Here is a 60,948-nt window from a genome sequence, read left to right as displayed (position 1 = left end):
CCCTCCTCGGGTCGCACAAAGATGATCGGAGCCGCTCATTTTAGGCTAAATTCTGAAGTGATTTTGGGTGTTTTGTTAACGCCTCTAACGATATCGAACGAAGCTCATTTTTTTCAGAGACCTTAAACGACATATTTTGAACAAAATGAGCGGCTCCGATCATCTTTGTGCGGCCCGAGGCGGGAGAAAAAGGGGTCTGTGCACAGCTCTTGCTGTGCACGTAGCTTTTCTGTTACCCTATATTCAAACACGAATACCATGTGGACATGTGAGGCTATGTGTGTGTTTGTTGGTCGCGGGCCAGCATCCTGCCCACATGAGTTGAACCATAGCACTTGGGGCCTGCTATACTTTGATATAAAGAAATAGAGTTGTGCATTTATCACTACATGCGAGTTTTGGTAAATGATAAGTGCTTGATCCTACAAACTTTGTGATATTCGATCGTTAATCTCAAAAAAGTCAACGACTTGGTTAAAACTATAACCTTCTCTGGCTTTAGAAGGCAAAACCAAGAGACCATGCTCTCATCTCAAAAAAAAACAGGTGGCAAACACTCCATTTGGTTGGGAACCATGGAGTTATTGATCTTGATTCTTCATATGTTAACCCCATCGCTTTGGTAGCCCTCCATTCACAATTTAGAATAGTCAAATCTAGGCTCCAAAAAACCGAGCTTCTATATGTTTGAGAATTTTCATTCATAAAACATGCATTTCCATGTGTCAATTTTATCTAGTTATATTTTGTTTATTTAACATTTTAGAGAGTGTGTTTAGGAGGTAAGTGGAAAGGAATCAATTTGATGGTGACGAATATATTTAACATTTTATTGATATCTGGGATATACCAATAAAAAGATGGGATGAGGATATGATGGTGACGAATGCGAAGTTGTGAGCATAAATTGCAAGGCTAGCTAGAAACAACTCAACAAATTGATGAAGATAAATTCTAAGCTTTGTAGAACTAGCAGATGGGGGAACCTTAAATTGCTTGAGTTATCTTTGAGGGCAGGAGGGGGAGTTGATGAAGATAAATTCTTTGGATTGTTCTGGTTTTGCTCTTTCTAACTTTGCAGTAATTCTCGTCGAGACTGGTCTGACGGCCGCGACACGGGAAGAAAAACTGGAGTTCTGACGATAGATCTAAAAGAGAGTTTTAGGTTAGAACACACATATTCATAGAGAAATATGTTGTACTTATACTTGTAGAGAGAGACCATAATGGTTTCCTCCATTGATCATTACGAACTGGTATAACTCTCGAGGAGAGTATGCAATTGATGAACCTTGTATATCTATTTGTTTAGTTTTTCTTTCTCTGCAAGATCCTGAGGGTTATGTGTGGTGGTGAGATTGAGCGCGTAGTTCGATTACTATTTCAACAACTAATATCGGAGTCAGGTTGCAAAGAAGGGATTTAATCAAATCTATAGCGTATCGATTCATTTGAACAACCTAAGATTTTTTCAGTGGGAGCTATGAGTTTAGAAGAAGGATAATGTATATCAATAAGTTCGTGTAGTTCGATTATTGTACACCAATGTACATTATTGTTGGATACTTTTTATGTTATGCAATATAGTCAAGGGATGCAACATCTAGTTTGAGTGATGCAATTCTGAAGCATGACAATACCAACAGTTTGATTTTTTTTCTTGTTGTTCCATTCCTTGTGTGACAGTTTGATTTTTTTCTTGTTTTATGAACTCACTGAGTATGCGGGAAAATATTGCCGAAAAGGCATTGCAGTGGACATAGGCAGTGCAGCCTTCAAAACATCCCTTAATTTGTTATCCAACACCGTAATGCGGTGAAACCACGAATAATGGTTTTCTTGCTCATTTCGTCTGGTTTATGATCGAATCTTTTTCCTTTTAATAATAAGGCCAACATGACTTTAAAACTACGTTCATATATTTGCTATACACATACTCCGAGACACTAGTAAAAGACAAGAATGTGAAAGAGCAAACTAAAAAAGCTATGAACACAAATGAAATGGAGTGGAGGGAAAAATTAAGGGGTATTTTGGTCTCCAAAATAAATTTTACTCTTCATCCAATATTCCAACTACTTTCATTATTTTCTACAATAGTAGGGTTTAATTAACCTCATTTAATGAACATTATCAAGTGCTTTATCAAGTACCTTAGAGGCACACATTAACAAAACCCAAAGTAATACACAGTATTAGATTAGTTCATCTCCTAATTCAACTATGTTGAATTCGTTAATCCCATATAAATTAATGCAAACTTTATATGAGGTACTAGGTGCATGCCGACGTGCAAAGCACGTCATTTATGCCCGTTGTATAGATGCGTTTTGAATTTTCTTTAAATCATGCCTCTTGTTGATCATAGCAAAGGCTATATATGGAAGAAAGCTTAGGGTTAGTTGGATTAATGATTCCACAGGGCTTAAGAATAATTAATACATAGTATGAAAGGGAAAGCTGTTACTGTCAATTTTGTTATTGCACTATCATTCTAAAGCTTAAGGCACGCATCTAGAAAGTGGAAATTTAAGTAGCAGAGCTAGCAAATGACAAAGTTAAGCTATTACTTTAAAATGAATGCATGCTACCGATCAGGAATTCACTTTGGATCATACCAAAACAAGAGGGAAAAAAATACATAATTAGACACAAAATATACCCTGGTTTCTCAATTACACAAAAGTCTGGTATTTATCACTTCTTCACTGCAACACTTAAACCTTAAAACCACCACTTTGTAGCTCTAGCTCTTAGGCAATACCACTTTGTCACTCACAGAACCATTTAATCTCAACTTTCAATACAAAGTATAATTGCTACAAGCCCACAAGGAAGGACTCGTAACTGTTCCCATATCCATATCCATATCTGTAATATGTCGGCTGAAGAATTCCTCGGGAAAATTAAAACATTGCGCAAAGTTTAGCAGAGAAAAAGAAAAAGAAAAAGAAAATTCCACATTTACAATACTACCATGACAGATGTTGCTCCTAGAAGATAATGCACTACAATAAAATCAGGGTGTTGAGGCAGTCGAAAGTGATAAAAAAATACACCTAATGGGGCAGTTTAGCGGTCTTGGGAAAGTATGAGTGCTACATTTATGAGACAATGGCAAAAATGTATATTATGCAAGATATGAGTAATAATGGCATATCTTGATTCACAGATAAATAACACCCACTCGAAATGAACCTCAATAAGCTTACCTATTAATTTGTTCTTCCATTGCAGGATCTATCTCGTCATGTATATCCTCGTCTTCAAACTCATCATTAGAAGCAAATCGTCATCCTCAGCATCTTGTACCTTAAACATCGCACAATCATGATAATGAACAGAATGACATGTAAAAGACAAAAGCAATTTCACAATTATTATGTGTTCCTCTTCTATCTCCTCTTTTTTTTTTTAAAAAAAAAAAAAGCAAGAGGAGACTGAAAACAAAGTGAGGAAATAGATACAGATTCAAAAGTAATGCAGTGGTTACCTTCCATAACAATGCAAGCTTCCCTGTTTCCTTAACTACGTAAATCTCAGTGTAAGTTTACTTGTTTGAATGATATATCCTAAGATTATATAACAAGAATCACTTAGGCAATTAACGGTTGCCAATTTTTGGTTAATTTGGACGATTTTGCCCATTGTTTAGGCAGCCCACAAGCTTAACCAGTTGGGCATAATTGTAACTTCATCCCCTTTCTTTGTAAATAGGTATATTCCATTCAACAACATTTTTGTTTTAACTGGAGGAAGTTAAAACTTTTTAGTTAACTCTTTGTATTTTGAAGTATGACTACAGCAACATTCATGCTTAAGAAAGATTCCTCAATAAAGTCCTTTCCCAACAAAAAATGGAAAACCCTTCAAATTTGTCATACAAAAGTTTCACCAAAGCTCTCCTCAGTTCGGAGCAAAAAAATGTCAGTAGAAGCATGATTTGGGTTAAACTTTTTTCCCATTTACATGGAGTTTTTTCTTTCCTTACGAGGCCACAAAACATCAAAAAGGAAGAGTGTTTAAATTTTATTACTCTTCATCTCACATGTCACAAATTACTTGAGCAAAAATACGAAGCATTAGTAATCATAAGAGCACAAGACAGTAGTTTATTTTCTCAAACAATGAAACGATGTTATAAAACAGTATGCTAGCAAAGCTAATACTAATCTATATATCTCATGCATGGGGAAAGCAACAGCTTCAGGTATTTACCTTAGCCTAGTTAATTCACATTCAAGCAGATTCTTAACATCAATTTCATCATCGTCATCATCACTTCAATTCTGCTCTTTGTCGTCATCAAATAGGAGTACTGGACCACGCACTGCTTCCTCTTCCATATGCTTTAGTCCAAACTCAAATGGATAGACAGCAACAAATATAATCTGTCCCCCTTTAGGAAGAAATGAGCTCAATAATACATACAAATCAACTGCCTACAAAGCAAAACAATTTTCTCAGCAGAGGACACCAATAGATTACTGACTACACAAGTTTGAAATTATCTTCTCCTCAAACTATAGCTAGTTTAGTTGCCCAAGGAAAGGACAATTAGAAACTAAAGCACATAGTATGCTAACTAATTAAGTAATGCTGAAATACTGCTAAAAAACTACAGCATGTAGAGAAAACAACACATAAATGACGATAAAAAGTACAAAACCTGATTTTCTAATATGGGAAGCTTTAACACAAGCAAAACCAACATAAAGAAATGTTGTTCCTAGTTTAACAGGCTCCAATGAAGTGTGGCAATAAATTGATGGAAAGCATGAGGCTCAGGTCTGTATTGTGATTGTAAAACAAAGGTTTTCCCACCATGGTTGCAACATCAGTTGCCCTGCCATGAAATGAGTCCCATCTTCTCAACATATGAACTTGAGATTTATATCATCACGAATTTAGAAAATTTTGCACACTAATAATTAATATCAACATCCATATTTTTTGTATCAATCTTAACTGATACCAATCTTTCATATTAAGTTCTCAAATGTGCACTCCATACTCAATTACAAAATGAAAAAACCAAACAATATAAAAAGCAAAAGTTGAAATCTTGATCACATCACCCAAGTAAAAAAGGACACATCAGCACCCAAAAAACATTAATCTGACTTACCATTCAGGGGTTGGGAGGTTTTTGAACCTTTTGGCGAGACAGCTTTAGAAATAGGCTGACATGGGAAAACCTAAAAAAAGCATAACATAAATAGTCGAAGCAAAAGAAAGACGAACAAAAAGAACCAAACAAAAACTTCCAGTAAATTTAAACAAACGACAGAAGCAAAACACAGTAAGATTGAAAGCAAGATCACTACTGTGGGGGTGAATTTCTGACCTTTGATCAGATGGGTCGGTGAATCCGAGAGTGTTCCTTAGGAAACCACAAAACTCTTGTTACCAAGTAGAATCAGGAGATCTGGGATACACCATACAGAAACATATGTTTACAAATCACGATGTAAAAAAAGCCCTAAATGGATAAGGGAGCCAAATTATGGGTGTAGGGAAAAATACCAAATCAAATCAAACAAAAATCTTGGAAAGCCTATGAAAAAGAACAAAAATCTTGGAAAGAGGAATCAAACCCACCGTTAATCTGTTCAGTACACTGGAGCGCCCTATGAGGACCGCCGGCGAGAGGGAAGAGATAGCAGGAGATGCAGAGACATGCAGAATCTGTGCAACTGATAGGGTGAGAGTGACTCACCGCCATGGCGACGGCTCAGTTGAGAGAGAGAGAGAGAGAGAATGGGGATCCTCGGTGAGAACGGGGAAGGTTGGAGAAGATGTACGTGTGAGAGCTGACAAGAGTACGTGTGAGGCTTAGAAGAGCCACTTCGTTTCACTGTGCCACGTAGACCACTATGTGGAAAACTTAAAATGACAATTTTGGACAACCCAGCAAGCACAAGGCCCCAACTATTGAGGGGTAAAATTGTCCATCCAGAAAATGGCGAGCGAAACCTGTTCTTATTAAAGAGGGAGAGGATATATAAAAGAGCAGATAGCTTTACCAAAAAAATACTCATAACAAACGAGGCGGCAGAGCGATAAGGCAGGGAAAATTGTTAGAAAAACCGACAAAATCAGCCAAGAAAGTCAACGACTTGGTTCAAACAATAACCTTCTCTGCCTTTAATAAGAAGCAAAAACCAAGTGACTATCTCATCTCACAAAAACAGAGGCCAGAGGAAACACTTCTCCTTCCTAGAAATTGGCTGTAGTACGTAACTTGAAAACTCCCTCTTTCTAATCCCAGTTTGGTTGGGAACCATGGAGTTATTGATCTTGATTCTGTATATCTTGCTAACCATCACTTTGGTCCGAGCCCTCCTTTCACTATTAAGAAGGAGCAAACCAGGCCCAAAACTTCCACCAGGGCCGGTGCCTCTTCCGGTCATCGGAACCCTTCTAAAACTAGGTGACAAGCCCCACAAATCCCTGGCTGAGTTAGCCAAGATATATGGCCCAATTATGAGCTTGAAACTGGGCCAAAAAATCGCAGCGATCATTTCTTCACCATCCTTGGCGAAAGAAATCCTCCAGAAGCAGGATCTAGCCTTCTCTACCAGATCCATCCCCAACGCTGTCCGTGCCCACGGCCACCACAAATACTCCACAGTTTGGTTGCCGGTGGCAGATCAGTGGCGGAGCCTCAGAAAAGCCCTCAACTCCAACATATTTTCAGGTAATGCAAAACATTTTGTAGTTTACAACTAGAGTAACTTTTTCTTCGTATCCACTTTCATATTATATGAACTTTGTCTTATTTTGATCGAAAAGGTTTACCCTTCTAATCCTGACTAGATGAACTAGACGTCTATTTTGACTATAAACGATCTGTACTTAGAAAACATCAATTAAATAAATAGCGGTTTTGCTAACATCAGCCTACTAGGCAGTGAATAATTCACACTAAATTTCAAAAACGTAAGAGTTCTAACGTACTTTCCACATATGTTAATGGACCTTTTTCAGATATCTATACGCTTTTCACAAATATTAATGCACTTTTTACACATTAACCATTTTCTAGTGAGCTAATGTCAATAGTCTTTCACTTCTGTTGGGAGTTTGTCCGATGCATCGACCCGCTACTGCGTGCTCAAGGCCCAATTTTATGAGGGAGTAACGGCAAAGAGTCCACCACATTACTTGGGCCCAATATACATTGAATGACCCATATCCACTTAAAAGGCTAAGCCTTATAAGTGGTGAGCCATCTAAGTGTATATTAAGGTCCAACTCTTTTTCTGTTTATCCGATGTGGGACTCAACGTTCACACATGTTCTAACAACTTCTCTATCTGATACTCTAACTTTTGCTCGAGAGCAAGCAACCGGTACTATATCATTCTTCCTCTTCCAATACAGTTGACAGAATCTTAAAAGATAGATAACCAAATCTCTGGTACTTTTGCCCATTCTACTGGCCGGGTAGGCAACCAGTAGGAGGCCTTTGAGACAGAGGAAATAGGCCAAACAAAACACCAACATACCAAGCTCGGTGGTGCCATAAGTCACTTTCTTGGTTCGAGCCATGGTATCCCCTCTCTAACAAGACAAGACTTAGAAATTATTATAACTTAATGCAGTTAAAATATATCAATCATTTAATTTTTTTTCTTAGGCTACTTCAACTGTTATGTGCTTATTTTTTACTTATGAAAGAAATTGAAAAATGAGAATGTAAAATAATCAATTTTTTATCAAACCAAATAAAAATTATTAAGATTATAAGTAGTTATACACAAATAATTATCAATAAAATTTAAATTCAAGTATATATAAACTAAAAAATTTAAAATTCGGACAGTCGAGGAGCTGGGGTCGGAGGCCGGGGCCCGACCCCAACATAGCTCTACCCACATTAACTTAGCTAAACAAGGTAGAAAATAACACCTGAGTCGGGAAATGTTGCCAAGAGGGCGTCGCAGTGGACATAGGCAGCGCAACCTTCAAAACATTCCTTAATTTGTTATCCAATACCATATTTTCGATCGATATGGCCGACCCAACTCAAGATTCAGTGCAACAATTCAGGCATTTGATTTGGCAGATTATGGTAGAGGTCGGTAAGCCCAATTTGGTGGATTACTTTTCAATACTTAAGAAAATTGATCCACAGGGAATAAGACGCCGGTTGAAGAGACATTTTGGGATACTTTTGAGATGTCTAGTCGGCTTATTGTTGAACGGTTGAAATTGAGAAAATCGGGTAAGAGTGGTGCAGAGAACGATGTGATAGATATTCTGCTCAATATCAGTGAAGAGAATGGAGAGATCAACAGAACTCACATTGAGCATCTGTGCTTGGTTTGATTTCTTCCCTTTCCACCTTCCACTAATATATTCCATCATTAAGTCGTTGCATTTTAGCAATTCCCAAAGGCATATGTCCGTGAACCATCTGGCTAAAACTATCATGAGAACTCAATTAAACCATTCACTTCTGTACGAATACGGTTTATACAGACATCGTATTCAAGACTGTACTGGGCTCTATATAAACCAGTTATAAGCAAGCAAATTCCGTTCTATGACATTTCTTGGTGTTCAATATAGCATTTTGAAGTTTGAACATATCTGTTATACACACCAATTCTGTTGTAGGACATATTTGCAGCCGGGACTGATACAACATCAATCTCAGTTGAGTGGGCAATGGCGGAGCTGTTGCGCACTCCCGAGACATTACAGAAAGCAAAAGCCGAGCTTGAACAAACTATTAGCAAAGGAAAACCGATAGAGGAATCGGACATTCCACGACTTCCTTATTTGCAAGCAATCGTGAAAGAGACCATGAGGTTACACCCGCCTGCTCCATTGCTAGTCCCTCGCATGGTTGAGACAGACGTTGAAGTTTACGGCTGGTTGAGACAGACGTTGAAGTTTACGGCTACACTGTCCCACAGGGAGCGCAAGTGCTAGTTAATGCTTGGGCTATTGGCCATGACCCAAGCGTATGGGCAAACCCGACATCATTTATGCCTGGGAGGTTCTTGGACTCAGACATCGATATCCGAGGGAGAGACTTTGAGCTGATTCCTTTTGAAGCAGGACGAAGAATTTGCCCCGGATTATCTCTAGCCATAAGGGTAGTCCCGCTGATGTTGGGTTCGCTCATAAACTCGTTTGATTGGAAGCTTGATGGTGGAATTAAGCCAGAGGAGTTGGACTTTTACGACAAGTTTGGCATTACAGTACAAAAGGCTCATCCCCTCCGTGTTGTTCCATTCCGTGTGTGACAGTTTGAATTTTCTTGTGTTCGGTCAATACGTATGTAATGCGGCGAAACCATGATTACTGATAATAAGGCCAACATGGCTTTAACGTATTTTAAATTTCTAACTATACCCATACTTTAAGTTATACATCCCTACATTGAGATTTTGTAAACACTAAAAAAAAAAAGTGATGAACACCAAATGTTCATGCCTGAAAATACCGGTGCGTTTTTCGCAACTTTACTTCTGCTTATGTTTTTTACATACCCTATGCTTCGACTTTGGATAAATAACTTTCAAAGCTATTTAAAACCTGATTATAAGAAACCTCTCCTTTGATGATTTCAAATTCTCATTTTCAAAATAAACTTTAGTAAAATTTAGGTTTCGACAGCTTCCCTCTTAATATTTGACGTTAGTGATTTTCGATGATGAAACCAAACTGACCTGTTTTCTCGAATTAAATTTCAAAACAGTTTGGTTTGGGTAAACATCGGCTCGGGTAAACATCGATTCAGGCTTAACATTGCTCTTGTTTTGAAGCTAGCCCTATGAACATCTTTGAACCATATTTGGGGGAAGGAGCCTCAGAATTTTTCGAAAGCACTAATGGGCAATGTATGGTTAGATGTACGAGTATGGCTTATTCACGGAGTCTCTGTAAAAAGGTAATTTATGGAGCCGTTTGATCTCAGCAGTCCGTTTCGATATTGGACAGTTCGGATTTTAATAAAACTTTTCCGAGGAAGAGTAATCCGGACCGTCCAATATGGTTTGGATGGGTGCAATTCATCGCCGTAAATTACTATTCACGAAAACCTCCGTGAAATAGTTTTTCTCTATATTTATAGTAAAGGATTTTTACAGCTTGTTTGTGTGCTTGAAACAATATTCGTGTAAGTGCTGCGAACCAGAGGTTTAGTGAGTAGAGGGTTGCCCTAAAATTTCATAGGAACCTAAAAGGATTGAGCCAGGGCACGTGGTTCTTGGAGAGCTGTAGTCTGTTGTGGTGGCACTGGATTGTTGCGAGGTTAGGTTAGCGCCTTTGCTGGTTTTTTGTTCTTTTTGTTCTGGGGTTCAAGGCTTGCCATTTTTTTACCAAAAGGAGAGAATCAACTACTTGTTCATATTCAATAGAAACTAGGGATGGCACGGGTCAGTTGGGATATTGGTAAAAACAAAACCAAAACTTATAACTAAAACCGTAACCAATATCAGATGTTTTCTTCTTATCTAAACCTTAACCAAAATCATTGCTTATCTGTTCAGTTCGGTTTTTCACTGAATTCGGAGATCAACATTTTCAATCACCCAACTTTAATAAACCAGACGAAAGGGCCAACGTAAAAACCAAGAACAATGTATTCCCTCCAGCCTCCTATGTCTTACTTCATAAATTCAACTTTTTATTGTCACACCATCATTAGGTTTTACTCCCTCCGTCCCTTTTTAAGTGTCCTGCTTCGTAACTCCAACTTATTAAAAAGACATCATCATTATACCTTTCACATCAACTTTTTCCTCTACTTTCACTACTTACCCATCATCATTACACTTTTACTCACTTACTTTTCAAAATGGAATCTACTTTTAGGGACAAAATAGACAATACACCAACTTTTACCCACTAACTTTACAAAATGGACACTTATTAAGGGACAGCCCAAAATGAAATACTGGACACAAAATAAGGGACGGAGGGAGTATTACTTTTCATCATTACTTGATAGGCAAGTAAATGTTCATATACGCGTCCCCTAATTTATCATTGCTAAGTCTATTTATTTTATTACTTGGTATTTTAATGTTTGATTTTTGTATTGTAGATATTTTGGAAAATAGATTGGAATACCTTCCAGGTCATGGCTAGAGCTACAAGAATTGGGTCTTAAAAATGTTCCATTTGTGAACGTGAACGTGTAATTGGCGGCAAAGAATAGAAGTTATACATGTTTTTATGGTGGGCCCAAAGGACTAATATTCATTACTTTATATTTTAACTTAGTCATTGACCTGGCAAGAGTACGAGGCCTAATGGGCATGGCCCACGGCTCTGACAAAAAGTGGAGGATGGGGTTTTATTATAAAGGGGACAACATCTTTTGAAAAGAAAATCCTTCCCACGGACGAAACAAAATAGAAAGACGGACACATATCACGCGGAACGAAAAGAATAGAGAACGGGGCGACGTCAAGAGTTCCGAAATTACTTTACAATTGCAGATATAGGTTCATTCATTCACAGTTTTCTTTTCCTTTTAAGTTTTTGATACTTTGTTCAATTATTCGCATTTCGATAATTAATTTTAATTTCTGCTCTTAATTAAAGTTGTTCGTTGGTATTTGATTAGTTGATATTTTTCTGTTTATTTTTCATCTCACGCAATAAAAGCATGTTTCAAGTTAGGGTTTCTTTTATTTTATGCGCAATGATTAGTGAGTAGTCGTATAGGTAGGACCGCGGGGTGATTAGCACACCGTGGCCAGTTCGGACACTGCTCATATTTTCAAACAATAAAAAAAAATTTAATTGAAAAAAATACTTCCCGTAGACGAATCCAGACATTGTCGGAGCCTATGTGAACGGGAGAATGGGGGTCCAAAACTCATTCTCCGTTGCGCATGGGTGAACAGCGACCATAAGGATTCGCATCTTTCGGGGTATCTTTTTCAGTCTAAAATCAAACATTTTAAAGAATACCGATTGGAGCAGATGAGTTCGGGCTGGTTGCGAGTGCTATGAACCCTACGACCATACCTTCCTTTTAATTATTTAAAAAATCAAACAATTTCTTAATTTTAGTTAATCTCAATCAAATCGACAAGGGGTGGCTACCTAAGAGCGCGTTAAATTAGTAAAACCCGAATTATTAGTCAGCACACATTATTGTCTTTATGGATTCGACTCCGGACTTACCGGATATTGTGCTGGGTCGGTCTCCGCCCTACGCTTGGGGCAACCCATTAACTTAGGACTAGAAAATTGTCAAGTATTTTTGGCGCCATTGCCGGGGACGGTAACGTGTGTTAAGATTTCGGGTAGTTATTTTTATTTTATTTTCTTTTTAGTTTATGTAGTTGTTTCGAGTCAATATAGGTAAAGGTAAGCAATCCTCCATCGTAGGAAAGCAATCACCTCTAAAACCTAAGTATTATTGAGACAATACCAGGCGTCTCATAGCCATTGAGAGAGTTTCGAGAGTAACAGTGGAGGAATAGTCTTTTAGCGGTGATTCGTTTGATATTGGTGGCTTGTTCGTTGATTTAATAATCAGGCCACAGATGTCGATACGTGATCATATGCATCCTGAGAGGACCACTCATCTCAATCCAATAGTTTTGCCGACCGAGACGGTAGAAGCACGTAATGCTTTCACCATAAAGCCTGGTACGGATAATGCCCTTCCCCTATTTTATGGGAAGCAGAATGAGGATCAGTATGAGCACGTCCGTTATTTCGAGGGGTTGGTGCGCACCATTGCCCTCCACTCCTCAGTGGGAGAATGCTTGCCTTAAGCTTTTTCCATCCTCGCTCAAGGACTATGTGGATAAGTGGCTGGGAATGCAAAAGCCACAATCTCTCACGACGTGGGCTGCTGTCCGAGATCTATTTTACAAGAAGTATTTCTCGGAGAGTAAATCGAAGTACCTGATTCGCCAAGTTCAATCGTATAAGCAGAAAAAGGGCGAGTCATTTTTAAGGTGCTGGGAGCGATTCAAGGACTTGTTGTAGTCCTTACCGCATCATGGTTTCGTGAAACACCAGTTTGTGTCATTTTTCTATTTGGGCATGAATGTTGCTACAGTCCAACAAATTGAGTACGTCTGTAAGGAGGAAGATTTTCTCGACAAGTCCCCGGAAGATGCGTGGGACTTTCGTGACGAGTTGGCCGAGAAACACCGAAGTTGGGAACTTTTCGACCTTGGTGATAGGGCCATGGCTGCGCAGGGACTCAATGGGTCTGGCATTTTCCCTTCGAGCGTGAGAGAGCACAATGTCCAGTCTCAGCTGGACAAAATGGCTAAAGAGTTAGAGGACTTGAAACTTAAGCAAGTCCATCAGGTGAATGAGGTGAGAGTCGTGAAGGTGTGTGCGTTGTGTGAGTTTCCGGGGTATCTAGTTACCGTTTGCCCCGCTTTTCCCATTGTTAAATATCATAGTAATCAGGCTGAGGTGAACGCGTTTAACCAGTGTTGGGATCTGTATTCAAATACCTACAATCCTAGGTGGGCCCAAAACCCACTTTTGGGTTGGAAGGATCAAAAAGCCCCAGTGCATACCCAGGCACCACCTCAGCAATCAGTCCAACAGTTCCAGCCTCCTTAATGCCAAATGACCCAGTTTCGTTACTTGCCTTAATAGCAGCAGGGGTTCGGTCCTTCATCTTTTGGACCACCCCGTGGCATTAACCATCCCCCGCGGGATAAGCAAACTGATGAGATGATGAAGGCTCTCATGCAGTCTCAATTAAGCTTTACTGAGCAAACCAAACAGGCAATTGGTGACACTATAACCCAATTGACCCAGTTAACGGCGGCAGTTGGACAAGTCCAGCAGGAGAAGGGAAAGTTTCCTTTTCAACCTCTAGTCAATGCCTCCGGTACTCATTATATGGGCAATTCTTCTGGCCCAAGTAATCCGAATCTCAGTCTGGAAGAGGCTAAGGCGATCACCACTCTTAGAACTGGGAAGGTGATCGATAAGGACTTACCTCCAAAACAGAAATTGGTGCCACCCCCAGTGCCGATAGCTGCACTAGCAGTCATCCCAGACTTAAGAAGTGTCCCTGAGGAAGAGAAAGAGGCGGAGCCTCCTAAAGTGGTGGTGCCTACACCAACAGCCCCCATGACTCTGTCGCCACCCGTTGCTCCATATCCAAATCACTTGGTGGCAAAGCCTAAGGTCAATGTGAACTTTTAAATGCTTGAATTATTCAAAAAAGTTCAGTTTCCTATCTTTTTAATGGAAGCCATTGACTCAATTCCTCAGTTTGCAAAGGTTTTGAATAATCTATACATGTCAAAGCGGAGAACTAAGAGTTAGGACAAAGTACTTCTGACGGAGCAAGTGAGCTCCATTCTCCAGACTGAGATCCCCACCAAGTGTAAGGACCCTGGTTGTCCCACCGTCCCTATAGCTATCGCGGGCCAAAAATTCGATAAGGTTTTGTTGGATTTAGGAGCAAGTATCAATTTGCTCCCTTATTCAGTATACTTGAAGCTGGGCTTGGGCAATTTGAAAGTCACTCCAGTCACGCTATAGTTAGCTGACTGGAGTGTGAGAATTCCAAAGGGGGTGGTGGAGGATGTTCTGATTCAAGTGGGCGAGTTTCTTTTTCCAGTCGATTTTATTGTCCTGGATACTTGCCCAATACCGTAGGTCTTTGAGAAGACTCCTATCATCCTTGGCCGTCCTTTTCTAGCCACCTCTAGTGCTGTTATGAATTATAAAATTGGACAAGTGCAATTGTCGTTTGGAGACTTGAAAATGGAGGTGAATGTTTTCAATGTGGATAATTGGGTTAAGGATGATGAGGAGGTGTATGAGGTAAGTTTGATCGACATGCTAGTACAAGAGCATGTCGATAGTGTGTTGTATAAGGATCCTCTGGAGATAGCATTAACGGCCGAGGAGGCGTCATTCTTAGATTCTCCAAAGGTAGGGAGTTTAATGGAGATGCTTGCAGTGGAGAATGTGTGTGGCACCGCTTGGAACCCAGTTCCTGAGTTGCTGGGCGCCCCATCTCCTAAAGCTCTCCCAGCGTCAGTCCAGCCACCTAAACTAGAGTTAAAGCCTCTGCCGGACACACTTAAGTATGCCTTTCTTAAAGGCGATGATACTTTTTCGGTTGTGATCTCCCCATCCCTTGAGGCGGATCAAGAGGCTAACTTGCTTGCCTTGCTGAGAAAGCACGTGGGCGCGATAGGCTGGACAATAGCTTATTTGCAGGGTATTAGTCCAACGATGTGTACACACCGTATTTTTCTAGATGAGGACGTGAAGCCTTCTAGGCAACCATAGCGTCGTCTGAACCCCAATATGAAGAAGGTGGTTCGGGCTGAGGTGCTGAAGCTTTTAGATGCGGGTATTATTTACCCGATAGCCCATAGTAAGTGGTTAAGCCCGGTGTAGGTAGTGCCTAAGAAGGCTGGAGTAACCGTCGTGAGGAACAGCGAGGGCGAGCTAGTGCCAACCCGTGTTCAAATCGAGTGGTGAGTTTGCATCAATTATCGTAAGCTCAATGTGAGCACCCGGAAAGACCACTTCCCCCTCCTATTCATTGATCAAATTTTGGAGAGGGTGGCTGGCCGGGCATTCTATTGCTTTCTGGATGGGTACTCTGGCTACAATCAAATAGAGGTAGCCATGGAGGATCAGGAGAAGACCACCTTCACGTGTCCTTACAGCATGTTTGCCTACTGTCGCATGCCGTTTGGCTTATGCAACGCTCCCGGAACCTTTTCAAGGTGCATGATAGGAATCTTTAGCGATATGGTGGAGAAGATTGTGGAGGTGTTTATGGAAGACTTTTCAGTTTTCGGGGATTCTTTTGATGAATGCCTCGAGAACTTAAGAAAGGTCTTGCAACGATGCGAGGAGAAGCAGCTTGTGCTTAATTAGGAGAAGTGCCACTTCATGGTGACCCAAGGGATTGTGTTGGGACACATTGTCTCATCCAAGGGTATTGAGGTGGACAAGACGAAAATTGATTTGATTGCAAATCTTCCCACTCCAAAGTCTGTAAAAGACATTTGGTCTTTTCTCGATCACGCCGATTTTTACTGGCGTTTTATTTAGGGATTCAGTGCTATCTCCCGGCCGTTATGCCATTTGCTATCGAAAGACATGCCCTTTGTGTGGTCTGAGGCATGTGAGGAGGCATTCCAGATGTTGAAACAGAGTCTAACTATGCCGCCAATCATGCAGCCTCCGGATCGGAGTTTGCCCTTTGAGTTGATGTGCGACATTTCTGACTATGCAGTTGGGGCGGTTTTAGGGCGACTGCGAGGGAAAGATCCCTGCGTCGTGTACTATCCGAACAAGACTTTGAATGAGGCACAAATGAATTACACCACTACTGAGAAGAAATTGCTCGCAGTGGTGTTTGCCTTTGACAAGTTTCGATCCTACTTGGTGGGTTCACAGATTGTGGTGTATACCGATCATGCGGTCTTGAAATATCTGATGACCAAGCAGGATGCGAAGGCTTGCTTTATCCGGGGGATTCTTTTGCTGCAAGAATTTCACCTCATCATTAAGGATAAGAAAGGGGTTGAGAATGTAGTGGCCGACCACCTATCTCGTCTGGAGTTTGAGTACCCCACCTCTCATCTCCCCATCGTGGATGCTTTCCCTGACGAGCAGTTGTTCGCTGCTAATACGTGTTCATGGTTTGCAGATATCGCCAATTATTTGGTGACTGGGCAATTCCACCCCATTGGTCCACAGCTGAGAAGCAGCGATTTTTGATAGAGGCCCGACAGTATATTTACGATGATCCATATGTGTTCAAGTATTGCGCGGACCAAACTTTGCGCCGGTGTGTCCCCGAAGCTGATCAAAGGAAAATTTTAGAGTTTTGTCACACCGAGGCGTGCAGAGGTCATTTCTCCGCAAAGAAGACCGCCGCCAAGGTCAGTGAGTGTGGTTTCTTTTGGCCAAGTCTTTTTACGGATGCGTACGTCTTTTGTAAGTCATGTGACCGGTGTCAAAAATTAGGGAAGGTTGGCCCATGGAATATGATGCCCTTACAGAACATTTTTGTGATAGAGGTTTTCGATTGTTGGGGCATTGATTTCATGGGCTCGTTTTCGGTGTCATACGGTTAAGAGTACATCCTCCTAACGGTGGATTATGTTTCAAAGTGGGTTGAGGCAATTCCCACTAAGACCAGTGATTCTATGGTCGTGCAAGAATTCTTACGAACTAACATTTTGTCGAGGTTTGGCATGCTACATGTCATTATCTCTGATCAGGGCATGCACTTTTGTAATAGGTCTTTTGGGGCTTTAATGAGCAAGTATGGCATCTCTCACAAGGTGTTTATTTCCCATCACCCTCAAACCAACGGTCAGGTTGAGCTAGCAAATCGGGAGATTAAGGAGATTCTAGAGAAGACCATGAATCCGAATAGGAAGGATTGGTCACTTCGGTTGACCGATGCCTTGTGAGCCTACCGCACTGCTTACAAGATCGTGTTGGGTGCTTCACCCTACCGGCTCGTTTATGGTAAGGCCTGCCACTTGCCTGTTAAGATGGAGCATAAGACCTATTGGGCCATTAAGATGTTGAATACGCGTTTGCCAAAGGTGGGAGCCCATAGGAAGCTCCAGTTGTGTGAGCTTGAGGGGATTAGGAATGACGCATACGAGAGTGCAAATATTTATAAGGCTAAGGTTAAGGCATATCATGATAGGAATATTCAGCGTAAGACCTTTGGTGTTGGTCAGAAAGTGTTACTGTATAATTCGCGGCTTCATTTATTTCTTAGTAAGTTGATGTCCCATTGGGAAGGTCCCTACGTTGTGAATAAAGTATATCCGAATGATTCGATAGATGTTTGTGACCCAAAAAACAATAATATTTTCGAGGTTAATAGGCAGCGTTTAAAGCCATTTTTGGAATTTGTGGAAGTAGGTGAACCAGATGAGGTGTTGGTCGATCCTATTTATTCGGATGACCCTGTTGTGTAGCCGTTGGGCTACATTCATTTGGGTAGCTTTCGCGTACCACTCTCTTCACTAAGAAGTGGATCCAGCTCCTAGCGATAGGGGTACCCATCATTGACTTGAGTTTTAGGCACAATATTTGTATATTTGTTCTTTTATTTTTTGTTAAGTAATAAAATCCAAAACAAAAAAGAAAATTGAAAAAAAAATAGCATAATGGTTTGGTATAGCCACCTGGTCGAAGCTATGTATGTAGTACTTAGGAGGTTGGGTCTGACAGCAGGTGCGTAGTTAGCAGCGAGATTTCTGTCCGAACCATCTGACTTTAATGTCCAAACTCTGTGGAGATTACTTCACAGACGGAGTGGTGGGTACGAAATCTGGCAGCCCCAAAGGGAATGACAGCCTATTAGATGATGGCACCACTTCTCAAGATTTCGTTGAATCCTATGCATACTGTCCTTCCAACAAATAGGGAAACACAGTCTTTGGTCAGGGAGAAAAGTAGTACTCGTGTCTTTCGCGTGAAGAAAGTGGATGGTTTAATTTTTTGTCTTTCATTTTATTTCTTGCCTTGTTTATTTCTTTTTGTTTATTTTCTTACTGTCTTGGAGGCTAACATTTTGCAGGTTGTTCGATCCAAGTTGGGGGGGTCTTCCTCTATCTATAGTTTACTCTGTTTAGCCCCACTTTTTTGAGGTGATATCTATCTTTTCTTTTATGTTTATGTCTTATCTTTATTTTTTATGCTTTCAATGCGGACATCGGATAGTTCAAGTTCGGGGGAGGGATCACTTTATTCTTTATTTTGTTTTTGTTCTTTATGTTGTTAAAAAATTGAAAAAATAAAAAATTGTGGAAATCTTTTTGCATGAGACTTGAAAGCCCTTGAGATTGGCTCGTGATTAATTGAGTTTGAGATGTGATAGTTATTGTTTGATTATATTTGGCATTGTAGTTCTTTTTGCTAACTTGTCGCGAAGAATTTGTCATGGCATTTATTTTTAGCACATTTGCACTTCACGTCTGTTTGGGCTTTGGTTGCTTGTGAGCTGTGACTTGATCTTCTCGATGGCTAGTTTAGTGGAGACTTATGCCCTATGTGAGTTTAGAGCCTTACTTTTTCTTGGAGTGGTGTCAAATAAACTTTTATTGTCGCAAAAGAGTAAATTCGTTGTTGATCTCATTATTTTTGTCGTCGAGTGTTGGAAATGTTTTGAATTGCCTACTTATCTCTTGGGTTTGGAAAGTTGCGTGGTTGTGTTGCACATTGGAGAGGATTATAGGTCATCTTTGTTATTTTGAGATGGTTCGTTTCTTTCTTTCATACATTTATCTCTTGTAAGCCCATTTGAGCCTCTCATATAATAACCATTTTCTTATTGAGCTCCTTCATCTATATTGTGTCTTGAGAAGGCTTAAATAATTGTGTGGATATATATTTTTCAGAAAAGAGAGAGTAAATGTAGTGAGAATTGAGTTTTATTGATTGGTGATCTTTCTCATAGAAAAAAAACATAAAAAAGAGTATCATATAGAAGTTATACATGTTTTTATGGTGGGCCCAAAGGGCTAATATTCATTACTTTATATTTTAACTTAGTCATTGACCTGGCAAGAGTATGAGGAAACTCATTGACCTGGCAAGAGTATGAGGTCTACTGGGCATGGCCCATGGCTCCGACGAAAAGTGGAGGATAGGGTTTTATTATAAAGGGGACAGCAGCTTTTGAAAAGAAAATCCTTCCCACGGACGAAACAAAATAGAAGGACGAACGCATATCACGCGGAACGAAAAGAACAGAGAACGGGGCGACATCAAGAGTTCTGAAATTACTTTACAGTTGCAGATATAGGTTCATTCATTCAGAGTTTTCTTTTCATTTCAAGTTTTTGATACTTTGTTCAATTATTCGCATTCTGATAACTAGTTTTAATTTTTGCTCTTACTTAAAGTTGTTCGTTGGTATTGGATTAGTTGATATTTTTCTGTTTATTTTTTCATCTTGCGCAATAAAAGCATGTTTCAAGTTAGAGTTTCTTTTATTTTATGCGCAATGATTAGTGAGTGGTCGTATAGGTAGGACCACGGGGTGATTAGCACACCGTGGCCAGTTTCGGCACTACTCCTATTTTCAAACAATAAAAATAATAATAATTTTAGATTGAAAAAAATACTTCCCGTAGACGAATCCGGGTATTGTCGGAGCCTATGTGAACGGGGGAATGGGGGTTCAAAACTCATTCTCCGCTGCGCATGGGTGAATGGCGACCATAAGATTCGCATTTTTCAGGGTATCTTTTTCAGTCTAAAATCAAACATTTTAAAGAATACAGATTGTAGCAGATGAGTTCGGGCTGGTTGCGAGTGCTATAAACCCTACGACCATACATTCCTTTTAAATATTTAAAAAATCAAACAATTTCTTAAGTTTAGTTAATCTCAATCAAATCGACAAGAAGTGGCTACCTAAGAGTTCGTTAAATTAGTAAAATCCGAATTTTTAGTCAGTACACATCACTGTCTCTGTGGATTCGACTCCGGACTTACCGGATATTGTGCTGCGTTGGTCTCCGCCCTACGCTTGGGGCAACCCATTAATTTAGGATTAGGAAATCGTCGAGCATTACCTTATATGCATATATCATTAATACATTTTTATGCACTATTTTAAAAATTAAATTTACTTTTAAGAGCAAAATAAAAAATGTACAAATTTTTACTCTCTTACTTTACCCAACTAGACATTTTATTAAGGGCAACCCAAATAAAATATTGAACTCTTAAAAAGAGAGGAAGGGAGTAAATAATAAGTTTGATGAGACCACGGTGAGCCAACCGAATTGCGCTAAATCTTCACGAAGATGGCACGACTCACACAAAATCTTCATTCAACTGAATTATAATCTAATGAACGACAAAGACAAACGAGACAGGAAGGAAAGAGAGACGGAAGAGCGAGAGAAGAGAGAGGCATAGAGGATTATGGAAGTGAGGTTATATATTAAGATACAAGGGTATTTTCGCAATCATATTGTAGTTCGGTTCTGAAGAATTGTGATTGAGCAAAAGGCAAAACAAATCAATGGACATAGCACATTTTTTCCATTAGCAATGTACGGAAAATCTGGGTCGGGATGAAAGCGATCTCGACCCTATACTCTGTGCATTCTAAGTAAATAGGCATGACCACAAGCACAAAAACTATTGCCTTGGACAGAAGATCTGCTACAAATCAAGAGTTGCCTACAAACAACTTCAAAGCCTACCATCTCATGTTTTTGTCAAATAACACTAGTGGAACAGTACTCCAGTGAATAGAAACAGGTGTCACGACTTAAGTTGTTGTTGGCTCCGTAGCTTAAATGAAGAGCCTACCAAAGTTACTTGTAGTCTTCTATTTGGTTCTTTCCTCAGTTAACGTGGGATATCATGATACCCCATACTCAGTTACATGATCTCCTCGTTATGTTACCCAGTCATAAGCGACCCGAAAGCAGCGGCACAGGGTACAAATACCCTGGGCCTATAACCCCCTCTTTGGAGCCGTTACTCCAGTACCACACCGCCAAGGAACCCTTCATAGAATCAGGGCTGGCTTTCACAGCATTTTTCAAGGCCTGAGTAGCTTAATAATTCAGTCTATGAAGCACTAACACTTTGCTGGTTTCAACACACGAAGAACCCAAGTTGGACTCAGTTGGAATAGTCTCAATTGGACTCGCCCTTGACACATGAAGACACCCAAGTTACTAGTACTAATCTACTTATATAGACCTCTTAATTTTGATTCTTACATAACAGTTAGCACACTAACTTTTCTTTCTCAATATGTAGGATATCACAACCGATGCAACGTCGTCAACATATAACTCCAAACTAGATGTATATAGAATAAAAAACATGAGGATCTTTTTTTTCCAGGGTAGTTATATTGAAAATTACGTACACCAATTGGATTTTGAACTATGGGTTGGAGTGGTTTGCAACTTCAGATATGACCATTACCTGCCATCAGGGCCGTAAGGGTTTTTAGTGCCCAATGCCTAATAAAAAAAAGTGTGCCCTTGGGAAAAAAAAAATTTGCACGGTTCCCCAAAAGAGGCCAGCAATTTGGGAGAGTAATACTTAACAATTTTTATAGCAACAATCAAAATACGAGAAAGTCAAACCAATATAAATTTCTACTAAATTAGCACAAATCTAAGCACCACCAACCAGGACTCTGCATAATAAGAGAATACTTATGGATTTGAAGCCTTGCAAGCGAATATGAGAGATACACTCTAAGACTCCACAGTGGGTAGTATATAGTGGTCCTGCATTCGGTGGGTGAAATTGAATAAACTAAACTGATGCATGATGTATCTAAACTGATGAGATGGATTTGGCACATACTTCCCAAGCGAGCACAATATCCAAAAGTCTGTTTCCAGTGATTAATACACAGATTCAGCAAGGATATCAGCAGTTTACAGTCATTTACTGCAACTACAGAGGTTACTTCCAGCATTAAGACTGCTTTAGAGGAACTAACTTTCGCATCATACAAGTTTTACAACTCTAGAGCTTCAATTCTAGAGCAACTAACTTTCAGCAGTTCTTCTACGTTCATTCCCTTTTCTTTTATTTTCCATATGGGCAAAACCTGAGAGACTAAGATGAGAGATTTGTTTTGTTGGTTTGGAAATTAAATGGACCAATTAGATATCTTATTTACAAAACTGCCCCCGAAATTTTTTGGGCCTTCCTCCATTGATTGTCTCCGGCTGGGCCTTTAATTAATATGGAATGGGCCATTTTTTTCCCTTTTATTGGGCTAAAAAGACTCCTAGTCAAGCCCAAATAAAAAAATTAGTGGTGTGCCCCTAAAATTTGGTCTTTTGGGGGTGCCCAAGGCCCAGGCCTTTTAGGCCATGGGGTTGGGCCGACCCTGCCTGCCATGTACGATCTAAAGTGGTTCCGGGATTGAGAAGTAACTTTTGGAGAGAAATGAAAAATATAATACAATAAAGATGATACGATACTCAAATGAAGAAACTAAATATATATATTCGGTATTCCTATCATTTTCAGTTACGTTGTGAAATACATTACACTATTCAAATACAACTTGAAGTAATAAGGATTTCCGTTCTATAAATAGAACTAAATGTCATAGCATTTCAAAGCAATTCCGACAGATGAAAATAAAAATGTAAAAAAACCAACAGGAAGCAAGCAACATAAGAAACATGTAAGATTTTTCAAAGGACATGAAGGAATTGCTTCCAACTAAGATTCTCTAAATATTGCAACAACCAGCAATTGAAAAATTAAACAGACCTTAGGAGGAAAACAAGCTCACCCTGGGATCGAGAATTCATAGGGAAAGGAGATGCCATCAAGATTCGGTATCGGCGGAAGAAGTGAAGGCGTTGGTGGAACAATGGGTCACCGAGAAGGATATACCCCACCCAAATTCATCAAATTCAATGGCAAAAAGGTGGTGCTCAAGAACATGTGGTTCGATTCATCGAAACCTTCGGCGCCTACCCTGGTGACCATAACCTTCGCCTTCGAGAGTTATCAAAATCCCTTATGTCACGAGCGTACACTTGGTATGTGAATCTTAAGCCTTACTTGATTGCCACTTAGGAAGAAATGGTAAACAAATTTTATACTAAGTTCTTCCAAGTCCATGAGAAGGTCACTACCTTGTCCCTCGTGAAGGAAACCTTGCAAAATGGTGAGGATATCATTGACTACATCAAGTGCTTTTAGGACAAAACTGTGGACTGCCACGAGCCAGTGGGCGAGTCACACTTAGTCGAAATATGCATTGATGGAATCCTGCGTGACTATCGCGTATTCCTAGTGAACATCAAAATCTCAACCTTCTCAGCTCTCCTTGAGGCAGTTTACAACCTGTGCCATACTTTGAAGCCCCCTCCCAAGGACAATTGGAAGTCCAACCGCTCTCTCAGAGTTGCTACTACCTCTTCTGCCCCACAATCCCATAAGAGGCAAGGGGTGGTAGCGACGGCGGCGGTCACAAGAAGCGAAGGGATAAAGAACCAGCTGAGATCCCAGAATATCCATGCAGTGTGGAAGAAGTAAAGGCGTTTGTGGAACAATGGGTCACCGACGGTGTAGTCAGGTTGCCTGATGTTAAGCATGAGTCGTCACGGTAGGATTGCAAGAGTCCGAGGTACTGTGTTTACCACAGGCACATGAAGCATCTAACAAGCGATTGTTGGACTCTAAGAAGAATCTTCAAGAGAAAGCTAGATGCCAATCAACTAAGGGTTGGGATTGGCCAACCTAACGACGTGCGCGAGCATCCTTACCCTGAGCATGAGTGTGCCGTCCATATGGCTACCTGTTACAACTTCTTTGCTGAAGAGGATCAGTACACGAATGAGGAGGTCTATATGACTTCCTATTATGATCACTTGAATAAAATTGCTTCTCACGAGCACCCAAGGGTCATTCCTGACCCTGACGCTACAATCAAGGTGTTGCAAGGAAGCATTAAGTTCAAGGCATTTTATGATGCAGTGGGCTTCACAGCCGCGGCTAGAACAGAAATCATCAAGTCCATTGTGAATATTGCAGAAGCGCACCAATAGGCATGCATGGCTGCAAATGGCTCAATGCCGCGAACCATCAGAAAAGGAGCTAACTCTATCACCTTCTTCGATGCAGACTGTTGCATCACATTCTCCCACAACATGCCACTCTATGTGACAGCCCATGTTAAAGGGGTCGAGTTGAAGCGGGCCTTCTGTAGACACCCCAATCTGATTTCCCAATTGTTTTACGTTATTTTTTTTTTTGATTTCTTATTTTCCCGATGATGAATAAGATAAAAAACAGTCTTGAAAGTGAAATGGTTTGAGCTTGGAGTGTGTGGAATGTATCCAAAACCCAAAACCCTGACCTCAGGTGTTGACTGTCGCGCGATTAGTTGAATCTCCAGCACGATGATTCGCTTGCCAGGTGTTGGTCAACGTCAAAGCCTTGACTGTTGACCATCGCGTGGATTGGTACAACCGTCGCACGATGAAGTTACTCCTTCGCGCGATGGTCAAGACCTGTCATTTTCACCTTTTTTCAGCTGGATTCTGTGATGATCAGGGGGCTACTAATCTGTAGAACCCTGTTTTCGTCGACTGAACAACATTTTGCAGGTGCATGGGTTGCACCACCCTTACAACTATTCCCATGACCTTGTTGGCCTCTTTCTCCACCAAGGGAAGCTGGCCAGCCTTGTTGGCTGGTTGATAGGCCAAGCCCTCCACCCGCCAAGCACTCTTTCATCTCCTATATATACCCCATTGGTCTTCCAAGACTAAGGTTTCCAATTCTCAAGCAAAAAAAGACTCTACAAGCCCTAGCACACTTGATATCTCCTCACTCAAACCACATACATACACTCATTTTTCAAGCTACACCACCTTGTTCAATCCATTTTCAAAACACGCAAAGGTATAATTCCCTACTGTGATCCCTGAGGGGGGCTATCAGGGCCAAGGCTGGTAATCTATACCAGTCCTGGTCCTAAAGTCAGCAAGGTTACAAGAAATCGTGCACTGTCACTCCCACGCGCGATGGACCCAGTCACGCGCTCGACGGTTCTCGTCAGCGCGCAATGGTCCTCGTGGGGATGGGACGCTAGTTTATTTTCTGTTTTATCAGTGTTATGAATAACTGTTAAGTATGACTAAAACTGATTCACTGTTTTGCATGATAAAATTCGTAGTTTAACTTAGAACTCTTATTCATTAGCTTGGGAATGCCCTTGGGTTGCTTCTGAACATGTCTCAGAGCCCAGGCATGCAAAGCAATTCCTAGAAGTCCAGTCATGACACTCGCGCGATGAACTGACTCCATCGCGCGATGGACAGCCTATTTCCAGCAATTGTCCTTGCATGGGCAACTTGGTCTAAAGGCCTCCACTTTGGTACCTCCACTGTTTAGGAGTTGTGTTTTATTCCTATTATCCCTTGTTGTAATTATTATTTACTTTCAGTACATATAAACTGCTTGGTTTGATCCTGGGTGTGCACTGGTCCTTCCAGAGCCCAAAAGGAGGTAAAATTGAACCTGTTGGAGGGACATGACCATCGCGTGATGGTATGAGTCTGATGCGCGACGATTGAGTTGCATGCTGGCAGATCCATGCATGCAAGTTGGCTAGTGCTTGTATCAGATTCATTCCAATGCACTGTTTAATGTCCAGCCACAGTGGTGGATCTTATCCCATTTATTTTCTTGTATATTATTCATCCATGCAATCTTGTTCACATCCTGCAAATTATTATAGTTTTAAATCCCCGATTAACTGTTTTCTCGCCCTAATTGGCTAAAAATTGGTTAAATAAAAGAAGAATCGCAAATATTTTCGCAAAATGCTTAAGTATAGACCGATCTCCGGATTGGGCGAGAGGGGTGCCTTAAAACCCTTTCCCTCTCGTAACCTGGCTCCCGAACCCAAATGTGGTTATGACGGACTGGTTCCTTAACTTTTTCAAATCAAATAGCGCGGCAGGTGCTTCGAAATACGATTCCTTGGGTGTCCGACCTTCAAAACCCGAGTGGCGACTTTGTATTTTGCGAGTGCTTGTCGTCCGTGCACGCACTCCCTCGATTCCGGGCCCTCACGTTCAAAAATCCAGAAATTTGCGAAAGGCATGCTGCCCACACCTTCGTAGACGGAGGGGCATCCATTACCATCATGCCACTCACTACCTTCAAGAAGCTCTGAATACCAAAGAACCGAATCGTGAAAGGGTCTTTGGGCTACATGGTGGTGGACCTCCCAGTAGGTGCCATTCACGCCGCGACGAAGTTCCACATCATCGATGCACAAACGAACTACCATATCATCCTAGGGAAGAGCTGGATGCACAAATATGTCGTAGTCCTGTCGAGTTATCATCAATACATGAAAGGAATCTAGGTAGGAAAGATGGTCACGGTAGCCACATCAGAAAAGCCTTTTGACACGGATGAGGCGCACATGCCCGATGCAGTCTACTTCTTCGAGATGGAGGAAGAAGTGGAGATGGTGTCAGCTAAACCCATAGACATCAAGGTCCCAAGATGGGAGAACATCATAAAGAAAGAATAGGGGGCCGCGAGCAAGTGGTCAAGGTAGCCCAATGTTATTACCAAAAAAAAACTACTAACCACCGTCGGACAAGTTCTAAGAATGGTAAAAACTTTTATATCTAACCAAAAAACTTAGCTATTAGGCGGAGATCGATCAGGTACTGAGGGGTCCCAACATTCTATTAAGTGGCCATTAATTTCATGCTCAAGCAATGTGCATGCGATTGTGCTCAAGCGATGTGGGATTGTATTCCTTAATGTGTTAATAGGGTTCTCTCTTCTTTTTTCTTAACATGTTAATTGCTCCACTTTAACTCATAAGGTTTCACTCTAACTAAAAGAAAACTAGAACGAGATAAAAAAACCATAGGTCTTGATAATTTTTTACAAGAACCCATAGAAAAATATTTGAATAATAACCCTTGCAGTTTAAATTATTTTTTGGGACCCGAAATGGGACCCACAAAATCATCAAAAAATAATTAATCTAATTTTTTTATCAGCATAAATAGTTAATCTAAGCGACCAACATTTTTTTGGGTAATGGCAAGAAATTTATTAATATGGAGTATGCATCTAATACAACTGATAAAAATGCCTAACGCACACAAGTGAGACAAATAATAAACGACCTTTAAACACTCAATTTTAAATTATTGATTGATAATTTTGTGGGGTCTGTTTGGGTCCCAAAAAATATTCGAAATCGCAAGTTATTTTTAAAATATTTTTTTTATGGGTTCTTGGAAAAAAATTATTTCAATCTTATATCCATAAAGACTTGTTTAGAATTTGTAGGGCTCCTATAGTGCTGAAAAAAGCTATTACTTATATCGGATTGACATAATTTTTAAAAGAACCCATAAAAGAATATTATAAGAATAACTTGTTATTTGAATCATTTTTTTGAAACTTGAAATGGGCTCTACAAAATCATTGATCATCATGCCCATTTATTGAGCACCAAACAAGGACCAAGGAGAATTGAAGGGGAAATGGGTCCATTTTGGCACAACGGTTGATGGAGCGGTAGAATCACGCAGTTGGGGTAGCACAATTGTAATTCTTATGGGAACCGAGAAGTGCACTGATGGTGCACAAATTGGCACGGGTCTATTTTTGAGTTCTACACAAATAATTCAAACTGTTAATTAATCTAAAAATCATTTTTGAGTAGTAGGAACATAATTGTGGGAGTAGATGAAACAGCTCTGTTTTGCTCATTTTGTTTGCTGGAATTGGAAACTCCAGTGCATGTTCTACTCTCTTGTCCCTTCTCGACGGTCATCTGGTCAAGAATAGCCGATTGGTGGAACATAGCTTGGGTGGCTCCTTCAAATTTGGTGGATTTATATTCTTGGATGTTCTCTTCTCATTTCAAAAATTTGGAGAAACATCTTTGAAAGTGTTGTTTCTATGCAACCCTATGGTCTATTTGGATTGCAAGGAATGATGCTATTTTCAACAATAAAATTGTGGATCGCAATCATTTAGAAGAGTTAATCAAAACAAAAGCAGCTATATGGATCAAAGCCAAGTTTGATATAAAGGTGTATACGGTGGAAGATATATATCAAATCAAACCTTGACGGTGTTAGAAGACTCTTTGTTTAGGTGTCTTTTTTGGGTATAACTTTCCTTTTATTTTCCTTCCCTTTTTAGTGTTGTGGTGAACTTTCTGGTTCTCCCTTCCTTTTTTCTCAATGTACCCTTTTCGAGTTTAATAAAAAAAAATTTTGCAGAGAAAAAAAAATCTAAAAATAATTTTTGAGTGAGCCCATTGAAAATGGGCTCAATAAGATAACAGAAAATGGTTTCTGATCTCGTGTTTAGTTTTCTCGTTTGGTTGGAGTGAAACAAATAAAGTGTGGTTGAGTTAAAGTGGAGCTAGCAATTAAATAGGTGGACCACCTTGCCGTGTGTGAGTTGTTGATTGATTGTCCGCATACCACCATTTGCACGGAGGCTCCGTATACAACTTAATCTCTTTTAAAGAGATTAGACCCATTTCCAAGAGACTATGCTCTCATCTCACCAAAACAGAGGGCAAACACTTCTTGTTCCTATATATACTAGGTGAATTCCGACGTGCAAAGCACGTCTGTCATGCCCATTATGAAGAGCGATTTTGAATGTTTTTGTAATTAAAAATGTAGATGAGCGTAGCAAAAGTTGTATGCATAAATTTTATCAAGGGTTTGATATGCATAAGTTTTATCAAGGGTTAGATATACATAAGTACGTCATCTACATTAACTGCACGATTTTGCTTACAGGTTTATATATGATTGCAAAATGCCTAGCATTCAAGTAGAGTTCGTGGGACTTAGACAAACAAAAGTATTTAGACTTGAAGTTGTAATAATACACTGAGACCTTGAGGGGGGAAAAAATCCTTAATGAAAGGGTGTAAAGCACTAAAGAACTTCAAAACCTCAGCTGGGGCAGAGGAAATAGAACTGACAATCTCACAAACCAAAAACAAAAGGAAACTCTTCCTAACCAAAAATCTATCAAGAGAACCATCGAACATAAACAAAGGAACATAAACATGCCATCCCCACTTGTAATCTTGTGGGACAGTGAAAGAGTAATAGCATACCGTCTCATCAGCTTCTCTAGCTAATGTGATTTTCCGTCAATTCTGCATGTTCTTCTCCACGATAATTTTCAGCAGCTTCTTCTCTTGCATTGAGGGCGCGCATTGGCCTTTCTCGTTAATGCTCTCGCTCGTACCATTGCATTTGTAGCAAAGGTGTTGCATCAGCAGGATCATAAAGGGTCCTAATTGTGACCATTCCTTGTTCCCTTGGCAGCTAGCACATTTCGTTGAAGCTCTATATTTTGAACATTTTCTGTCATTAACATAGCATAAGACTACATGAGCATCATTTATATCTAGAATTACAAAATTAGTGTCAACATTGAACACATACTATCAAAGAAATTACTCATTGCACTTTGAGTGAATGATATTTCAAGTTTAGGGTTCTTCTTAGATGTCCCAATGTACAAGTTCTCGAGATAGACCCAGGGGCGAACTATATCTTCTCCCCTCCTCTGCTGCTACCACCACTTGATATGTTTACTCTTACTTTTTCCTAAATATGTTTACTCTTATTTTCTCCAGAGATCCCAAGGAAGCTCATGAGTTGCAGATTAATTTTCTCACTCTTACAAACTGTTATATTCCTGCTGCTATCACAGATTCTCACTCTTAAAACCAAAAAAACCCAATTCCACGTTACCCAACCAGAGTGTTGTTCTTCCAGACACATTCATTAGAGAGTTAATGGACATGTGTAACCAACCAATAGAAATTCATGTATTTTTTTACTAACCAAACACGCCATCATAAACTCTACTCCATAAATGTAACTAATTATAGCTTAACATGTGATCAATCGAATTGCATTCACACGGAAAGCATCATTAAACTTCCATGTTCATATGGACTGAATAAACTATAAAAAGCTCTCTTTCTAACTTAAAAAACAAGTAGCAGAGAAGCAGAAATTGGTCCTCATCATCAGAGTCAATTTATCACAATAAAAGAAAAATTACATTAAAAAAAATCTACACATTCCTACCATCCCAATACACATTCTCGATCCCAATAGTCCGAAGTTTCTAGCAAATTATAACATCGAAATCAGAAATTAGAAACCACACTCAGCAAGTCAACGCTTCTCCAATTCCTACAATAAAACTCCTGACAATATAAGTGATTTTGAGTACGTAAAAACCGCCAATATCACAATAACATCCTATTTGTTTCACCACCATTAAGAATTGAAGTGAGAAAGCTGAATATAAAGTCATATATGTGTCACTGCAACCCCTTTTGGATTCTCCGAAAAGTGGATGATCTCTCTTTTCCCACGGTTTTTCAGAAAAGTGGATGATTCCTATTTTGTCAAATTCCATGCATCCATAACTTGATGCTTGCTTTAAAAACAAAATAGACATCAATAAGAAGTTCAATATGACAGAAAAAATAAAATGCATAAAGGAAAGAAACAAAACAAAAAATAAAGGAAAGAAATAACAAAGCTAGTAAATAAATCTGTATGGCACTAAACTTACTCCCATTGTAGTGGTGAACTCCAACGTTCGCCAACATGGCGTAGTACATTATCTCAGACTTCCAAAGAGGAGGGCAGTTGTTGGCAATGATAACCAACTTTGCTGAAGAACATAAAAACAATTCCCATTATAAACCGTCTCACTTTCATTCTTTCTTTGAACTTATGCACGAAGCAATGCACACAAAATTTGAAAACACTTAATTTCTTTATGAAAACTATAGCATAAATCGGAAATGGACAAATTTCATAAACAGCGCCTTTGGCCATTTTCCATATTGATTTCAATCTTTGATCTCAAAGCTGATTTTTCTGATCAAATTTATCCTTGTCCATACATGCCCATCTTGCAAATGGGCCAAACATGAAACAGGGCAGTGAGCGACCCAAAAATTAAAGGAGAGTAATTCTACATCTTTTTGCAGTAGTAAGGGCAAAAGTTACTACTGCAAAAGAGTTAGCTCAATTGGTAAAGGTGGAGGTAAGTGCCTCGGATGAAATAGCTAAGAAAAGGGCTCCAGTTTATACAGAGCTTCGATCTTACTGTTAGTTTAGTAACAAAAACACCACCCAAGGTATAAGATTTCAAGTTTTTTTTTTTTTTTGGGGGGGGGGGGGGGGGGGGGAACAAAATAGTAGAAATAAAACCAATGCATTTACACAAGCTAACATTCAATAAATTGCAGAAAAAAACAAAATAAGAAGCAACAAAATTTACAAAAAAAAACTCTTAAAAAAAGAAGAATCAGAGATAACTTAAGAGATATAGAGATCGTACCTACACATATATATTCTCTATCGAAAGCTCGTATTACCTAGTAGTAAATGGAAGGCTTGATTTCCAGGTAGAAAACCCACCTACATGCAACATAAGAACATTCACTAAAAATCAATGGCTAAGATACCTAGCCAAACAATACATAAAATGAATCAGATTTTTTGAGTCCTACAAATCAATTAATTTCAAACCTCGTAACTCATCTACACAAACAAAGATAATGCAATTTGAAAATCAAAAACAGTATCACCTTATCTGGGAATGTGGGGGACCAAATCAATTGTTTTATTTCCACTTTTATCGTCCTTCGATTTTCAGAGCACGAGAGGAACCCTAGTGTGAGTTGAAGAACCCTAAATCGAACAAAACAATAACCCTAACTCAAACAATCGCACTACAAAATTGAAACAATAAATGGAAGAACTCTGAAATATAATTAAAAATCTCTAAAAAATAGGATGAAAGGGAAATAATACTGATTCAGATACAGCCCCATTGCTGCATCGGTCGGGGGAAGGCAGCAAGATGTCTTTTGAGCTTCATAAAAATTTGTTAAGTCCTTTTAAAGTTTCTAAGTGTTTTTTAAGTTTCTAGAGTCAAACACATCTTTCAATTAGTCTATGGTCAAGTCTTTTTAATTTTTGTATTGGAAATCTAAGTTTATTTTTCCTATGTTGGAGGGATGTTCCAACAAGTCCTATTTATATCCTTTCCTATGAATGAAATCTTTAGAAAGTGTGTTTGAATTAAAATAGCCTTTGGCTTGTGAGGAGATAATTCTTCTTGTAACTCTTATCCTTCGGTGGATTCCGATAGGTGGCGAGTTTCCCGTTTCTATATCTCTTAGGTGGATTCCTTCGAGTGGTGAGCGGTTCCCTACGCCCTGTATCCCTAGTTAAATCCTCGGGTGGTGATATCTGTATCCCGTTGATTCATAACTTGGGTGGTGAGCGATTATCCCTTTATCCATTTTTACCTTTCTTCCGTCCCATTTGAAAACTCCGCCGTCAATTTGGTATCAGAGCTTTGGATTTCATGGCTGGTGGTAGACGTCAAGCTAAGGTGGGAAAGGGTACTCCAGTTCATGAAAGAGATCTCCTCGACATCGAATTAGACGAATTAAGAAAACAGGTGCAGGAACTTCAGCAGCAACTTCAGCAAAAACAGTCCTTTGAACATGAGAGTCCACACCAATACTTCGAGGGAGAGTCTTCTGAGGATGGTGGGGAAGATTTTAACCCATTCTATCGTGCTCCTAATCAATCCTCATCCGGTGAAGCAAATTTTTCTCATCACCCTGCTCGCAAAAATTATGAAGTGCAGCGTGAGAGTTTAAATGTGAAAGTAGATATGCCGGAGTTCGAAGGAAGAATGCAGCCGGATGAATTCCTCGATTGGCTTCATACTATCGAGCGAATTTTTGAGTACAAAGATGTGTCGGATCACCAAAAGGTAAAACTTGTGGCTATCAAGTTAAAAAAATATGCTTCATTATGGTGGGAGAATTTAAAGTGGCAGCGAGCTCGTGAGGGAAGAAAGCGAATTGTGGCATGGGAAAAGATGAAAAAGGAACTTAAGAGAAAGTTTTTGCCGGAAAACTACCGACAAGATAATTTTCTTAAGCTTCACAACTTCCAGCAACACGATTTGTCCGTAGAAGAGTATACAGTGGAGTTTGAACATCTCATGATCAAATGCGACATCATCGAACCGGAGGAGCAAATTATAGCTCGCTATCTTGGTGGGTTAAGGACTGAAATTGTCCGTGTCGTCCAATTGCAGCCCTATTGGACATATAATGATGTTGTCAAACTCGCAATCAAGGTGGAGAGACAAGGAAAAGAAGGTCATGGAAAGAATCAACAACCCTTGCTTAAGGATGTAATTTCCAACCAGGGGAGTGGCTTGGAATCCAAACCAGTTCAAGCATTGAAGCCAACTCCTAAAGGTGAGAAAACAACTGAAGGCAGCCATCCAAGTTCATCTCATACCAACTCCCGCAAGTGTTTCAAGTGCCAAGGGTACGGCCACATCGCTTCCGATTGTCCAAACCGCAAGATTATTACTCTGGTTGAAGAAAATGATGAACATGATTCGAGGGATGGGCAGACGGAACTGGAAAATGAAATTACTTATGCGGATGAAGGAGTGTTGCTTATGATAAGTCGAAGTTTGAGCACAGTCCATAATGGAGATGAAGCTGGAAAGAAATTCGACCATGAGGAGTGTTCCAAAATTTTGATGGCAGCAAATGTGGAGACTGAAATTGATTGGTCTAAACCTCCCATCTATGATGAATATCCTGAAGAGGATGATGATTTGGAAGAGCTGAAATTGTTAACTACTCGCAACGCCCCCCAACTTCACACATCAAGCCTAACAGTGAACTCAAAGAAACGAAAGGTTGATGATTTGGATTGGCTCGATGAATCGATTTTAAAACAGCGTACGAGAATTTTTGAGACTTACGGAGTCATTCGAGGATGTGAATGTAGTTTCATCATGGACTCGGGAAGTGGAGGTAATTATGTGTCTGCAAATTTGGTTTCATTTTTGAATCTCTCAACTGAAGAAATTGCTAATCCTTATCATGTGCGCTGGGTGAATCATGAGGCAAGAACATTGGTGACTAAGCGATGTTTAGTCGAATTCTCCATTGGACGCCAATATGAGGACAAGATTTGGTGTGATGTGATGCGAATGGACTCGTGTCATGTTTTGTTAGGCCGACCATGGCAATGGGATCGAAATGTTTATTATCGTGGTCGTGAGAATGTTTATGAGTTAAAGGTGAACGGGGAACCTATAAAATTATTTTCAAAAGTTGAGAAAATTAAATGAAACGAGAGAGATTTTTGCTGATTAAGGAGAAAGCATTTGCAAGGAAGAAGAGGAGAAATTTTGAAGAATGTACCGAAGACTCGAGGATGAGTCTTTTTCAACCAGGGGAGTTTGACGCCGGAGTTCCCAAAATTTGAATTCCAAAATAAATCAAGTCTGCCAGCAAGATGTCTTTTGAGCTTCTTAAAAATTTGTTAAGTCCTTTTAAAGTTTCTAAGTGTTTTTTAAGTTTTTAGAGTCAAACGCATCTTCCAATTAGTCTATGGTCAAGTCTTTTTAATTTTTGTATTGGAAATCTAAGTTTATTTTTCCTATGTTGGAGGGATGTTCCAACAAGCCCTATTTATATCCTTTCCTATGAATGAAATCTTTAGAGAGTGTGTTTGAATTAAAATAGCCTTTGGCTTGTGAGGAGATAATTCTTCTTGTAACTCTTATCCTTCGGTGGATTCCGATAGGTGGCGAGTTTTCCGTTTCTGTATCTTTTAGGTGGATTCCTTCTAGTGGTGAGCGGTTCCCTACGCCCTGTATCCCTAGTTAAATTCTCGGATGGTGATATCTGTATCCCGTTGATTCATAACTTGGGTGGTGAGCGATTATCTCTTTATCTCTTTTTACCTTTCTTCCATCCCATTTGAAAACTCCGCCGTCAGTGTGTATTACGTGATGGAAAGGAAGATCAAGATACGCGGCTGCGTGTGATACACCCACGTGGGTCAGAGAGAGAGTGCATGTGTGTGTATTACGTGATGGAAAGGAAGATCAAGATATGCGGCTGCGTGTGATGCACCCACGTGGGTCATAAGGCAATTAGGCACAATAACAATTATGGGCAGCCGGCTAACGCTGCATGTCCATAAATTGAAGGCTAAATTCGTCCAAATCAGAAAAGTGGCAAGCGAAAAATTGACCAAAACTCCCTCTTCTTATAGAGGAGAGGAGGATATTGGCCGTAGTTACTTGCTTGAAAACTCCCCCTTCTAATACCATTTTGCTGGGAACCATGGACTCATTGATCTTAATTCTGTACATCTTGTTAGCTATCACCTTGGTCCGAACCCTCCTTTCAATGTTAAGAAGCAGCAAACCAAGCCCAAGACTTCCACCAGGGCCGGTGCAGCTTCCGGTCATCGGAAGCCTTCTAAAACTGGGTGACAAGCCCCATAAATCCCTGGCCGAGTTAGCCAAGTTATATGGCCCCATCATGAGTTTGAAACTGGGCCAAAAAACCGTTGTGGTCATTTCTTCACCAGCCTTAGCGAGAGAAGTCCTCCAAAAGCAGGATCTCACCTTCTCCACCAGATCCGTCCCCAACGCTGTCCATGCCCATAGCCACAACAAATACTCCGTGGCTTGGTTGCCGGTTTCAGATCAGTGGCGGAGCCTCCGAAAAGCCCTCAACTCTAACATATTTTCTGGTAAGTAATGGAAGTCGATAGTTTAATACGTGCTTAGACTCTATGGCCATGCTTGATAAGTCTCTTAAGCCATATGATTGAAATAGCTAGCCCATATGGCCCTAATCTTTGATTTTGCAAATGAACATGCATTGTCTGGGACTATGAGACCCATGCCATCAGGGTGTGAATCCCACAGAATTGAAGGAGTTATGAAGCTTACCTTATTTAATAGTTTTTACTTTTTACATTCCTTTTATATAGACGAACCAATAATTTATAAAAAATTAAATTAAATCCAAAATAACAAATGTGAAATTTTTTTGAGACATTTTAATCTGGCTTATTTTTAGGCCAAACCAGCCCTTAAATCTACATGTACTTTCTTTTCTTTTGAGAAACAATCCACATGTATTTGATTGATTAAAATAGAGCAAGAGATCGAGCTTTAAGGGGTAACTTCGTTAAAAAAAAAAATTGATAATGTTCAAAAGTCAGTAATGTAAGAAGGGCAAATAAGTAATTCTATGCAGAGGTACAATTAATTTTTTGGAAGGAACACTTTTGGTTTTCGCAGGAACAATATTGATTTTAGCATTATCAGTTTGCAAATTTTTAATGAATAAATATATGCATGTGGTTGAAGAATATGTCGATCGGTTAATGGCAGAGGTCGACAATGCTTTGATTCATGTATCTCTGTGCGTAATAGTTATTGGGCTTTTGTTGTTAGGTAACGTGCAGCCTTAGTCTAATGAGGCACCACTTGGCCGGATGCATGTATTTTTGGAAGAAAAACAACAAAATAGACAAAAAGCAGTCCACCTTCCTTTTTTAGCTACTAGTCTCTCTTTTGTGCACTCCTCTCTCTCTCTCTCTCTCTCTCTCTCTCTCTCTAGCAATTACTTATCTTGTTTTGTAACCAAAAAAATAATAATAATCAATTCTTCACGCGAAGAATTTTTGAACAGATTTCAAACCATTAATTGCAGAATTGGACGGTCCACATTTCAATTGTCTATTCTAATCCAAAACTTAATTGGACCGGAGAGGATCCACTTCCTTAAAAAATTCACTTTGTCATTCACTCAAAATCTAGCTAAAGTATTTTGCACCCAACAATTATATTCTCGTATACAAATATATAAGTATGCATATGTACTGTACCCACAAAAAGAGACACACACCAGTATATATATAAATTGGTGAAGGAAAACCTTTCATGTCAAGTAAAATTTGAAAAATCAAATATTGGCATGGGCAATGTTTGAAATTTAGGCTCGGTTTGTTTGGACATAAAATGTGTTTTAGCAAAATGTTTTATCTATTTCGGTGTTTGGTAGTATAAAAGATAGGAAAACATTTTACTTGTAAAACATTTCCCACTAATTTTATGAAAATGATTTGCTCTAAAATCTTCCATAAGTTATTTTCCAAAATGAACCTATTATCTTCTACTATAATTCTCACTGCTCAGTATTCTATGAGAGTTATCGTATTTTATTTTTATTTTTGTTAATGTCTATCTATGAGTGTTATCAAATGGGGCCTAAGCCACGTACCAAGCCAACTAGTAAAGAAAGCTAAACAAAGTAGGAAACTTCTTCTTTCTTCGGAAAACAAAAAATTTCCTACTTGATATGAATCACGTGTTAGAAAAAGCGGGCCCAATTTAATGGTCAATCATTTGGCCACCATTTTCAGGTAACAGAATCGATGCTAGTCAAAATTTACGGCAGCAAAAGGTGCAGGAACTCATTGAGCATGTGGGAAAATGTTGCCAAGAAGGCGTTGCGGTGGACATAGGCAACGCAGCCTTCAAAACATCCCTTAATTTGTTATCCAATACCGTATTTTCCATCGATATGGCCGACCCAACTCAAGATTCAGTGCAACAATTCAGGCATTTGATTTGGCAGATTATGGTAGAGATCGGTAAGCCCAATTTGGTGGATTACTTTTCAATAGTTAAGAAAATTGATCCACTGGGAATAAGACGCCGGTTGAAGAGTCATTTTGGGAATACTTTTGAGATGTTTGGTCGGCTTATTGATGAACGGTTGAAGTTGAGAAGATCGGGTAAGAGTGGCACAGAGAACGATGTGATAGATATTCTGCTCAATATCATTGAAGAAAATGGAGAGATTAACAGAACTCACATCGAGCATCTGTGCTTGGTTTGTCTTCTTCCCTTTCCGCCTTCCACTAATTCCACCTTAAGTCATTTCATCTTAGCAATTCACCAAGGCACATTCCATGAACCATTTGACTAAAATTACTATAAAAACTCAATGAAAATTTAAAATTTTCTACATTATGTTTTGCTGATATTGTATTGGACTTTATAAAAACCAGTCATAAGAACGCAAATTCATACTATTATGAGGTGGCGAAAAACAGATACATACTCCCTCCGTTCCAAATTAATAGTCCGGTTCGGTCTCCATTGCATTTTTCAAATTATTAAAATTTTTCAATCTATAAAGAATTTTATGTGCAATATGGATCTCATATGATAGATCTTAATTAGTTATATTAAGTCTTTTAAATATTTAAAGATATTATAAATTGAAAGATATTAACAATTTAAAAGTTACATCGGAAACTGAATCGGACTATTAATTTAGAACGAAGGGAGTACTATATATTTAAAGTTTGACCATATCTGTTATTCACACCAATTCTGTTGTAGGACATATTTGCAGCAGGGACGGATACAACATCGAGCTCAGTTGAGTGGGCAATGGCGGAGCTGTTGCGCACTCCCGAGACTTTAGAGAAATTCAAAGCTGAGATTGAACAAACTATTGGCAAAGGGAAACCGATAGAAGAAACGGACATTCCACAACTTCCTTACTTGCAAGCAATCGTGAAAGAGACCATGAGGCTACACCCGCCTGCTCCATTGCTACTCCCTCGCACGGTTGAGACGGACGTTGAAGTTTACGGCTACACTGTCCCACAGGGAGCCCAAGTGCTAGTTAATGCATGGGCTATTGGCCGTGACCCAAGCGTATGGGAAAACCCAACATCATTTATGCCTGAGAGGTTCTTGGACTTGGATGTTGATGTCAGAGGTAGGAACTTTGAGCTGATTCCTTTCGGAGCAGGACGAAGAATTTGCCCCGGGTTATCCCTGGCCATAAGGGTAGTTCCGCTGATGTTGGGTTCTCTCATAAACTCGTTTGATTGGAAGCTTGAAGGAGGAATTAAGCCGGAGGAGTTAGACATGGACGACAAGTTTGGCCTTACTTTACAAAAGGTTCAGCCCCTTCGTGTTGTTCCATTCCCTGTGTGACAATTTGATTTTTCTAGTTTTAGGTAAATACATATATATGTACAATGTGGTGAAACCACTGAATAATGGTTTTCTTGCTTCCGCTTCCTTATCAATGTGGTTTATGTTCCATCTTTTCGGTATGAGAGGGGAAGGGAATAAGCATATTATGTGAGTATCAGTGTGGATGTCGATCATCTCCTAATTGAACTATGTGGCATTTGTTAATCTCATAGGAGTATCTCTTTTTCTTTTTCTTTTTTTTCCTCAGCAATCTCGTGTAGGAGTATTAGTTAATACATGCATACTTTGTAGTAGGTATACCGTATTCAAACGGGGAGGCAGCTTTACCATAAATATTAGAGAGAAACTTATTCATGGCTCAGCCGTGAACAACTTCTCTATAGTAGCAATCAATTACGGCCGTTCAAAAGTGTTTTGGACGGTCTAAATTTTAATGAAACTTGTTCGGGGAAAAGTTAACTTTTATAGATGTCGATGAAGGCTTGATTGAATCATTCATGTGTTAGGCCCTACCAAAAAATTGAACGAACCGATCAAGTTCTTATCGATATCTTATTGAGTGGATTTTCTACGAGGACTCTTAAAATATGTTTTAAATAAATTGAACTGTTCCGACCATTTGCGTGCCACATAATCTAGTGTTCATTTTGCGTACACCAAATGGTGTATCCACAGTTCGTTTGATTAAAATGAGCATTTCAAAAGCTTTAACACTTGACATAAATTTTGACTATGGGGTGTAATTAAAATGCATCACCAAATCTAACGGGTTAAAAATCATACGGCTGCTAACCACACAGACAATTTGTGCAAAGATTGTGCACAGATTTTATTGTGGAACCCTTCATTGGTCTCACACAAACGATTCGAGCCGTTCATTAAATGTAAAACATTTTTTCAAGAGTCTCCGCAAAAAATCAGCTCAATCTGACACTTATAAGTGCTCGATCCAATCATCTAAATTTTCATTCAGATTTCTGAATAATAAAAAGTTAAATGATTGGTTCGAGTATCTATAGATATCGTATTGAGCTAATTTTTTGAGGGAACCCATGAAAAGATATTTTACATTTAATGAACGGCTCGGATCATTTGTATAAGACCCATAGTGGGTCCCATAACACAATCTGTGCACAAAATATCTGTGTGGACAGACTTATAGTAAAAATCATTTTCCAAACGTGGAGGAGACATCTGTATTTTTTATTTTTTTTTATCCGAGGAGACATCTGTACTTAGGAGAAACCTCGGAAGGTCTCAATTATGTTTACCCTATATTCAAACACGAATACCACGTGGACATGTGAGGCTTACCTCAGTTTTAATGTCAGCTTGGTCGGCAATAAAATATCCTTCCTAGCTAATTAATTCAACTTTGTTGGTCGCGGGCTAGCATTCTGTCCACGTGGTTCGAACCGTGTCGTTTAGAGCTTATTATGCTTTGGTATAAAGAAATAGAGTTGCGCATTTACCGTTATCTGCGGGTTTTTATAAGATGGTAAGCGCTTAATCCTACAAGTGGTATCAGAGCCAAGGTCACGAGTTCGACTCCCCAAGATGGCATGATGCTTGCGGGTAGGTGCTTGGGGGGGGCGGGCTATCCTTTAGTATAAGGAAATAGAGTTGCGTCTTTACCACTATCTGCGGATTTTGGTAAACTTGGTGATATTCGATCGTTAATCTCAAAAAAGTCAACGACTTTGTTCAAACTATAACCTTCTCTGGCTTTAAAAGGCAAAACCAAGAGACTATGCTCTCATCTCAAGAAAACAGAGGGCAAACACTCCATTTGGTTGGGAACCATGGAGTTATTGATCTTGATTCTTCATGTGTTAACCCCATCGCTTTGGTAGCCCTCCATTGACAATTTAGAATAGTCAAAATCTAAGCTCCAAAAAGCCGAGCTTCTATCAAGTGCTTTATCATGAGCCTTAGAGACACACATTAACAAAATCCAAACTAATACACTCTCTCTGTTCCAAATTGAATGTCAATTTCGATATCTGTGTTAATTTCAATTCCTTATATCTTTTAATATAGATCTCAAAAATATGCAATATAGATCTTGTTTGATAGTTCTCGATCAGTTTTATTATACAAAATTTTCAAACTCATGAATAACATTATAGATTGAAAGATATAAGCGATGAAAAATGACACAAGTTTCAAAAATTGTCATCCTTTTTGGGACGGATGGAGTATTAGATTAGTTCATCTCCTAATTCAACTATGTTGAATTCGTTAATCCCATATAGATTAATGCATACTTTACAGGAGGTACATTTAAAAGAGCAGACAGCTTTACCAAAAAATACTCATAAGAAACGAGGCGGCAGAGCAATAAGGCAGGGAAAATTGTCAGAAAAACCGACAAAACCCGCCAAGAAAGTCAACGACTTGGTTTAACCTTCTCTGCCTTTAATGAGAAGCAAAAACCAAGTGACTATGCTCATATCACAAAAACATGGCCAAACGAAACACTTCTCCTTCCTAGAAATTGGCTGTAGTAACTTGAAAACTCCCCCTTTCTAATCCCATTTGGTTGGGAACCATGGAGTTATTGATCTTGATTCTGTATATCTTGCTAACCATCACTTTGGTCCGAGCCCTCCTTTCACTATTAAGGAGGAGCAAACCAGGCCTGAAACTTCCACCAGGGCCGGTGCCTCTTCCGGTCATCGGAAGCCTTCTAAAACTAGGTGACAAACCCCACAAATCCCTGGCCGAGTTAGCCAAGATATATGGCCCAATACAGTTGACAGAATATTAAAAGATAGATAACTAGTAATTTTGCCCATCCTACTGGCCGGGTAGGCAACCAGTAGGACGCCTTTTAGACATAGAGGAAAGAGGCCAAACAAAGCACCAACATACCAAGCTCGGTGGTGCCATAGTCACGAGCCATGGTATCCCCTCTCTAACAAGACAAGACACCAACAAGGAAATTGAGTGTTCCTAAGTGTTGTCTGCGGCCCCATGGCGGAGCCAGGATTTTGAACCCGGAGGGGGCCAGCTTAATAAAAATATTTTTTTTTTGTCGGAGCACATACATATAATGAGATTTTTGCTTTCTAGTACATTACATTTTTAAATAGAAATGATTATAGCCTAATACAGTTAAAGTATACCAATCATTTAATTTTTTTTCTTAGGCTACTTCAACTGTTACATGCTTATTTTGTACTTATGAAAGAAATTGAAAAATGAGAATGTAAAATAATCAATTTTTTGTCAAACCAAACGAAAATTATTAAGATTATAAGTAGTTATACATAAATAATTATCAATAATATTTAAATTCAAGTACATATAAACTAAAAATTTTAAAATTCGGACGCTCGAGGAGCTGTGGTCGGGTGGGCCGGGGCCCGGCCCCAACATAGCTCCGCCCACATTAACTAAGCTAAACAAGGTAGAAAATGACACGTAAGCTGCTTCTTTTTTCGAAGATAGCATATCTTCTAATGGATATGAAAAATATTTGAACAAAGCGGGCCTAGTCAAAATTTGTTTGTCAATCATTTCCCATCACATTTCAGGTAACAGACTCGATGCTAGTCAAAATTTATGGCGGCAAAAGGTGCAAGAGCTCCTTGAGTACGTCGGGAAATGTTGCCAAGAGAGCGTCGCAGTGGACATAGGCAGCGCAGCCTTCAAAACATCCCTTAATTTGTTATCCAATACCATATTTTCAATCGATATGGCCGACCCAACTCAAGATTCAGTGCAACAATTCAGGCATTTGATTTGGCAGATTATGGTAGAGGTCGGTAAGCCCAATTTTGTGGATTACTTTTCAATCTTAAGAAAATTGATCCACAGAGAATAAGACGCCGGTTGAAGAGTCATTTTGGGATACTTTTGAGATGTTTGGTCGGCTTATTGATGAATGGTTGAAGTTGAGAAGATCGGGTAAGAGTGGTGCAGAGAACGATGTGATAGATATTCTGCTCAATATCATTGAAGAGAATGGAGAGATCAACAAAACTCACATTGAGCATCTGTGCTTGGTTTGTTTTCCACCCTTTCCTCCTTCCACTAATTCCATCATTAAGTCATTTCATTTTAGCAATTCCCAAAGGCATATGTCCATGAACCATCTGGCTAAAACTATCATGAGAACTCAATTAAACTATTCACATCTGTATGAATACGGTTTAAACAGCTATGGTATTCAAGATTGTACTGGACTCTATAGAAACCAGTTATAAGCAAGCAAATTCCGTTCTATGACATTTCTTGGTGTTCATTATAGCATTTTGAAGTTTGAACATATTTGTTATACACACCAATTCTATTGTTGAACATATTTGCAGCCGGGACTGATACAACATCGAGCTCAGTTGAGTGGGCAATGGCGGAGCTATTGCGCACTCCCGAGACATTACAGAAAGCAAAAGCCAAGCTTGAACAAACTATTGGCAAAGGAAAACCGATAGAGGAATCGGACATTCCACGACTTCCTTTCTTGCAAGCAATCGTGAAAGAGACCATGAGGTTACACCCGCCTGCTCCATTGCTAGTCCCTCGCACAGTTGAGACAGACGTTGAAGTTTACGGCTACACTGTCCCACAGGGAGCGCAAGTGCTAGTTAACGCTTGGGCTATTGGCAATGACCCAAGCGTATGGGCAAACCCGACATCATTTATGCCTGAGAGGTTCTTGGACTTAGACATCGATATCCGAGGGAGAGACTTTGAGCTGATTCCTTTTGGAGCAGGACGAAGAATTTGCCCCGGATTATCTCCAGCCATAAGGGTAGTCCCGCTGATGTTGGGTTCACTCATAAACTCGTTTGATTGGAAACTTGAAGGTGGTATTAAGCCAGAGGATTTGGACATGGACGACAAGTTTGGCATTACTGTACAAAAGGCTCATCCCCTCCGTGTTGTTCCATTCCGCGTGTGACAGTTTGAATTTTCTTGTGTTTGGTGAATACGTATGTAATGCGGCGAAACCATGATTACTGATAATAAGGCCAACATGGCTTTAAATATTAAAATTAAAAAATTTGATAAACATGAAAGTCGTAGCCCTTTATGTTATTGTTCAAACCCAATTTGAATTATCTCAATTAATGGACTTTTGAGCATAGAGTTATATATACTCGAAATACATTTGGCGATGAAACGCAACATTCATAAATTTTGTCACCAAAGGTACCCATTTGGTTACGAAATATATTTTCATTGCCGAAAGTACCCCATTTTTTGACGAAATATTTTTTGTAGAATAGTTGAGAGTGACATTTATTTAGGGGTATTGCGTGCGGAGTCGATTAACGGGACTTTCAACTCTTCCTAAATAAGAGCTTTCATCTCAAGTCTAAAAAAAAAATGTGATGTATTCTCTAACTGACTATCTCAGTTTCTAGATGATTGAGATTAAAGGTTCTTTTTATCTCAGTTTTTCTGAAATGAGATATATTCTTTTATATACAATCTCAATTTTTCAAAAATGAGATCTATTCTTTAAGTTACAATCTCACTTTTAGATTATTGAGATTAAAAAATCTTTTCATCTCAGTTTTTTTTGAAACGAGATATATTCTGTCATATATAATCTCAGTTTTTTGAGAATGAGATCTATTCTTCAAGTTACAATCTCATTTTTTAGATTACTGAGATTAAAAAATCTTTCCATCTCAGTAATTTTGTATAACTGAGATTAAAACTATAGTCCACAACATTTTATTACGCTTTTACAAAAAGTGAGATCTTTTTAATTTTTGGACCGTGATCTTTATACCATTTTGTAGTAGTGAATGTACTCCCTCGGTCCTCCTATGTCTTACTTCATAAATTCAACTTTTTATTGATACACCATCATTACGTTTTAAAAGTTATTATTTTTCATCATTACCTTATATGCAGATATTATTATTACATTTTTATCTACTAACTTTTCAAAATTAAATTTACTTTTAAGAGCAAAATAAAAAATGTACAAATTTTTACCCTCTTACTTTACCCAACTGGACATTTTATTAAGGGGCAACCCAAATAAAATATTGAACTCTTAAAAAGAGAGGGAGGGAGTAAATAATAAGTTTGATGAGACCACGGTGAGCCAACCGAATTGCACTAAATCTTCACGAAGATGGCACAACTCACACAAAATTTTCATTCAACTGAATTACAATCTGATGAACGACAAAGACAAACGGATGGGAGGGAAAGAGAGACAGAAGAACGAGAGAAGAGAGAGGCATAGAGGATTAAGGAAGTGAGGTTATATATAAAGATACAAGGGTATTTTCATAATCATATTCTAGTTCGGTTCTGAAGAATCGTGATTGAGCAAAAACAAGGGCAAAACAAATCAATGGACATGCATAGCACATTTTTTCCATTAGCAATGTACGGAAAATCAAGGTCTGGATGCAAGCGATCTCGACCCTATACTCTGTGCATTCTAAGTAAATAGGCATGACCACAAGCACAAAAACTGTTGCCTTGGACAGAAGATCTGCCACAGATCAAGAGTTACCTACAAACAACTTCAAAGCCTACCATCTCATGTTTTCGACAGATAACACTAGTGGAACAGTACTCCGGTGAATAGAAACAGGTGTCACGACCCAAGTAGCTGTTGGCTCAGTAGCTCAAATGAAGAGCCTACCAAAGTTACTTGTAGTCGTCTATTTTGTTCTTTCCTCAGTTAACGTGGTATATCATGATACCCCATACTCAGTTACATGATCTCCTCGTTATGTTACCCAGTCATAAGCGACCCGAAAGCAGCGGCACAAGGTACAATACCCCGGGCCTATAACCCCCTCTTTGGAGTCGTTACTCCAGTACCACACCGCCAAGGAACCCTTCAAAGAATCAGGGCTGGCTTTCACAGCATTTTTCAAGCCCCGAGTAGCTTAATAATTAAGTCTATGAAGCACTAACACTTTGCCAATGTCAACACACGAAGAACCCAAGTTGGACTCAGTTGGAATAGTCTCAGTTGGACTCGCCCTGACACACGAAGACACCGAAGTTACTAGTACTAATCTACTTATATGCATGCACCTCTTAATTTTGATTCTTACATAACAGTTAACACACTAACTTTTCTTTCTCAATATGTAGGCTATCACAACTGATGCAACGTCGTCAACATATAACTCCAAAGCAACTATATAGAAACCATTCAATATGAGAGAAGGTTCTAGATGCATATAGAATAAAAAACAAGAGGATCTTTTTTTTCTAGGGTAGTTATATTGAAAATTACGTACACCAATTGTATTTTGAACTTGGGTTGGAGTAGTTTGCAACTTCAGATATGACCATTACCTGCCATGTACGATCTGAAGTGGTTCCGGGATTGCGAAGTAATTTTTGGAGAGAAATGAAAAATATAATACAATAAAGATGGTACGATACTCAAATGAAGAAACTATATATATATATATTCAGTATTCCTATCATTTTCAGTGACATTGTGAAATACTATTCAAATACAACCTGAAGTAATAAGGGATTCCATTCTATAAATAGAACTAAATGTCATAGCATTTCAAAGCAATTCCGACCGATGAAAATAAAAATGTAAAAAAACCAACAGGAAGCAAGCAACAGAAGAAACATGTAAGATTTTTCAAAGGACATGAAACAACTGCTTCCAAATAAGATTCTCTAACTATTGCAGCAACCAGGAATTGAAAAAATAAACAGACCTTAGGAGGAAAACAAGCTCACCCTGGGATCAGAAATTCATAGGGAAAGGAGATGCCATCACGATTCGGTATCGGCGGAAGAAGTAAAGGCGTTGGTGGAACAATGGGTCACCGAGCAGAAAGGACACATGTCATTTTATCAATGCCCCACTTGGCGCCCGAGCATTAGCTTGTGTGGTCTATAAATATGAAACGTCTCTTCATCAAATCCCAGAGATTGAGCTCATTATGAACATTCCCTAGAGAGAAAAAGTTGGTGAGCACTGATTGTAAAAGAGGTTTTATCCTCTTTTTAGGGGCTCTATTGTCTTTCCTCCTTGGGATCTTGGGTTACGGTCTCCACTGCCTAATCACTCTCTATTCACACCTGCTCTCTTCTCACCCTTCTAGTTCACTTCTCTCATTCCTTTCCATGACTATTTCAACCTTTCCGGCACATCTATTCCTAAGGGATATTTGTCCATTCAGATTTCGGACCTATCCTACATTGGTTATGGGGTATGGGGGTTGTATATCGGGGTTGGGTAGGGAAGGAAGCATGGCTTTGGTTTTTTCTTTGAGTAGGAGGGCTTAAACATCGGCTGCAGTGAGGAATTGATTCTGAGACTGGCCATTGTTCTCGGCCAAGAGAGGCTACTGATGGACTGAGCCGGTACCCTTAACAGGGGCCGGTCCAGCCGTTAGAGGATTTTGAACAGGGTTTGCTACTACTGGGTTTGCTACCTCTCTGGTGGCAAGCGCCTGGGCTATTACTGGTGGTACTACTGGTACCACCTGCATCGCTGGCAGAGCTGTAATGATAGCCTCCGTGAGGGCTGTCATAGCAGTAATCATCTGATTTTGACCATCTCGAACTGCCTGAAGGACATCCATGGTGGCGTCTTCCCTTTGAGTGGAAGAGCCGTCACCCTCTCCCAAGATCGGCCCCGTATTGGGCAAATTTTCCGCCATGGCTACTGGTGTGCGGGCTGGAGGTTGTTGAACAATTGGGGTTTCTAGACCACTTCTTAAGCTAACCATAAACTAAGCAACCTCCCCAACAGAGTCGCCAATGTAGGATAGGTCCGAAATCTGAATGGACAAATATCCCTTAGGAATAGATGTGTCGGAGAGGTTGGAATAGTCAATGGAAAGGAATGAGAGGAGTGATCTAGAAGGGTGAAAAAGAGAGCAGGGGTGAACAGAGAAGAATTAGGCAGTGGAAACCCTAACCCAAGATCCCAAGGAGGAAAGACAATAGAGCCCCTGAAAAGAGGATAAGACCTCTTTTAAAATCGGTGCTCACCAACTTTCTCTCTCTAGGGAATGTTCACAATGAGCTCAGTCTCTGAGATTTGATGAAGAGACGTTTCATATTTATAGACCACACGAGCTAATGCTCAAGCGCCAAGTGGTGCACTGATAAAATGACATGTGTCTCTTCCATACCTTCTGACCGCCAAGGTGTCCCTACCCTCGCGATGACCGCGAGTATGACGGTAAGCGTATCCTCTTATTCGCAAAGATTCTCTTCTTCTTTTATAGCCACCAAGCCTCTAGATCCCTTTCATTCCTGTAGGGCAAAGTTGTGATATGTTCGGTCGCGCATGTACTGCTGCCAAGCCTCAAGGGTACCCTTGGGTCCTGCCTAAAGGTCGGAGCAGACTTTAAAGTCTGGGCAAGTTGCTGATGTATTTTGGTTAAACTGCATTATCATCTCCATTAGATTGGGACCGTGCCAAGCAATTTCCTGTGTAAATAGAGTTCTCTCCTTAGAGGAGGATTCTAGGCTCGCGACCTTCACATGGGTGCAGCATAGCAATGGGTAGCACAAGGCTCCCACGCGTGGGGCCACATGTCACGTGACTGAGGCGCCACGTGGCGAGCCAGGGTTCGTCGGTCAAACCGTCAACCCTGCGAAAGATAATTACACATGTCGCATGCCCATTGGCTAGTCAAACGGTCAACGGTCGCGTCTATTAACCTTTCCTACACTCTACCTCACTTCACTTTTTCTGGGAACCAATAGCCCACACAATATTCCCGACAATTAAAATGAGCCTATGAGTTTGAAACAGGGCCAAAAATTATAGCGGTCATTTCTTTAGAAGACTTAGGGAAAGATATCCCCTAGAAGCAGCACCTAGCCTTCTCTACGAGATCCATCCCCAATGTCGTCCCTGCCCACAGCCCCACAAATAATCCATGATTTGGTTGCCGGTGGCATATCAGTGGGAGCTTCAGAAAAGCAACTCTAACATATTTTCTAGTAACGCCGCACAAAATTACACCGGGAACATAACAAGCGTGAAAGTGATTTTAAACAAACACATATTCCAAGAGTGGCTCAATTATGCCAGAAGGAATTTTTGGGAACAAAGAGGCAGAATTGGAAGAGTGCAGTTTGGAATCAATAGTGTAGGATTCATTGGGCCTTGAAGTGAGTGACAACTATTTTCTACCTCTGGCCCAATTCGACAATGAATTTGCAGAAAACACATTGGGCCCAATTTCGAATTATCGTCGTCTAAAGAACTCGATCGTGTAGTAGAGTAATAAGGTACTTCAATTACAACTTTCAGCTGGCTACTTGACGATTTCCTAGTCCTAAATTAATGGGTTGCCCCAAGCGTAGGGCGGAGACCGACTTAGCACAATATCCGGTAAGACCGGAGTTGAATCCACTAAGGACGGTGATGTGTGTGCTGTGGAACCTCGGGTTATAGTATTAAAATTAGCTCTTAGGTAGCCACCCCTTGTCGATTTGATTAATTAACTACAACTAACAGATAACTTGCTCAAATGATTAAAAAGAGAGGCACGGTCGTAGGGAATCCGACGCTCGCTACCCAATCAAAATCTGCTCACTTTTCAAGGTTCTAAAAAAAATAGTTAAATTTACCCCCGTTCCTGCTCACATGAGCCCTGGCAATGCCTCGGATTCGTCCAACAGACGTAGTTTTCACCAACTAAATTATTTAATTAAATTAATGTGCGAAAAATTGCGAGACGAATCCTAATTGGGTCGCGGCGCGCCTTTACCCAGCGACCAAACCTCAGAAAAACTACTCACTCATTATTAAAAATAAAAAGAAAGAAACCCTAGAATTAATCATGCCTCCGAATACGAAACAAACAAAAGAAATAGATTAAACAAGTTCCAACGAACAACTTTAAGAAGGACGAAAATTAATACGAGTTACCGAAGTGCGAGTACTTGAACAAAACTTGAAAATTTCAAAAGAAAAGAGCTCTGGTAGGAAAAGAACGTAAGAAAAAACTGCTACGTAATGTTCGAACCCTAAAAACAAAGTTCAGGGAGGTATTTATATTAATCCCCGAAGTCTGGAATTGAAAATAATGAAATACAATTGTTTTCCCGTTGTTGCCTTCGGCAGCCCTACAACAGAGAGCTGTAGCCCTACGCGTTTCACCGGTCCACACACTAGTCCGCGGCTAGTGCTATCCGTAGGGGTATAGATTTGCGTTGTAGCCCTACCGCTATATGTTAGGGAGATTTTCATGCCTTGTATGCAATATTGGCACCCGATGTCCTCATCACGTCACCCGACGCCTCACGCCTTCTTCTTGGCATTCCACAGCGACGTCCAACACGGCCTCAAGGCCTTGCAATCCTAACTTGACGCAAAAGCCGCCTTCTTTCCTGTGAAATTAACAAAAACACAAAACAATACAAAGTACGGCATCAAGTGGAAAATGGAATAAACTGCGCCTCTAATGCGCTAATATGCCCTACTTAGGCACTTATATCTACAATATCACGCGCCTATCATACCTCCCAACTTGAGCGTTGTTAGTCCCTAGTAACGAACGAAGAGAAAAGTAACAAAAGAAATACTAACAAGACACAAACGATGATACAGAGGTTATGCAAGCTGTACAATAACTAGGCGGGCAAGAGATTTTCTGCCTTCTCGCTCACTTGCAACTCAAACACATGCATGCCTTGGCAAAAAGGTGAACAAAATTAGCGCCGAAACTCATGCAGAGATAAAGGCCCCACGAAGGCAACGATGCTACACTCACTTACTGGAACACTCAAACATCTCATGAAAAAGCGCTTGGCGAACTATGTGGGACCGAAACGATGGCCACCACGCGCCAATCAAAGATAACGCTGACAAAGAATAAAAGCACAATATATACAATCACGATCCCACAAAATGAGCAACATTAATATAAAACATGCATGAACGAGAGTTTAACAACGTGCACAAGATCCACTAAGGACTTAATTAGGCTTATAATGACCAAGGTTTAAACGAAAGAGAAGCTGCAAAATTAGGTGGTGGCCTATAGTAGCGTAAGATCATCTACCCAGACTAGCCGCCACCTTACCTTTAGCTACCAACCATGCACCCACTGATGCCAACCAAACCATGTGTAAACGATAAAATAAAACATCGACAATAGTTATTACAGACCTACATGAGATAACAGAAAATAAAAATAGTCCACCAACACTAACGACCCAAAACAACACATAAAATGATATCACCACCCTAGCCTCATGCATCACGGAAATCCAAAATCAAGCCGAACTGCTGTCGACAAAGTTGTCGCTGACCTCTAAGTCTGGAAGCTAAGGCGGTTGATACAGAGCTGAGGACAGCCTTATAACATGATCATACCATCACTTATTCTGATGTGCCAGCAGATGCTGATTCTTCCCAACTTGCCTCAACTCCCTTTGTATTCCATGCTCTCTTCTTTTTTTTTCTTCCTTTCCTTTTTTTTTTTTTTTTGACTTAGCTTTTTGACTTGAAGGTTGGGTTTAGTTCCAAAACATGACACCCGTCAAGACTTCTTCACTTTCACTTCCAACGACAACGATGCTCCAAATCCAATGCAATAAGAGACCCATGATGCACAAAGCTAGACTCCCCAACTACAATCCAACCCATACCACACACCGGTTTCTTAGGCTAGACTCAAGAACTGACTCAAACTGGTTTAAGATTGGTCAATGGGACTCATATGTGGTCTAATCATACAAAAATGCCTTGTCTAATCCCCTATGCACATTACCAACTCTCACAAATGCATGCAAAACATATAGCTACTCAATTGTGAAACAAAAGTCTACTATTTTCCACAAATGCGAGAAAAAAGAAAACAAAGAATATAGGAATGTTTATCAGGATGCACCATTAACTACGTGGGGACACTTACTCAACGTCATCTACGGTACAAACATATTCACAAATGGCACCAAATATATGCATGAACTTGAATTAAACAGGCATAATAACTCAGCTAATTCTAACATGCTCGCCTAGTCATACAACCAAGCATAACAACCGTATCCCTGAAAAATAAAAAAATAAAAATTACCCTAGCAACACACAAAAACATGTACAAAGTACACCCTCCCCCCAGCTAGAAACATGCTATGTCTCCAGAGCATGGAGACACAGCAAAAGAAAGCACAAGGGAGAAGAAATGGACCTACGGGTGGCAGCCAACCACCATGACCTCGGCCGATGTTCGAGGAATTTCCTGTCGCTTGGCCTCCGTGAATGTCATTGCACCCTGCAAAAGAATGAGGCACCAACTACCAAAAAGCACAAAAGACATTAGTACTGGCTGGCTCACAAAACAAAAATAAAAATAAAAATACTTCACCAAATCTTCACGCGATCAACGTGTCATATTTTTCTCCCCATCCCTCGCAGGTAGGCAAGGAACGGGTGGCTATACAAGACCATTGTAGGGAGGTATTCCCGAACAGGTACATCTAGTTGCCGAACACGTGGTGTATAAGAACACGTGAGAAATTGAACATGACCGATCCCCGGTCAGTGCATTGAACAGCGATAAGGACCAATGACATGAGAAGTCATGGGTATAAACTGACTGTTCGGCAGATAGAGACATTCCGATTACATTGGACAAAGTTACATGTGAAGTAGTTGGTCCAAGCAGACTGTTCGGTTATGATACAGCCGAACAGATGAAGTAAGAACCAAGCACGTGATACGAGGGATGACGGATTGAAAGCAATGCAATTGATATCCGAACAAATGGTATGTGGGACCATAGTTTGAATATAGACAGAACAGTCATCGTGCTAGACAATGTTCGGCAATATGGACCAGTGTCATGAGAAGTCATTGGTCCAGGAAGGTTGTACGGGCTCAAGGTCCGGTTAACATGAGAAGTCACTAGTCCAAAGTAGCTTGTTCGACAATGAGAAGGTCGAACAGGAGGAGAGCTCCTTAGAAAGGCAATGGTCCAAATAATTGATAAAGGACCAGTTACATGTGAAGTAACTGATCCAGGCAGTCTGTTCGGCTACGAGAAAGCCGAACAGGGAAAGAGCTCCAATCAAGAAAAGGAGCAGAGGGAATACTCTAGAAGATTCCAGAGTAGTCATGTCCCGTATGGGATGAGATCCCGAGAATATATGATCTGAAAAAGATACCCAATGAGAATGGGATGTTCGGCTCTTTATGGAAAAGAATCCAAAGAGGACTCTTTTCTAATAAACTGATAAAGGAAACGAGGATCCTTGATATCCTGGGTTTCCTATACGAGATGGGAATCCTATGGCAACAGGGATGCTTGAGCAACAAGCATCAGCAAATCTATGAATATGAGGTAAACCTAGAGAAAAAAGGTACGCAATACATTGCATTATTCGATATCTTCCTATTGATAGTTAGGGTTTCTTTAGCACGTGATACTAACTTTGCCATCGGAGGGCCTTTGCCACGAGAGGTAAAGGTGCACTCACCCCCTGTCTATTTTGCAGATTAGGGTTCAGACGACGAATTAGGGTTTCGGTGAAAAGGCACGAATAAGCCGTTGCAATCCAAGGTGATCTGAAGCATCAATTGTTTTCATCCCCCTACAATTGGCGCCGTCTGTGGGAAAGGAACAATTTTTCAGAAAAATAATCATGATGGAAGAAGATCCAGTTACTCCGTTTAGTCCGAAGGACCAGTTGGGTAGGGGAAGATATAAATCCCCCCAAGGCGCTCCGAGAAAGCCCACTGGTAGACATGACAGAGATAACTCCAAAGAAAAAGGAGATAAAACTGCTACTGGCTCCACGAGAAGGAGTAAGTCTCATCGAAGAGATGAGTCCGTTACCCATTCAAGAAGTATACACAATGATAACGATGTCCTTGAGAAAAAGAGAAGGGAAATCAAGGAGTATGCCCGTTTAATTAGAAAACAAGAGTATGAGATACAGGAGTTGCAGCGGGTACGAGAGCACCCAAAAGATTCTGGACTTTCTCGTAGGAATTCCCAGAAGGACGAACGGACTGTTGTAGTCCATATGCAGACTAATTCACGAAGGAGAACGAGCAGGAGTCCTAACAAAGGGCGATACAAAGCTTCTCCACGGAAAAGGAGAAGCAGAAGTAAAAGCCGAACACCAGAGAGAAGGGCTTCTTCACGAAAAAGAAGGAGCAGAGATCGAAGTTCCACCCCAGAGGAGGAGGAGACAAGGAAACATCATCGAGATAGGTACGAAAGACCAGATGCTGATTGGGCCAAAGCTACGGCTCACAAATCTAAAGAGCTCGAGGATGGGACGGTGACTGCACGAGAAGCAGCACGCAGGGCCCTAAGTAATATTGCAGCCTCCCCCTTTGCAAAGAGGCTGCAAGAGGCTAGGTTGCCGAGCAGAGCGAAGCACGGTACATTTGTACTTTACGAGGCAAATACGGATCTCGTGGCTCACATACAGCATTATCAACAGGCTATGTTTATGCACGAGGGGGATGATGCCATCTTATGCAAGATGTTCCCCTCTAGTCTTGGCAAAGTGGCTTTGGCTTGGTTTCATAAACTGGCCCCACGATCCATACGAGCATGGAGGCAGTTGGCCGAGGAATTCACTGCTCGGTTCTTGACAAGCAGAAAAGCCCCAAAGACGTTTGAGAGTCTTTCCACCATGAAACAAGAGGAAAACGAGCAGATCAGGGATTATGCAAAGAAGTACTGGGAAACTTTCAACGAGATTGAAAGCTGCAGTGAGGAGTATGCAATTGCCACCTTCAAAACTGGTTTGCCTGTTCGGGGAGAGCTGCGATGTTCATTGAATAAACATCCAGTAGCCACGTTGGCTAAACTGATGGAACGGATAGAGCAACATGCCAGAATGGAAGACGACATACTCCGTGAGGATGGCAGGATTGTTGCCGAGCAGCCGAAGGCACCTGTCAAAAAGGTGGATAAGCCAGAGCCCAAAACTTATAGAGAGAGAAGGGAATATGGGCAGGCTAAGAAAGAGTCATACAAGGATAAGCAAGTTCCTGACCCCAAATCTTTCTTTTCCATCACTACGGTTTGGAGGGAACCAATTTATAGGATTCTTTATCGAATAAAGAATCAGCCATATTTTAAATGGCCCCCAAGTCTAGGTGGAGACAAGGATGCGAAACATGCTACGAATCAGCACTGCAGTTACCATAAAGATTGGGGCCATATATATGACTGAGGATTGCGAGATGTATAGGAGACACCTCGATGATTTGGTCTCTCGAGGCTATCTCAAGGAATTTATTCAGGAGGATCCAAAGGAGAAAGGGAAAGCTATGGAATTGGGTTACGAGCAAAACCCTAAAGGAGTAATCCATATGATACATGGGCTGGCCACACCTTATACGAGAAATGAGGTCAGGCTGTTACAAAGACAATTCAAGCACGATCAGCATGTGATGCGACTAGGAAACAAGAGAGGGCGAGAGAATGATGAGTGCGATGAACGCATAACGTTCACAGATGTGTAGACACCCCAATCTGATTTTCCGATCGTTTTACTTCATTTTTCGGTTTCTTGTTTCCCCGATGATGAATCAGGTCGAAAACAGTCTTGAGAACATGGAATGGCTTGAGTTTGGCGTGTGTGGAACCCATCCTTAGCCCTGAAAACCCTTGAATCCAAACCTGGGCCTCAGGTTTTAACAGTCGCGCGATGAACTAGAACCCTCGCGTGATGCTTCACTTGCCAGGTGGTGGTCAAACTTTTGACTATTGACCCTCGCGGGGTTTGTTTGACACTCGCGCGACGTATCCACTCCATCGTGCGATGGTCAACACCTGTCATTTTCACTCGGATTGTGTGCTGATCAGGGGGCTACAGGCCTATGAACCCCGTTTCGTCAACTGAACAGCGTTCTGGGGGGCTCCCCTTGCACCACTTCTACCCCATTCTCCCATCACCTTTGCCACCCCACTTCTCCACCAAGCAATTATGACCAGCCTTGTTGGCTGGTTGCATGGCCTTGTCTAGCCACCAACCAACTCCTCCTTCTATAAGAACACCCCCCCCCAATGCTTCATTTCAAAGGGTTACAAGAAATTTCTAAAAGAAAAAGAGCCAAGCACAAGCATAAGCACTTCATACTACACCCATTCCCACATAATCCCAGTCCAAGCCACATCACCTCATTCAAGCCATTATCAAGACACTCAAGCCAAGGTATAATACCTTTCTGCTCACTGTTCGAACCCCTAAGGGGGGCTAGCAGGGTCAAGGCTAGTAATCAATACCAGTTCTGGCCCTAAAGCTAGCAAGGTTTCAAGAGCCGTTGCCAAGCACTCCCTCGCGCGATGGTCCCGCTCACTCGCGCGACAGTTCTGTCTGCACGAGATTGGACCACGTGGGGAAGGGATGCTGGTCTTTAAGTTTCTTGTCGTGTTCATTGTCACTTTCAAGTCTTTTAAAAGTTTTAGCTCACTGCTTTGCATGTTAAAAATCATAGTTTAGCTTAGTTTACAACTTCACTTGGTTTAGAATGCTCTTGGGATGCTCTTGAACATGTCTCAGAGCCCTAAGCATGCAAAGCAATTCCTGGAGGTCCAGTCTGAACAATCGCGCGCGTGTTTCACTTCCTCGCACGATGGTTCTCTGTTTTCCCAGGGACTGCCCTTGCATGAGCAACTTGGCCTTGGCCTCTGTTTAGTCACCCCCACTGTTTAGGGGTCATGTTTCCATAGTATTTCATCTGTCTGTTGTAATATTGTTTACTTTCAAGTACTTATAAACTGCTTGGTTTGCACCTGGGTGAGCGCTAGTCCTTCCAGAGCCCAGAAGGGGGTAAAATTCAAACCACTGGTGAGGCATCAATACTCGCGTGAGTGTATGGCTTTGTCGCGCGATGGTTTGCTTGCATGCAGATGGATTCACGCATGCAAGCTGGCCGTTTGTTCGTGCCAAAGTCATACACAGCACTATCTTGATGTTTGATCGATGTTTCGAATTTCATTCCATTTATTACTTATTATCTCGCCTATCCACGCCATATCTATCACATCCTACAAATTGTTACAGTTTTAAATCCCCGATTAACTGTTCCCCCGCCCTAATTGGCTAAAAATTGATTAATCAAACAGAATCGCAAACAAATATTTTCGCAAATGCCTAAGTAGAGACCGATCTCCGGATTGGACGAGAGGGGTGCCATAAAACCCTTCCCCTCTCGTAACCTGGCTCCTGAACTCAGATATGGTTACGACGGACTGGTTCCTTAACTTTTTCAAATCAAACAGCGCGGCAAGTGCTTCGAAATACGGTTCCTTAGGTGTCGGACCTTCAAAACCCGAGTGGCGACTCTGTATTTTGCGAGCGCTTGCTTCCCCGCTCGCGCTCCCTCGATTTGGGCCCTTGCATTTTGGAATCCGGAAATTCCAAGGGCACGCTGCCCACAGTGGCGACTCTGCTGGGGATCGAACCAATATTGGTCTATACTTAGATTTTAATACACTTAAGAACAATCCCACAAAAGTTTGTCAAAACGGTGAGCTTCGCGCTGGCGAAGGTTAGAATGGTGATTTAACGGGACCTCGTGTCCGGCCAATCCGATCTGGGGCTTTTCCGATTGTTCTCTCATGTAATTTCTTCTAAACATTGACTAAATAAAGTGAGCCAAATTTGAAAAAGGCATTTGCGAATTTGCGATTTTGTTTCAATTAATCAAACTTTTAGCATTCTCATTTGCATCGATGTGGGATAAGCCTCGTTGGATCGTTTTGGCAATCCGGCACGGTTTACCGGAGCCCGGGGACCCCGAATGACCAACAACCTCCGACGATGATGGGTCATTCTACCGTTCGACTGTTGCTCTGCGATTTCGCGGGCAACGGGAGGTATATCTTTGGCCTTAGTCCGAGGAACCCGTTACAAGCCAAAACCGGCCTTTACATATACAAAGCATTAGAACTCTCCAAACTAAGACAGGTACCTACAGGGTAAGATCTACTTGCATCTAACCCCCCATATACTACCTACGTGTTACTGCTTTCCCTATCGCATGCACTGTACATACATACCGTTTTACGTAGGGGCATGTTTAAGGCGGCTTCTAGGTTGTCTCTCTCTTGCGAGTCTCTCTCATGCTTATAGGGACACTGCTAGGCCCGATGAAGAGTCATGCATCTTAAACGGTGCGTGTTATCAAATTTTCAAAGTCCTAGGATCAGCAAGACTTTGGGAAATCAAGATTTTCTAAGTCCTTGTCTATATACCCAATTGAAGTTTCAAACAGAAAACAAAGAACGACGGAGAGGATATCGTGATGCTTATACCACCGTGGTTATCGTGCGCAGCACGTACACCGCTCAGGCTATGGCACGGTGTCGCCTACGCCACCCCGGTTAAGGTATCACGTCATCCATCCCGAGTTATCCCGAGTTCAAAGTTGAAACTTCAAGAACGGAAAAGTCAAAGGCTTAGACTGTTTTTGACATCTCTTAGTATTACTTGATTCAAACAACGATACACTCTCAAAAAGAAATCTGAGGATTTTGGCAGCGTCCGAACATCATGAGATAGACTCGTCTGTAGTCTTAGAGTCTAGGGACGACACCGACGACGATGGCTGTGTTATCACTTTAAGTCTTTTGTTTAGAGTAAGGTTGCTGCAGGGCCCTTATCGAACCTTTTCTTACAGCAAAGCAAAGCAGGATTCTGAACCATTGTGCCGCCAAGGAAAGTATCGAGGCAGAAAGCCAAACCCACTTGGGAACGTCTGCATCAGAATTCGGTTCAAAGGCTAGTCAGGTTGCAAGCTCAGTCAGTCACAACGGAAGACTCTCCATGTTCCCTGTTGGCCGCCTTACAGCCAGGATCACAGTCGGTTATCCAGGAAATTGAATCTCCGGCGTCACCTACCTCTTCGTCCTCGTCAAGTTCATCCGGAACCTCCATTATGGCAGATCATCTGCAACCGCTGAGTCTCGAAACCATACTCATGAACATTCAGAACAGCATTGCCACCATGCAGCAAAGGGGTGCTCAAACTGATGCAAATCTCACTAGGCTCAATGACCTTATCAACACTCGTCTTCCGCCAGCTGCAGAAGCGGGAGGCGAGGTCGATGAGGATGACCATGCGGAGCCAATCTTTGTTGAAGACCCCAACCATGCAGGGCGGATCATAATTCAGCCCAACCCGAGAGAGGCTCACCCGGAGGCAGCGAATCTGAATCTCGCTGTGGCAAGACCCGTTCTAGACCCTAACATGACTGCTCTCATGGCAAAGATCGTCAAATTGGAGGAATCTGTGTCCAAGTCCAAAAAGATCAGCGCTGGGGGAATTGACCTAGATCGCCTCTGCTTGTATCCCAATGCTAAGCATCCCGACAAGTTCAAAATGCCTGACCTCGCCAAGTTTGATGGGAGTGGTGACCCGAAGACTCATCTTTATGGCTACCATGCTGCCATGAAACTCTTGGCTGTTGAACCCGAGGCCATGTCCCAGCTCTTCCCTCAGACTCTCTCGGGACCCGCTTTTCATTGGTTTTTGTCGCTTGACATCGCTAAAAGGAGGACGTGGGAAGACATCGGTGCTGCGTTTATATCGCAGTATAGTTACAACTCCCAACTCAAGATGACAACCCGAGAGCTCGAGTCCACAAAAATGGAAGCTAAGGAATCCTTCGCGGATTTTGTCAAAAGATGGAGGACGAAGGCTGCTCAGATGACCGATCGCCCGAGCAAAAGAGATCAGCTCCGAATCATCTCCCGTAATCTTCAGCTCGATTATGCTAGGCATTTGGTTCTTGTCCAAGCTTCCTCGAACTTTGATACTTTCTTCGAATCTGGGTTGGCTATCGAGGATGCGCTACAAAGTGGGATTCTGTCGAGAGGGGAGTCCTCTAACCCTCCGAAATCAAAGCCTCGGGTCTACTCAGGGAACACTAATGCGTTGTTTGGCAGTGGGACATCTTCTAACACAATAACCAGCGGCACTAACGCCTCTTCTTCCAATGCGACCAATCGAATCGCTGAGATTAACCAGGTGCAAGGCCCTCAAAATAACCGGCCCCGCAATCAGCCCCGCAGTTTCTCTGCATTTGAAGCTCTATTGTCGTCCGTTATGGAGAAATTGATCCAGTCAGGGCATCTGAAACCTCTCGATCCGACTCCTCTGCCTAAGAACCCTTCGCCCAACTTCAAAGCCAATCTTTATTGTGCCTACCACCAAGGGGCTGGACATTTTACGGACTCCTGTTTCTGTCTCCGACATGCGATCCAGGATCTCATAGATGAAGGGACTCTCCACACTCCACCTCCACCAACCCAAAAGCCAAACATCCTTTCCAACTCCCTGCCAAAGCACAATGCTGCTCCCCACATCAACCAAATATCCCTCAGCTCCACTTATATCAACCCTAACTCCACTATATTCAACCCCACCGACCATATAACCTCAACAAACCAACCCAGGCCGGTTGTGCCCATGCCTTTTCAGCCCGAAGCCGAGATCCTCTATATTCATCTTGAGGAAAGGCAGTCGTCCAATCCCGATGTGCCCCTCGCACGCCTGCAGAATGGAATGTTCGTGTTCAATGCTTCCATCAGTGACCTGTTTCACCAGTCCATCCCTTCCGTGCAGCTCAACTCTACCTC

At 40.8% G+C, this 60,948-nt stretch overlaps 1 protein-coding gene, 2 long non-coding RNA genes and 1 pseudogene across 4 annotated transcripts; 2 read left to right on the top strand and 2 right to left on the bottom strand.

The window, feature by feature from the left end:
• Positions 1–2,543: 2,543 nt before the first annotated feature.
• On the bottom strand, positions 2,544–5,961 carry LOC131336624 (uncharacterized). Of its 2 annotated transcripts, none has more exons than XR_009202893.1 (3): positions 5,602–5,961; positions 4,219–5,428; positions 2,544–3,312 (listed from the first exon to the last, which is right to left on the bottom strand). It is a non-coding gene; the product is annotated as an uncharacterized LOC131336624 (long non-coding RNA). The 2 variants fall into 2 exon arrangements; XR_009202892.1 differs by having other exon boundaries at positions 4,219–5,383; positions 5,602–5,960.
• Positions 5,962–6,161: 200 nt separating this feature from the next.
• Positions 6,162–44,385, top strand: LOC131336619 (geraniol 8-hydroxylase-like; annotated as a pseudogene).
• Positions 30,523–31,956, bottom strand: LOC131336623 (uncharacterized). The gene is made up of 3 exons (XR_009202891.1): positions 31,870–31,956; positions 31,093–31,194; positions 30,523–30,954 (listed from the first exon to the last, which is right to left on the bottom strand). It is a non-coding gene; the product is annotated as an uncharacterized LOC131336623 (long non-coding RNA).
• LOC131336618 (geraniol 8-hydroxylase-like) lies at positions 35,667–39,606 on the top strand. The gene is made up of 3 exons (XM_058372527.1): positions 35,667–36,128; positions 37,812–38,284; positions 38,800–39,606. Exons 1-3 carry the CDS (start codon positions 35,714–35,716, stop codon positions 39,403–39,405), a joined length of 1,494 nt encoding a protein of 497 aa, XP_058228510.1. The 5' UTR covers positions 35,667–35,713; the 3' UTR covers positions 39,406–39,606.
• Positions 44,386–60,948: the final 16,563 nt, after the last annotated feature.

This window comes from Rhododendron vialii, chromosome 8a (assembly GCF_030253575.1).
Source record: "Rhododendron vialii isolate Sample 1 chromosome 8a, ASM3025357v1".
Lineage (NCBI taxonomy): Eukaryota > Viridiplantae > Streptophyta > Magnoliopsida > Ericales > Ericaceae > Rhododendron > Rhododendron vialii.
The sequence above is the reverse complement of the archived record's forward strand: the minus strand, read 5'-3'. Positions and strand labels throughout refer to the sequence as shown.

Coding starts and splice junctions, on each gene's coding strand:
- LOC131336618 (XM_058372527.1), top strand. CDS start 35,714: ATGGACTCATTGATCTTAATTCTGTACATCTTGTTAGCTATCACCTTG. Junction 36,129..37,811: donor CAACTCTAACATATTTTCTG/GTAAGTAATGGA, acceptor CACCATTTTCAG/GTAACAGAATCGATGCTAGT. Junction 38,285..38,799: donor ACATCGAGCATCTGTGCTTG/GTTTGTCTTCTT, acceptor ATTCTGTTGTAG/GACATATTTGCAGCAGGGAC.